The following is a 68,890-nucleotide window of genomic DNA, read 5'->3' as shown; positions in this document are numbered from 1 at the left end:
GCAGTGTTAGCGTTCAGCTAATGTGAAGGCTCGCTTTGGCCCAGGGCAAACGAAGCGCCGGGGAAATCTTAGCAGAGCCCGGCGCCTTTCCACGGTTCAAAGCGTGGAACTGCAGACTCTTTTGCAAAGAAGAGAGCGCACAGGCAACAGCAGCCTGCAAATTTCTCAGTGAAAGGGAGAACTCCCTGACTTCATCCAGTCCTCTGAGCAAAGCAGGCAGAAGGAGAGAAACTTTCTTTCCTTCCTCTTTCCTGCAACGAATTCCTCATTTGCTCTTGCAAACGCAAGGCTTCTTCTGAAAAACTACGTCACGGTGCAGGGATCCTTCCAGAGGAGCAACGACATAGTTTTAGCTGGAAGGGCTTGGGAAAGCAGCCGGGGAGAAAAGGCCTCTTGCTATTCTCTTTTCATTCTGTCCGAATGCGGTCATTTGGCACTTGCTAAAGCAAGGTTTCCCAGCACAAACTACAAAGCAGGAGCTCTCTCCTGGCAGAGGAAATCCCATGCAGTGTTGCCCTGGCGAGATAGTGTTGCTACAGTGAGGCCCAGGGAAAACAGACTGCCTAGAGAAATCCTAGCAAAGCCCTGTGTTTCCCCACAGGAATGTATGTCCGTTTCAGTTCTTTGCCAGCAACGGAGCTCAGAGGCAACGTCAGATTGTGTGTATCTCAGTGAGAGAAAGAACACTGTGACTTCCCCCGTTCCTCTGACGAAAGCAGTTAGAGGGAGAAAAGCGTCCTTTGCTTTCGCTTTCCCGCAATGAGCTCGACAGATCTGCCCTTCGCGAAGGGCTGTTTTCCCCCGGAGAACTGCCTCGCGGTAGCCCTGTTCTGGAAGTGGAACGAGTATGCAGTGTTAGCGTTCAGCTAATGTGAAGGCTCGCTTTGGCCCAGGGCAAACGAAGCGCCGGGGAAATCTTAGCAGAGCCCGGCGCCTTTCCACGGTTCAAAGCGTGGAACTGCAGACTCTTTTGCAAAGAAGAGAGCGCACAGGCAACAGCAGCCTGCACGTTTCTCAGTGAAAGGGAGAACTCCCTGACTTCATCCAGTCCTCTGAGCAAAGCAGGCAGAAGGAGAGAAACTTTCTTTCCTTCCTCTTTCCTGCAACGAATTCCTCATTTGCTCTTGCAAACGCAAGGCTTCTTCTGAAAAACTACGTCACGGTGCAGGGATCCTTCCAGAGGAGCAACGACATAGTTTTAGCTGGAAGGGCTTGGGAAAGCAGCCGGGGAGAAAAGGCCTCTTGCTATTCTCTTTTCTTTCTGCCCGAATGCGGTCAATTGGCACTTGCCAAAGCAAGGTTTCCCAGCACAAACTACAAAGCAGGAGCTCTCTCCTGGCAGAGGAAATCCCATGCAGTGTTGCCCTGGCGAGATAGTGTTGCTACAGTGAGGCCCAGGGAAAACAGACTGCCTAGAGAAATCCTAGCAAAGCCCTGTGTTTCCCCACAGGAATGTATGTCCGTTTCAGTTCTTTGCCAGCAACGGAGCTCAGAGGCAACGTCAGATTGTGTGTATCTCAGTGAGAGAAAGAACACTGTGACTTCCCCCGTTCCTCTGACGAAAGCAGTTAGAGGGAGAAAAGCGTCCTTTGCTTTCGCTTTCCCGCAATGAGCTCGACAGATCTGCCCTTCGCGAAGGGCTGTTTTCCCCCGGAGAACTGCCTCGCGGTAGCCCTGTTCTGGAAGTGGAACGAGTATGCAGTGTTAGCGTTCAGCTAATGTGAAGGCTCGCTTTGGCCCAGGGCAAACGAAGCGCCGGGGAAATCTTAGCAGAGCCCGGCGCCTTTCCACGGTTCAAAGCGTGGAACTGCAGACTCTTTTGCAAAGAAGAGAGCGCACAGGCAACAGCAGCCTGCACGTTTCTCAGTGAAAGGGAGAACTCCCTGACTTCATCCAGTCCTCTGAGCAAAGCAGGCAGAAGGAGAGAAACTTTCTTTCCTTCCTCTTTCCTGCAACGAATTCCTCATTTGCTCTTGCAAACGCAAGGCTTCTTCTGAAAAACTACGTCACGGTGCAGGGATCCTTCCAGAGGAGCAACGACATAGTTTTAGCTGGAAGGGCTTGGGAAAGCAGCCGGGGAGAAAAGGCCTCTTGCTATTCTCTTTTCTTTCTGCCCGAATGCGGTCAATTGGCACTTGCCAAAGCAAGGTTTCCCAGCACAAACTACAAAGCAGGAGCTCTCTCCTGGCAGAGGAAATCCCATGCAGTGTTGCCCTGGCGAGATAGTGTTGCTACAGTGAGGCCCAGGGAAAACAGACTGCCTAGAGAAATCCTAGCAAAGCCCTGTGTTTCCCCACAGGAATGTATGTCCGTTTCAGTTCTTTGCCAGCAACGGAGCTCAGAGGCAACGTCAGATTGTGTGTATCTCAGTGAGAGAAAGAACACTGTGACTTCCCCCGTTCCTCTGACGAAAGCAGTTAGAGGGAGAAAAGCGTCCTTTGCTTTCGCTTTCCCGCAATGAGCTCGACAGATCTGCCCTTCGCGAAGGGCCGTTTTCCCCCGGAGAACTGCCTCGCGGTAGCCCTGTTCTGGAAGTGGAACGAGTATGCAGTGTTAGCGTTTAGCTAATGTGAAGGCTCGCTTTGGCCCAGGGCAAACGAAGCGCCGGGGGAAATCTTAGCAGAGCCCGGCGCCTTTCCACGGTTCAAAGCGTGGAACTGCAGACTCTTTTGCAAAGAAGAGAGCGCACAGGCAACAGCAGCCTGCAAATTTCTCAGTGAAAGGGAGAACTCCCTGACTTCATCCAGTCCTCTGAGCAAAGCAGGCAGAAGGAGAGAAACTTTCTGTCCTTCCTCTTTCCTGCAACGAATTCCTCATTTGCTCTTCCAAACGCAAGGCTTCTTTTGAAAAACTACGTCACGGTGCAGGGATCCTTCCAGAGGAGCAACGACATAGTTTTAGCTGGAAGGGCTTGGGAAAGCAGCCGGGGAGAAAAGGCCTCTTGCTATTCTCTTTTCATTCTGCCCGAATGCGGTCAATTGGCACTTGCGAAAGCAAGGTTTCCCAGCACAAACTACAAAGCAGGAGCTCTCTCCTGGCAGAGGAAATCCCATGCAGTGTTGCCCTGGCGAGATAGTGTTGCTACAGTGAGGCCCAGGGAAAACACACTGCCTAGAGAAATCCTAGCAAAGCCCTGTGTTTCCCCACAGGAATGTATGTCCGTTTCAGTTCTTTGCCAGCAACGGAGCTCAGAGGCAACGTCAGATTGTGTGTATCTCAGTGAGAGAAAGAACACTGTGACTTCCCCCGTTCCTCTGACGAAAGCAGTTAGAGGGAGAAAAGCGTCCTTTGCTTTCGCTTTCCCGCAATGAGCTCGACAGATCTGCCCTTCGCGAAGGGCCGTTTTCCCCCGGAGAACTGCCTCGCGGTAGCCCTGTTCTGGAAGTGGAATGAGTATGCAGTGTTAGCGTTCAGCTAATGTGAAGGCTCGCTTTGGCCCAGGGCAAACGAAGCGCCGGGGGAAATCTTCGCAGAGCCCGGCGCCTTTCCACGGTTCAAAGCGTGGAACTGCAGACTCTTTTGCAAAGAAGAGAGCGCACAGGCAACAGCAGCCTGCAAATTTCTCAGTGAAAGGGAGAACTCCCTGACTTCATCCAGTCCTCTGAGCAAAGCAGGCAGAAGGAGAGAAACTTTCTTTCCTTCCTCTTTCCTGCAACGAATTCCTCATTTGCTCTTGCAAACGCAAGGCTTCTTCTGAAAAACTACGTCACGGTGCAGGGATCCTTCCAGAGGAGCAACGACATAGTTTTAGCTGGAAGGGCTTGGGAAAGCAGCCGGGGAGAAAAGGCCTCTTGCTATTCTCTTTTCTTTCTGCCCGAATGCGGTCAATTGGCACTTGCCAAAGCAAGGTTTCCCAGCACAAACTACAAAGCAGGAGCTCTCTCCTGGCAGAGGAAATCCCATGCAGTGTTGCCCTGGCGAGATAGTGTTGCTACAGTGAGGCCCAGGGAAAACACACTGCCTAGAGAAATCCTAGCAAAGCCCTGTGTTTCCCCACAGGAATGTATGTCCGTTTCAGTTCTTTGCCAGCAACGGAGCTCAGAGGCAACGTCAGATTGTGTGTATCTCAGTGAGAGAAAGAACACTGTGACTTCCCCCGTTCCTCTGACGAAAGCAGTTAGAGGGAGAAAAGCGTCCTTTGCTTTCGCTTTCCCGCAATGAGCTCGACAGATCTGCCCTTCGCGAAGGGCTGTTTTCCCCCGGAGAACTGCCTCGCGGTAGCCCTGTTCTGGAAGTGGAACGAGTATGCAGTGTTAGCGTTCAGCTAATGTGAAGGCTCGCTTTGGCCCAGGGCAAACGAAGCGCCGGGGAAATCTTAGCAGAGCCCGGCGCCTTTCCACGGTTCAAAGCGTGGAACTGCAGACTCTTTTGCAAAGAAGAGAGCGCACAGGCAACAGCAGCCTGCACGTTTCTCAGTGAAAGGGAGAACTCCCTGACTTCATCCAGTCCTCTGAGCAAAGCAGGCAGAAGGAGAGAAACTTTCTTTCCTTCCTCTTTCCTGCAACGAATTCCTCATTTGCTCTTGCAAACGCAAGGCTTCTTCTGAAAAACTACGTCACGGTGCAGGGATCCTTCCAGAGGAGCAACGACATAGTTTTAGCTGGAAGGGCTTGGGAAAGCAGCCGGGGAGAAAAGGCCTCTTGCTATTCTCTTTTCTTTCTGCCCGAATGCGGTCAATTGGCACTTGCCAAAGCAAGGTTTCCCAGCACAAACTACAAAGCAGGAGCTCTCTCCTGGCAGAGGAAATCCCATGCAGTGTTGCCCTGGCGAGATAGTGTTGCTACAGTGAGGCCCAGGGAAAACAGACTGCCTAGAGAAATCCTAGCAAAGCCCTGTGTTTCCCCACAGGAATGTATGTCCGTTTCAGTTCTTTGCCAGCAACGGAGCTCAGAGGCAACGTCAGATTGTGTGTATCTCAGTGAGAGAAAGAACACTGTGACTTCCCCCGTTCCTCTGACGAAAGCAGTTAGAGGGAGAAAAGCGTCCTTTGCTTTCGCTTTCCCGCAATGAGCTCGACAGATCTGCCCTTCGCGAAGGGCCGTTTTCCCCCGGAGAACTGCCTCGCGGTAGCCCTGTTCTGGAAGTGGAACGAGTATGCAGTGTTAGCGTTTAGCTAATGTGAAGGCTCGCTTTGGCCCAGGGCAAACGAAGCGCCGGGGGAAATCTTAGCAGAGCCCGGCGCCTTTCCACGGTTCAAAGCGTGGAACTGCAGACTCTTTTGCAAAGAAGAGAGCGCACAGGCAACAGCAGCCTGCAAATTTCTCAGTGAAAGGGAGAACTCCCTGACTTCATCCAGTCCTCTGAGCAAAGCAGGCAGAAGGAGAGAAACTTTCTGTCCTTCCTCTTTCCTGCAACGAATTCCTCATTTGCTCTTCCAAACGCAAGGCTTCTTTTGAAAAACTACGTCACGGTGCAGGGATCCTTCCAGAGGAGCAACGACATAGTTTTAGCTGGAAGGGCTTGGGAAAGCAGCCGGGGAGAAAAGGCCTCTTGCTATTCTCTTTTCATTCTGCCCGAATGCGGTCAATTGGCACTTGCGAAAGCAAGGTTTCCCAGCACAAACTACAAAGCAGGAGCTCTCTCCTGGCAGAGGAAATCCCATGCAGTGTTGCCCTGGCGAGATAGTGTTGCTACAGTGAGGCCCAGGGAAAACACACTGCCTAGAGAAATCCTAGCAAAGCCCTGTGTTTCCCCACAGGAATGTATGTCCGTTTCAGTTCTTTGCCAGCAACGGAGCTCAGAGGCAACGTCAGATTGTGTGTATCTCAGTGAGAGAAAGAACACTGTGACTTCCCCCGTTCCTCTGACGAAAGCAGTTAGAGGGAGAAAAGCGTCCTTTGCTTTCGCTTTCCCGCAATGAGCTCGACAGATCTGCCCTTCGCGAAGGGCCGTTTTCCCCCGGAGAACTGCCTCGCGGTAGCCCTGTTCTGGAAGTGGAATGAGTATGCAGTGTTAGCGTTCAGCTAATGTGAAGGCTCGCTTTGGCCCAGGGCAAACGAAGCGCCGGGGGAAATCTTCGCAGAGCCCGGCGCCTTTCCACGGTTCAAAGCGTGGAACTGCAGACTCTTTTGCAAAGAAGAGAGCGCACAGGCAACAGCAGCCTGCAAATTTCTCAGTGAAAGGGAGAACTCCCTGACTTCATCCAGTCCTCTGAGCAAAGCAGGCAGAAGGAGAGAAACTTTCTTTCCTTCCTCTTTCCTGCAACGAATTCCTCATTTGCTCTTGCAAACGCAAGGCTTCTTCTGAAAAACTACGTCACGGTGCACGGATCCTTCCAGAGGAGCAACGACATAGTTTTAGCTGGAAGGGCTTGGGAAAGCAGCCGGGGAGAAAAGGCCTCTTGCTATTCTCTTTTCTTTCTGCCCGAATGCGGTCAATTGGCACTTGCCAAAGCAAGGTTTCCCAGCACAAACTACAAAGCAGGAGCTCTCTCCTGGCAGAGGAAATCCCATGCAGTGTTGCCCTGGCGAGATAGTGTTGCTACAGTGAGGCCCAGGGAAAACACACTGCCTAGAGAAATCCTAGCAAAGCCCTGTGTTTCCCCACAGGAATGTATGTCCGTTTCAGTTCTTTGCCAGCAACGGAGCTCAGAGGCAACGTCAGATTGTGTGTATCTCAGTGAGAGAAAGAACACTGTGACTTCCCCCGTTCCTCTGACGAAAGCAGTTAGAGGGAGAAAAGCGTCCTTTGCTTTCGCTTTCCCGCAATGAGCTCGACAGATCTGCCCTTCGCGAAGGGCCGTTTTCCCCCGGAGAACTGCCTCGCGGTAGCCCTGTTCTGGAAGTGGAACGAGTATGCAGTGTTAGCGTTCAGCTAATGTGAAGGCTCGCTTTGGCCCAGGGCAAACGAAGCGCCGGGGAAATCTTAGCAGAGCCCGGCGCCTTTCCACGGTTCAAAGCGTGGAACTGCAGACTCTTTTGCAAAGAAGAGAGCGCACAGGCAACAGCAGCCTGCAAATTTCTCAGTGAAAGGGAGAACTCCCTGACTTCATCCAGTCCTCTGAGCAAAGCAGGCAGAAGGAGAGAAACTTTCTTTCCTTCCTCTTTCCTGCAACGAATTCCTCATTTGCTCTTGCAAACGCAAGGCTTCTTCTGAAAAACTACGTCACGGTGCAGGGATCCTTCCAGAGGAGCAACGACATAGTTTTAGCTGGAAGGGCTTGGGAAAGCAGCCGGGGAGAAAAGGCCTCTTGCTATTCTCTTTTCATTCTGTCCGAATGCGGTCATTTGGCACTTGCTAAAGCAAGGTTTCCCAGCACAAACTACAAAGCAGGAGCTCTCTCCTGGCAGAGGAAATCCCATGCAGTGTTGCCCTGGCGAGATAGTGTTGCTACAGTGAGGCCCAGGGAAAACAGACTGCCTAGAGAAATCCTAGCAAAGCCCTGTGTTTCCCCACAGGAATGTATGTCCGTTTCAGTTCTTTGCCAGCAACGGAGCTCAGAGGCAACGTCAGATTGTGTGTATCTCAGTGAGAGAAAGAACACTGTGACTTCCCCCGTTCCTCTGACGAAAGCAGTTAGAGGGAGAAAAGCGTCCTTTGCTTTCGCTTTCCCGCAATGAGCTCGACAGATCTGCCCTTCGCGAAGGGCTGTTTTCCCCCGGAGAACTGCCTCGCGGTAGCCCTGTTCTGGAAGTGGAACGAGTATGCAGTGTTAGCGTTCAGCTAATGTGAAGGCTCGCTTTGGCCCAGGGCAAACGAAGCGCCGGGGAAATCTTAGCAGAGCCCGGCGCCTTTCCACGGTTCAAAGCGTGGAACTGCAGACTCTTTTGCAAAGAAGAGAGCGCACAGGCAACAGCAGCCTGCACGTTTCTCAGTGAAAGGGAGAACTCCCTGACTTCATCCAGTCCTCTGAGCAAAGCAGGCAGAAGGAGAGAAACTTTCTTTCCTTCCTCTTTCCTGCAACGAATTCCTCATTTGCTCTTGCAAACGCAAGGCTTCTTCTGAAAAACTACGTCACGGTGCAGGGATCCTTCCAGAGGAGCAACGACATAGTTTTAGCTGGAAGGGCTTGGGAAAGCAGCCGGGGAGAAAAGGCCTCTTGCTATTCTCTTTTCTTTCTGCCCGAATGCGGTCAATTGGCACTTGCCAAAGCAAGGTTTCCCAGCACAAACTACAAAGCAGGAGCTCTCTCCTGGCAGAGGAAATCCCATGCAGTGTTGCCCTGGCGAGATAGTGTTGCTACAGTGAGGCCCAGGGAAAACAGACTGCCTAGAGAAATCCTAGCAAAGCCCTGTGTTTCCCCACAGGAATGTATGTCCGTTTCAGTTCTTTGCCAGCAACGGAGCTCAGAGGCAACGTCAGATTGTGTGTATCTCAGTGAGAGAAAGAACACTGTGACTTCCCCCGTTCCTCTGACGAAAGCAGTTAGAGGGAGAAAAGCGTCCTTTGCTTTCGCTTTCCCGCAATGAGCTCGACAGATCTGCCCTTCGCGAAGGGCTGTTTTCCCCCGGAGAACTGCCTCGCGGTAGCCCTGTTCTGGAAGTGGAACGAGTATGCAGTGTTAGCGTTCAGCTAATGTGAAGGCTCGCTTTGGCCCAGGGCAAACGAAGCGCCGGGGAAATCTTAGCAGAGCCCGGCGCCTTTCCACGGTTCAAAGCGTGGAACTGCAGACTCTTTTGCAAAGAAGAGAGCGCACAGGCAACAGCAGCCTGCACGTTTCTCAGTGAAAGGGAGAACTCCCTGACTTCATCCAGTCCTCTGAGCAAAGCAGGCAGAAGGAGAGAAACTTTCTTTCCTTCCTCTTTCCTGCAACGAATTCCTCATTTGCTCTTGCAAACGCAAGGCTTCTTCTGAAAAACTACGTCACGGTGCAGGGATCCTTCCAGAGGAGCAACGACATAGTTTTAGCTGGAAGGGCTTGGGAAAGCAGCCGGGGAGAAAAGGCCTCTTGCTATTCTCTTTTCTTTCTGCCCGAATGCGGTCAATTGGCACTTGCCAAAGCAAGGTTTCCCAGCACAAACTACAAAGCAGGAGCTCTCTCCTGGCAGAGGAAATCCCATGCAGTGTTGCCCTGGCGAGATAGTGTTGCTACAGTGAGGCCCAGGGAAAACACACTGCCTAGAGAAATCCTAGCAAAGCCCTGTGTTTCCCCACAGGAATGTATGTCCGTTTCAGTTCTTTGCCAGCAACGGAGCTCAGAGGCAACGTCAGATTGTGTGTATCTCAGTGAGAGAAAGAACACTGTGACTTCCCCCGTTCCTCTGACGAAAGCAGTTAGAGGGAGAAAAGCGTCCTTTGCTTTCGCTTTCCCGCAATGAGCTCGACAGATCTGCCCTTCGCGAAGGGCCGTTTTCCCCCGGAGAACTGCCTCGCGGTAGCCCTGTTCTGGAAGTGGAACGAGTATGCAGTGTTAGCGTTTAGCTAATGTGAAGGCTCGCTTTGGCCCAGGGCAAACGAAGCGCCGGGGGAAATCTTAGCAGAGCCCGGCGCCTTTCCACGGTTCAAAGCGTGGAACTGCAGACTCTTTTGCAAAGAAGAGAGCGCACAGGCAACAGCAGCCTGCAAATTTCTCAGTGAAAGGGAGAACTCCCTGACTTCATCCAGTCCTCTGAGCAAAGCAGGCAGAAGGAGAGAAACTTTCTGTCCTTCCTCTTTCCTGCAACGAATTCCTCATTTGCTCTTCCAAACGCAAGACTTCTTTTGAAAAACTACGTCACGGTGCAGGGATCCTTCCAGAGGAGCAACGACATAGTTTTAGCTGGAAGGGCTTGGGAAAGCAGCCGGGGAGAAAAGGCCTCTTGCTATTCTCTTTTCATTCTGCCCGAATGCGGTCAATTGGCACTTGCGAAAGCAAGGTTTCCCAGCACAAACTACAAAGCAGGAGCTCTCTCCTGGCAGAGGAAATCCCATGCAGTGTTGCCCTGGCGAGATAGTGTTGCTACAGTGAGGCCCAGGGAAAACACACTGCCTAGAGAAATCCTAGCAAAGCCCTGTGTTTCCCCACAGGAATGTATGTCCGTTTCAGTTCTTTGCCAGCAACGGAGCTCAGAGGCAACGTCAGATTGTGTGTATCTCAGTGAGAGAAAGAACACTGTGACTTCCCCCGTTCCTCTGACGAAAGCAGTTAGAGGGAGAAAAGCGTCCTTTGCTTTCGCTTTCCCGCAATGAGCTCGACAGATCTGCCCTTCGCGAAGGGCTGTTTTCCCCCGGAGAACTGCCTCGCGGTAGCCCTGTTCTGGAAGTGGAACGAGTATGCAGTGTTAGCGTTCAGCTAATGTGAAGGCTCGCTTTGGCCCAGGGCAAACGAAGCGCCGGGGAAATCTTAGCAGAGCCCGGCGCCTTTCCACCGTTCAAAGCGTGGAACTGCAGACTCTTTTGCAAAGAAGAGAGCGCACAGGCAACAGCAGCCTGCAAATTTCTCAGTGAAAGGGAGAACTCCCTGACTTCATCCAGTCCTCTGAGCAAAGCAGGCAGAAGGAGAGAAACTTTCTTTCCTTCCTCTTTCCGGCAACGAATTCCTCATTTGCTCTTGCAAACGCAAGGCTTCTTCTGAAAAACTACGTCACGGTGCAGGGATCCTTCCAGAGGAGCAACGACATAGTTTTAGCTGGAAGGGCTTGGGAAAGCAGCCGGGGAGAAAAGGCCTCTTGCTATTCTCTTTTCATTCTGCCCGAATGCGGTCATTTGGCACTTGCTAAAGCAAGGTTTCCCAGCACAAACTACAAAGCAGGAGCTCTCTCCTGGCAGAGGAAATCCCATGCAGTGTTGCCCTGGCGAGATAGTGTTGCTACAGTGAGGCCCAGGGAAAACAGACTGCCTAGAGAAATCCTAGCAAAGCCCTGTGTTTCCCCACAGGAATGTATGTCCGTTTCAGTTCTTTGCCAGCAACGGAGCTCAGAGGCAACGTCAGATTGTGTGTATCTCAGTGAGAGAAAGAACACTGTGACTTCCCCCGTTCCTCTGACGAAAGCAGTTAGAGGGAGAAAAGCGTCCTTTGCTTTCGCTTTCCCGCAATGAGCTCGACAGATCTGCCCTTCGCGAAGGGCCGTTTTCCCCCGGAGAACTGCCTCGCGGTAGCCCTGTTCTGGAAGTGGAACGAGTATGCAGTGTTAGCGTTCAGCTAATGTGAAGGCTCGCTTTGGCCCAGGGCAAACGAAGCGCCGGGGAAATCTTAGCAGAGCCCGGCGCCTTTCCACGGTTCAAAGCGTGGAACTGCAGACTCTTTTGCAAAGAAGAGAGCGCACGGGCAACAGCAGCCTGCACGTTTCTCAGTGAAAGGGAGAACTCCCTGACTTCATCCAGTCCTCTGAGCAAAGCAGGCAGAAGGAGAGAAACTTTCTTTCCTTCCTCTTTCCTGCAACGAATTCCTCATTTGCTCTTGCAAACGCAAGGCTTCTTCTGAAAAACTACGTCACGGTGCAGGGATCCTTCCAGAGGAGCAACGACATAGTTTTAGCTGGAAGGGCTTGGGAAAGCAGCCGGGGAGAAAAGGCCTCTTGCTATTCTCTTTTCTTTCTGCCCGAATGCGGTCAATTGGCACTTGCCAAAGCAAGGTTTCCCAGCACAAACTACAAAGCAGGAGCTCTCTCCTGGCAGAGGAAATCCCATGCAGTGTTGCCCTGGCGAGATAGTGTTGCTACAGTGAGGCCCAGGGAAAACAGACTGCCTAGAGAAATCCTAGCAAAGCCCTGTGTTTCCCCACAGGAATGTATGTCCGTTTCAGTTCTTTGCCAGCAACGGAGCTCAGAGGCAACGTCAGATTGTGTGTATCTCAGTGAGAGAAAGAACACTGTGACTTCCCCCGTTCCTCTGACGAAAGCAGTTAGAGGGAGAAAAGCGTCCTTTGCTTTCGCTTTCCCGCAATGAGCTCGACAGATCTGCCCTTCGCGAAGGGCTGTTTTCCCCCGGAGAACTGCCTCGCGGTAGCCCTGTTCTGGAAGTGGAACGAGTATGCAGTGTTAGCGTTCAGCTAATGTGAAGGCTCGCTTTGGCCCAGGGCAAACGAAGCGCCGGGGAAATCTTAGCAGAGCCCGGCGCCTTTCCACGGTTCAAAGCGTGGAACTGCAGACTCTTTTGCAAAGAAGAGAGCGCACAGGCAACAGCAGCCTGCACGTTTCTCAGTGAAAGGGAGAACTCCCTGACTTCATCCAGTCCTCTGAGCAAAGCAGGCAGAAGGAGAGAAACTTTCTTTCCTTCCTCTTTCCTGCAACGAATTCCTCATTTGCTCTTGCAAACGCAAGGCTTCTTCTGAAAAACTACGTCACGGTGCAGGGATCCTTCCAGAGGAGCAACGACATAGTTTTAGCTGGAAGGGCTTGGGAAAGCAGCCGGGGAGAAAAGGCCTCTTGCTATTCTCTTTTCTTTCTGCCCGAATGCGGTCAATTGGCACTTGCCAAAGCAAGGTTTCCCAGCACAAACTACAAAGCAGGAGCTCTCTCCTGGCAGAGGAAATCCCATGCAGTGTTGCCCTGGCGAGATAGTGTTGCTACAGTGAGGCCCAGGGAAAACAGACTGCCTAGAGAAATCCTAGCAAAGCCCTGTGTTTCCCCACAGGAATGTATGTCCGTTTCAGTTCTTTGCCAGCAACGGAGCTCAGAGGCAACGTCAGATTGTGTGTATCTCAGTGAGAGAAAGAACACTGTGACTTCCCCCGTTCCTCTGACGAAAGCAGTTAGAGGGAGAAAAGCGTCCTTTGCTTTCGCTTTCCCGCAATGAGCTCGACAGATCTGCCCTTCGCGAAGGGCCGTTTTCCCCCGGAGAACTGCCTCGCGGTAGCCCTGTTCTGGAAGTGGAACGAGTATGCAGTGTTAGCGTTTAGCTAATGTGAAGGCTCGCTTTGGCCCAGGGCAAACGAAGCGCCGGGGGAAATCTTAGCAGAGCCCGGCGCCTTTCCACGGTTCAAAGCGTGGAACTGCAGACTCTTTTGCAAAGAAGAGAGCGCACAGGCAACAGCAGCCTGCAAATTTCTCAGTGAAAGGGAGAACTCCCTGACTTCATCCAGTCCTCTGAGCAAAGCAGGCAGAAGGAGAGAAACTTTCTGTCCTTCCTCTTTCCTGCAACGAATTCCTCATTTGCTCTTCCAAACGCAAGGCTTCTTTTGAAAAACTACGTCACGGTGCAGGGATCCTTCCAGAGGAGCAACGACATAGTTTTAGCTGGAAGGGCTTGGGAAAGCAGCCGGGGAGAAAAGGCCTCTTGCTATTCTCTTTTCATTCTGTCCGAATGCGGTCATTTGGCACTTGCTAAAGCAAGGTTTCCCAGCACAAACTACAAAGCAGGAGCTCTCTCCTGGCAGAGGAAATCCCATGCAGTGTTGCCCTGGCGAGATAGTGTTGCTACAGTGAGGCCCAGGGAAAACAGACTGCCTAGAGAAATCCTAGCAAAGCCCTGTGTTTCCCCACAGGAATGTATGTCCGTTTCAGTTCTTTGCCAGCAACGGAGCTCAGAGGCAACGTCAGATTGTGTGTATCTCAGTGAGAGAAAGAACACTGTGACTTCCCCCGTTCCTCTGACGAAAGCAGTTAGAGGGAGAAAAGCGTCCTTTGCTTTCGCTTTCCCGCAATGAGCTCGACAGATCTGCCCTTCGCGAAGGGCTGTTTTCCCCCGGAGAACTGCCTCGCGGTAGCCCTGTTCTGGAAGTGGAACGAGTATGCAGTGTTAGCGTTCAGCTAATGTGAAGGCTCGCTTTGGCCCAGGGCAAACGAAGCGCCGGGGAAATCTTAGCAGAGCCCGGCGCCTTTCCACGGTTCAAAGCGTGGAACTGCAGACTCTTTTGCAAAGAAGAGAGCGCACAGGCAACAGCAGCCTGCACGTTTCTCAGTGAAAGGGAGAACTCCCTGACTTCATCCAGTCCTCTGAGCAAAGCAGGCAGAAGGAGAGAAACTTTCTTTCCTTCCTCTTTCCTGCAACGAATTCCTCATTTGCTCTTGCAAACGCAAGGCTTCTTCTGAAAAACTACGTCACGGTGCAGGGATCCTTCCAGAGGAGCAACGACATAGTTTTAGCTGGAAGGGCTTGGGAAAGCAGCCGGGGAGAAAAGGCCTCTTGCTATTCTCTTTTCTTTCTGCCCGAATGCGGTCAATTGGCACTTGCCAAAGCAAGGTTTCCCAGCACAAACTACAAAGCAGGAGCTCTCTCCTGGCAGAGGAAATCCCATGCAGTGTTGCCCTGGCGAGATAGTGTTGCTACAGTGAGGCCCAGGGAAAACAGACTGCCTAGAGAAATCCTAGCAAAGCCCTGTGTTTCCCCACAGGAATGTATGTCCGTTTCAGTTCTTTGCCAGCAACGGAGCTCAGAGGCAACGTCAGATTGTGTGTATCTCAGTGAGAGAAAGAACACTGTGACTTCCCCCGTTCCTCTGACGAAAGCAGTTAGAGGGAGAAAAGCGTCCTTTGCTTTCGCTTTCCCGCAATGAGCTCGACAGATCTGCCCTTCGCGAAGGGCTGTTTTCCCCCGGAGAACTGCCTCGCGGTAGCCCTGTTCTGGAAGTGGAACGAGTATGCAGTGTTAGCGTTCAGCTAATGTGAAGGCTCGCTTTGGCCCAGGGCAAACGAAGCGCCGGGGAAATCTTAGCAGAGCCCGGCGCCTTTCCACGGTTCAAAGCGTGGAACTGCAGACTCTTTTGCAAAGAAGAGAGCGCACAGGCAACAGCAGCCTGCACGTTTCTCAGTGAAAGGGAGAACTCCCTGACTTCATCCAGTCCTCTGAGCAAAGCAGGCAGAAGGAGAGAAACTTTCTTTCCTTCCTCTTTCCTGCAACGAATTCCTCATTTGCTCTTGCAAACGCAAGGCTTCTTCTGAAAAACTACGTCACGGTGCAGGGATCCTTCCAGAGGAGCAACGACATAGTTTTAGCTGGAAGGGCTTGGGAAAGCAGCCGGGGAGAAAAGGCCTCTTGCTATTCTCTTTTCTTTCTGCCCGAATGCGGTCAATTGGCACTTGCCAAAGCAAGGTTTCCCAGCACAAACTACAAAGCAGGAGCTCTCTCCTGGCAGAGGAAATCCCATGCAGTGTTGCCCTGGCGAGATAGTGTTGCTACAGTGAGGCCCAGGGAAAACAGACTGCCTAGAGAAATCCTAGCAAAGCCCTGTGTTTCCCCACAGGAATGTATGTCCGTTTCAGTTCTTTGCCAGCAACGGAGCTCAGAGGCAACGTCAGATTGTGTGTATCTCAGTGAGAGAAAGAACACTGTGACTTCCCCCGTTCCTCTGACGAAAGCAGTTAGAGGGAGAAAAGCGTCCTTTGCTTTCGCTTTCCCGCAATGAGCTCGACAGATCTGCCCTTCGCGAAGGGCCGTTTTCCCCCGGAGAACTGCCTCGCGGTAGCCCTGTTCTGGAAGTGGAACGAGTATGCAGTGTTAGCGTTTAGCTAATGTGAAGGCTCGCTTTGGCCCAGGGCAAACGAAGCGCCGGGGGAAATCTTAGCAGAGCCCGGCGCCTTTCCACGGTTCAAAGCGTGGAACTGCAGACTCTTTTGCAAAGAAGAGAGCGCACAGGCAACAGCAGCCTGCAAATTTCTCAGTGAAAGGGAGAACTCCCTGACTTCATCCAGTCCTCTGAGCAAAGCAGGCAGAAGGAGAGAAACTTTCTGTCCTTCCTCTTTCCTGCAACGAATTCCTCATTTGCTCTTCCAAACGCAAGACTTCTTTTGAAAAACTATGTCACGGTGCAGGGATCCTTCCAGAGGAGCAACGACATAGTTTTAGCTGGAAGGGCTTGGGAAAGCAGCCGGGGAGAAAAGGCCTCTTGCTATTCTCTTTTCATTCTGCCCGAATGCGGTCAATTGGCACTTGCGAAAGCAAGGTTTCCCAGCACAAACTACAAAGCAGGAGCTCTCTCCTGGCAGAGGAAATCCCATGCAGTGTTGCCCTGGCGAGATAGTGTTGCTACAGTGAGGCCCAGGGAAAACACACTGCCTAGAGAAATCCTAGCAAAGCCCTGTGTTTCCCCACAGGAATGTATGTCCGTTTCAGTTCTTTGCCAGCAACGGAGCTCAGAGGCAACGTCAGATTGTGTGTATCTCAGTGAGAGAAAGAACACTGTGACTTCCCCCGTTCCTCTGACGAAAGCAGTTAGAGGGAGAAAAGCGTCCTTTGCTTTCGCTTTCCCGCAATGAGCTCGACAGATCTGCCCTTCGCGAAGGGCTGTTTTCCCCCGGAGAACTGCCTCGCGGTAGCCCTGTTCTGGAAGTGGAACGAGTATGCAGTGTTAGCGTTCAGCTAATGTGAAGGCTCGCTTTGGCCCAGGGCAAACGAAGCGCCGGGGAAATCTTAGCAGAGCCCGGCGCCTTTCCACCGTTCAAAGCGTGGAACTGCAGACTCTTTTGCAAAGAAGAGAGCGCACAGGCAACAGCAGCCTGCAAATTTCTCAGTGAAAGGGAGAACTCCCTGACTTCATCCAGTCCTCTGAGCAAAGCAGGCAGAAGGAGAGAAACTTTCTTTCCTTCCTCTTTCCGGCAACGAATTCCTCATTTGCTCTTGCAAACGCAAGGCTTCTTCTGAAAAACTACGTCACGGTGCAGGGATCCTTCCAGAGGAGCAACGACATAGTTTTAGCTGGAAGGGCTTGGGAAAGCAGCCGGGGAGAAAAGGCCTCTTGCTATTCTCTTTTCATTCTGCCCGAATGCGGTCATTTGGCACTTGCTAAAGCAAGGTTTCCCAGCACAAACTACAAAGCAGGAGCTCTCTCCTGGCAGAGGAAATCCCATGCAGTGTTGCCCTGGCGAGATAGTGTTGCTACAGTGAGGCCCAGGGAAAACAGACTGCCTAGAGAAATCCTAGCAAAGCCCTGTGTTTCCCCACAGGAATGTATGTCCGTTTCAGTTCTTTGCCAGCAACGGAGCTCAGAGGCAACGTCAGATTGTGTGTATCTCAGTGAGAGAAAGAACACTGTGACTTCCCCCGTTCCTCTGACGAAAGCAGTTAGAGGGAGAAAAGCGTCCTTTGCTTTCGCTTTCCCGCAATGAGCTCGACAGATCTGCCCTTCGCGAAGGGCCGTTTTCCCCCGGAGAACTGCCTCGCGGTAGCCCTGTTCTGGAAGTGGAACGAGTATGCAGTGTTAGCGTTCAGCTAATGTGAAGGCTCGCTTTGGCCCAGGGCAAACGAAGCGCCGGGGAAATCTTAGCAGAGCCCGGCGCCTTTCCACGGTTCAAAGCGTGGAACTGCAGACTCTTTTGCAAAGAAGAGAGCGCACGGGCAACAGCAGCCTGCACGTTTCTCAGTGAAAGGGAGAACTCCCTGACTTCATCCAGTCCTCTGAGCAAAGCAGGCAGAAGGAGAGAAACTTTCTTTCCTTCCTCTTTCCTGCAACGAATTCCTCATTTGCTCTTGCAAACGCAAGGCTTCTTCTGAAAAACTACGTCACGGTGCAGGGATCCTTCCAGAGGAGCAACGACATAGTTTTAGCTGGAAGGGCTTGGGAAAGCAGCCGGGGAGAAAAGGCCTCTTGCTATTCTCTTTTCTTTCTGCCCGAATGCGGTCAATTGGCACTTGCGAAAGCAAGGTTTCCCAGCACAAACTACAAAGCAGGAGCTCTCTCCTGGCAGAGGAAATCCCATGCAGTGTTGCCCTGGCGAGATAGTGTTGCTACAGTGAGGCCCAGGGAAAACAGACTGCCTAGAGAAATCCTAGCAAAGCCCTGTGTTTCCCCACAGGAATGTATGTCCGTTTCAGTTCTTTGCCAGCAACGGAGCTCAGAGGCAACGTCAGATTGTGTGTATCTCAGTGAGAGAAAGAACACTGTGACTTCCCCCGTTCCTCTGACGAAAGCAGTTAGAGGGAGAAAAGCGTCCTTTGCTTTCGCTTTCCCGCAATGAGCTCGACAGATCTGCCCTTCGCGAAGGGCCGTTTTCCCCCGGAGAACTGCCTCGCGGTAGCCCTGTTCTGGAAGTGGAACGAGTATGCAGTGTTAGCGTTCAGCTAATGTGAAGGCTCGCTTTGGCCCAGGGCAAACGAAGCGCCGGGGGAAATCTTCGCAGAGCCCGGCGCCTTTCCACGGTTCAAAGCGTGGAACTGCAGACTCTTTTGCAAAGAAGAGAGCGCACAGGCAACAGCAGCCTGCAAATTTCTCAGTGAAAGGGAGAACTCCCTGACTTCATCCAGTCCTCTGAGCAAAGCAGGCAGAAGGAGAGAAACTTTCTTTCCTTCCTCTTTCCTGCAACGAATTCCTCATTTGCTCTTGCAAACGCAAGGCTTCTTCTGAAAAACTACGTCACGGTGCAGGGATCCTTCCAGAGGAGCAACGACATAGTTTTAGCTGGAAGGGCTTGGGAAAGCAGCCGGGGAGAAAAGGCCTCTTGCTATTCTCTTTTCTTTCTGCCCGAATGCGGTCAATTGGCACTTGCCAAAGCAAGGTTTCCCAGCACAAACTACAAAGCAGGAGCTCTCTCCTGGCAGAGGAAATCCCATGCAGTGTTGCCCTGGCGAGATAGTGTTGCTACAGTGAGGCCCAGGGAAAACACACTGCCTAGAGAAATCCTAGCAAAGCCCTGTGTTTCCCCACAGGAATGTATGTCCGTTTCAGTTCTTTGCCAGCAACGGAGCTCAGAGGCAACGTCAGATTGTGTGTATCTCAGTGAGAGAAAGAACACTGTGACTTCCCCCCTTCCTCTGACGAAAGCAGTTAGAGGGAGAAAAGCGTCCTTTGCTTTCGCTTTCCCGCAATGAGCTCGACAGATCTGCCCTTCGCGAAGGGCTGTTTTCCCCCGGAGAACTGCCTCGCGGTAGCCCTGTTCTGGAAGTGGAACGAGTATGCAGTGTTAGCGTTCAGCTAATGTGAAGGCTCGCTTTGGCCCAGGGCAAACGAAGCGCCGGGGAAATCTTAGCAGAGCCCGGCGCCTTTCCACGGTTCAAAGCGTGGAACTGCAGACTCTTTTGCAAAGAAGAGAGCGCACAGGCAACAGCAGCCTGCACGTTTCTCAGTGAAAGGGAGAACTCCCTGACTTCATCCAGTCCTCTGAGCAAAGCAGGCAGAAGGAGAGAAACTTTCTTTCCTTCCTCTTTCCTGCAACGAATTCCTCATTTGCTCTTGCAAACGCAAGGCTTCTTCTGAAAAACTACGTCACGGTGCAGGGATCCTTCCAGAGGAGCAACGACATAGTTTTAGCTGGAAGGGCTTGGGAAAGCAGCCGGGGAGAAAAGGCCTCTTGCTATTCTCTTTTCTTTCTGCCCGAATGCGGTCAATTGGCACTTGCCAAAGCAAGGTTTCCCAGCACAAACTACAAAGCAGGAGCTCTCTCCTGGCAGAGGAAATCCCATGCAGTGTTGCCCTGGCGAGATAGTGTTGCTACAGTGAGGCCCAGGGAAAACAGACTGCCTAGAGAAATCCTAGCAAAGCCCTGTGTTTCCCCACAGGAATGTATGTCCGTTTCAGTTCTTTGCCAGCAACGGAGCTCAGAGGCAACGTCAGATTGTGTGTATCTCAGTGAGAGAAAGAACACTGTGACTTCCCCCGTTCCTCTGACGAAAGCAGTTAGAGGGAGAAAAGCGTCCTTTGCTTTCGCTTTCCCGCAATGAGCTCGACAGATCTGCCCTTCGCGAAGGGCTGTTTTCCCCCGGAGAACTGCCTCGCGGTAGCCCTGTTCTGGAAGTGGAACGAGTATGCAGTGTTAGCGTTCAGCTAATGTGAAGGCTCGCTTTGGCCCAGGGCAAACGAAGCGCCGGGGAAATCTTAGCAGAGCCCGGCGCCTTTCCACGGTTCAAAGCGTGGAACTGCAGACTCTTTTGCAAAGAAGAGAGCGCACAGGCAACAGCAGCCTGCACGTTTCTCAGTGAAAGGGAGAACTCCCTGACTTCATCCAGTCCTCTGAGCAAAGCAGGCAGAAGGAGAGAAACTTTCTTTCCTTCCTCTTTCCTGCAACGAATTCCTCATTTGCTCTTGCAAACGCAAGGCTTCTTCTGAAAAACTACGTCACGGTGCAGGGATCCTTCCAGAGGAGCAACGACATAGTTTTAGCTGGAAGGGCTTGGGAAAGCAGCCGGGGAGAAAAGGCCTCTTGCTATTCTCTTTTCTTTCTGCCCGAATGCGGTCAATTGGCACTTGCCAAAGCAAGGTTTCCCAGCACAAACTACAAAGCAGGAGCTCTCTCCTGGCAGAGGAAATCCCATGCAGTGTTGCCCTGGCGAGATAGTGTTGCTACAGTGAGGCCCAGGGAAAACAGACTGCCTAGAGAAATCCTAGCAAAGCCCTGTGTTTCCCCACAGGAATGTATGTCCGTTTCAGTTCTTTGCCAGCAACGGAGCTCAGAGGCAACGTCAGATTGTGTGTATCTCAGTGAGAGAAAGAACACTGTGACTTCCCCCGTTCCTCTGACGAAAGCAGTTAGAGGGAGAAAAGCGTCCTTTGCTTTCGCTTTCCCGCAATGAGCTCGACAGATCTGCCCTTCGCGAAGGGCCGTTTTCCCCCGGAGAACTGCCTCGCGGTAGCCCTGTTCTGGAAGTGGAACGAGTATGCAGTGTTAGCGTTTAGCTAATGTGAAGGCTCGCTTTGGCCCAGGGCAAACGAAGCGCCGGGGGAAATCTTAGCAGAGCCCGGCGCCTTTCCACGGTTCAAAGCGTGGAACTGCAGACTCTTTTGCAAAGAAGAGAGCGCACAGGCAACAGCAGCCTGCAAATTTCTCAGTGAAAGGGAGAACTCCCTGACTTCATCCAGTCCTCTGAGCAAAGCAGGCAGAAGGAGAGAAACTTTCTGTCCTTCCTCTTTCCTGCAACGAATTCCTCATTTGCTCTTCCAAACGCAAGACTTCTTTTGAAAAACTATGTCACGGTGCAGGGATCCTTCCAGAGGAGCAACGACATAGTTTTAGCTGGAAGGGCTTGGGAAAGCAGCCGGCGAGAAAAGGCCTCTTGCTATTCTCTTTTCATTCTGCCCGAATGCGGTCAATTGGCACTTGCGAAAGCAAGGTTTCCCAGCACAAACTACAAAGCAGGAGCTCTCTCCTGGCAGAGGAAATCCCATGCAGTGTTGCCCTGGCGAGATAGTGTTGCTACAGTGAGGCCCAGGGAAAACACACTGCCTAGAGAAATCCTAGCAAAGCCCTGTGTTTCCCCACAGGAATGTATGTCCGTTTCAGTTCTTTGCCAGCAACGGAGCTCAGAGGCAACGTCAGATTGTGTGTATCTCAGTGAGAGAAAGAACACTGTGACTTCCCCCGTTCCTCTGACGAAAGCAGTTAGAGGGAGAAAAGCGTCCTTTGCTTTCGCTTTCCCGCAATGAGCTCGACAGATCTGCCCTTCGCGAAGGGCTGTTTTCCCCCGGAGAACTGCCTCGCGGTAGCCCTGTTCTGGAAGTGGAACGAGTATGCAGTGTTAGCGTTCAGCTAATGTGAAGGCTCGCTTTGGCCCAGGGCAAACGAAGCGCCGGGGAAATCTTAGCAGAGCCCGGCGCCTTTCCACCGTTCAAAGCGTGGAACTGCAGACTCTTTTGCAAAGAAGAGAGCGCACAGGCAACAGCAGCCTGCAAATTTCTCAGTGAAAGGGAGAACTCCCTGACTTCATCCAGTCCTCTGAGCAAAGCAGGCAGAAGGAGAGAAACTTTCTTTCCTTCCTCTTTCCGGCAACGAATTCCTCATTTGCTCTTGCAAACGCAAGGCTTCTTCTGAAAAACTACGTCACGGTGCAGGGATCCTTCCAGAGGAGCAACGACATAGTTTTAGCTGGAAGGGCTTGGGAAAGCAGCCGGGGAGAAAAGGCCTCTTGCTATTCTCTTTTCATTCTGCCCGAATGCGGTCATTTGGCACTTGCTAAAGCAAGGTTTCCCAGCACAAACTACAAAGCAGGAGCTCTCTCCTGGCAGAGGAAATCCCATGCAGTGTTGCCCTGGCGAGATAGTGTTGCTACAGTGAGGCCCAGGGAAAACAGACTGCCTAGAGAAATCCTAGCAAAGCCCTGTGTTTCCCCACAGGAATGTATGTCCGTTTCAGTTCTTTGCCAGCAACGGAGCTCAGAGGCAACGTCAGATTGTGTGTATCTCAGTGAGAGAAAGAACACTGTGACTTCCCCCGTTCCTCTGACGAAAGCAGTTAGAGGGAGAAAAGCGTCCTTTGCTTTCGCTTTCCCGCAATGAGCTCGACAGATCTGCCCTTCGCGAAGGGCCGTTTTCCCCCGGAGAACTGCCTCGCGGTAGCCCTGTTCTGGAAGTGGAACGAGTATGCAGTGTTAGCGTTCAGCTAATGTGAAGGCTCGCTTTGGCCCAGGGCAAACGAAGCGCCGGGGAAATCTTAGCAGAGCCCGGCGCCTTTCCACGGTTCAAAGCGTGGAACTGCAGACTCTTTTGCAAAGAAGAGAGCGCACGGGCAACAGCAGCCTGCACGTTTCTCAGTGAAAGGGAGAACTCCCTGACTTCATCCAGTCCTCTGAGCAAAGCAGGCAGAAGGAGAGAAACTTTCTTTCCTTCCTCTTTCCTGCAACGAATTCCTCATTTGCTCTTGCAAACGCAAGGCTTCTTCTGAAAAACTACGTCACGGTGCAGGGATCCTTCCAGAGGAGCAACGACATAGTTTTAGCTGGAAGGGCTTGGGAAAGCAGCCGGGGAGAAAAGGCCTCTTGCTATTCTCTTTTCTTTCTGCCCGAATGCGGTCAATTGGCACTTGCGAAAGCAAGGTTTCCCAGCACAAACTACAAAGCAGGAGCTCTCTCCTGGCAGAGGAAATCCCATGCAGTGTTGCCCTGGCGAGATAGTGTTGCTACAGTGAGGCCCAGGGAAAACAGACTGCCTAGAGAAATCCTAGCAAAGCCCTGTGTTTCCCCACAGGAATGTATGTCCGTTTCAGTTCTTTGCCAGCAACGGAGCTCAGAGGCAACGTCAGATTGTGTGTATCTCAGTGAGAGAAAGAACACTGTGACTTCCCCCGTTCCTCTGACGAAAGCAGTTAGAGGGAGAAAAGCGTCCTTTGCTTTCGCTTTCCCGCAATGAGCTCGACAGATCTGCCCTTCGCGAAGGGCCGTTTTCCCCCGGAGAACTGCCTCGCGGTAGCCCTGTTCTGGAAGTGGAACGAGTATGCAGTGTTAGCGTTCAGCTAATGTGAAGGCTCGCTTTGGCCCAGGGCAAACGAAGCGCCGGGGGAAATCTTCGCAGAGCCCGGCGCCTTTCCACGGTTCAAAGCGTGGAACTGCAGACTCTTTTGCAAAGAAGAGAGCGCACAGGCAACAGCAGCCTGCAAATTTCTCAGTGAAAGGGAGAACTCCCTGACTTCATCCAGTCCTCTGAGCAAAGCAGGCAGAAGGAGAGAAACTTTCTTTCCTTCCTCTTTCCTGCAACGAATTCCTCATTTGCTCTTGCAAACGCAAGGCTTCTTCTGAAAAACTACGTCACGGTGCAGGGATCCTTCCAGAGGAGCAACGACATAGTTTTAGCTGGAAGGGCTTGGGAAAGCAGCCGGGGAGAAAAGGCCTCTTGCTATTCTCTTTTCTTTCTGCCCGAATGCGGTCAATTGGCACTTGCCAAAGCAAGGTTTCCCAGCACAAACTACAAAGCAGGAGCTCTCTCCTGGCAGAGGAAATCCCATGCAGTGTTGCCCTGGCGAGATAGTGTTGCTACAGTGAGGCCCAGGGAAAACACACTGCCTAGAGAAATCCTAGCAAAGCCCTGTGTTTCCCCACAGGAATGTATGTCCGTTTCAGTTCTTTGCCAGCAACGGAGCTCAGAGGCAACGTCAGATTGTGTGTATCTCAGTGAGAGAAAGAACACTGTGACTTCCCCCGTTCCTCTGACGAAAGCAGTTAGAGGGAGAAAAGCGTCCTTTGCTTTCGCTTTCCCGCAATGAGCTCGACAGATCTGCCCTTCGCGAAGGGCTGTTTTCCCCCGGAGAACTGCCTCGCGGTAGCCCTGTTCTGGAAGTGGAACGAGTATGCAGTGTTAGCGTTCAGCTAATGTGAAGGCTCGCTTTGGCCCAGGGCAAACGAAGCGCCGGGGAAATCTTAGCAGAGCCCGGCGCCTTTCCACGGTTCAAAGCGTGGAACTGCAGACTCTTTTGCAAAGAAGAGAGCGCACAGGCAACAGCAGCCTGCACGTTTCTCAGTGAAAGGGAGAACTCCCTGACTTCATCCAGTCCTCTGAGCAAAGCAGGCAGAAGGAGAGAAACTTTCTTTCCTTCCTCTTTCCTGCAACGAATTCCTCATTTGCTCTTGCAAACGCAAGGCTTCTTCTGAAAAACTACGTCACGGTGCAGGGATCCTTCCAGAGGAGCAACGACATAGTTTTAGCTGGAAGGGCTTGGGAAAGCAGCCGGGGAGAAAAGGCCTCTTGCTATTCTCTTTTCTTTCTGCCCGAATGCGGTCAATTGGCACTTGCCAAAGCAAGGTTTCCCAGCACAAACTACAAAGCAGGAGCTCTCTCCTGGCAGAGGAAATCCCATGCAGTGTTGCCCTGGCGAGATAGTGTTGCTACAGTGAGGCCCAGGGAAAACAGACTGCCTAGAGAAATCCTAGCAAAGCCCTGTGTTTCCCCACAGGAATGTATGTCCGTTTCAGTTCTTTGCCAGCAACGGAGCTCAGAGGCAACGTCAGATTGTGTGTATCTCAGTGAGAGAAAGAACACTGTGACTTCCCCCGTTCCTCTGACGAAAGCAGTTAGAGGGAGAAAAGCGTCCTTTGCTTTCGCTTTCCCGCAATGAGCTCGACAGATCTGCCCTTCGCGAAGGGCCGTTTTCCCCCGGAGAACTGCCTCGCGGTAGCCCTGTTCTGGAAGTGGAACGAGTATGCAGTGTTAGCGTTCAGCTAATGTGAAGGCTCGCTTTGGCCCAGGGCAAACGAAGCGCCGGGGAAATCTTAGCAGAGCCCGGCGCCTTTCCACGGTTCAAAGCGTGGAACTGCAGACTCTTTTGCAAAGAAGAGAGCGCACAGGCAACAGCAGCCTGCACGTTTCTCAGTGAAAGGGAGAACTCCCTGACTTCATCCAGTCCTCTGAGCAAAGCAGGCAGAAGGAGAGAAACTTTCTTGCCTTCCTCTTTCCTGCAACGAATTCCTCATTTGCTCTTGCAAACGCAAGGCTTCTTCTGAAAAACTACGTCACGGTGCAGGGATCCTTCCAGAGGAGCAACGACATAGTTTTAGCTGGAAGGGCTTGGGAAAGCAGCCGGGGAGAAAAGGCCTCTTGCTATTCTCTTTTCTTTCTGCCCGAATGCGGTCAATTGGCACTTGCCAAAGCAAGGTTTCCCAGCACAAACTACAAAGCAGGAGCTCTCTCCTGGCAGAGGAAATCCCATGCAGTGTTGCCCTGGCGAGATAGTGTTGCTACAGTGAGGCCCAGGGAAAACAGACTGCCTAGAGAAATCCTAGCAAAGCCCTGTGTTTCCCCACAGGAATGTATGTCCGTTTCAGTTCTTTGCCAGCAACGGAGCTCAGAGGCAACGTCAGATTGTGTGTATCTCAGTGAGAGAAAGAACACTGTGACTTCCCCCGTTCCTCTGACGAAAGCAGTTAGAGGGAGAAAAGCGTCCTTTGCTTTCGCTTTCCCGCAATGAGCTCGACAGATCTGCCCTTCGCGAAGGGCCGTTTTCCCCCGGAGAACTGCCTCGCGGTAGCCCTGTTCTGGAAGTGGAACGAGTATGCAGTGTTAGCGTTCAGCTAATGTGAAGGCTCGCTTTGGCCCAGGGCAAACGAAGCGCCGGGGAAATCTTAGCAGAGCCCGGCGCCTTTCCACGGTTCAAAGCGTGGAACTGCAGACTCTTTTGCAAAGAAGAGAGCGCACAGGCAACAGCAGCCTGCAAATTTCTCAGTGAAAGGGAGAACTCCCTGACTTCATCCAGTCCTCTGAGCAAAGCAGGCAGAAGGAGAGAAACTTTCTTTCCTTCCTCTTTCCGGCAACGAATTCCTCATTTGCTCTTGCAAACGCAAGGCTTCTTCTGAAAAACTACGTCACGGTGCAGGGATCCTTCCAGAGGAGCAACGACATAGTTTTAGCTGGAAGGGCTTGGGAAAGCAGCCGGGGAGAAAAGGCCTCTTGCTATTCTCTTTTCTTTCTGCCCAAATGCGGTCAATTGGCACTTGCCAAAGCAAGGTTTCCCAGCACAAACTACAAAGCAGCAGCTCTCTCCTGGCAGAGGAAATCCCATGCAGTGTTGCCCTGCCGAGATAGTGTTGCTACAGTGAGGCCCAGGGAAAACAGACTGCCTAGAGAAATCCTAGCAAAGCCCTGTGTTTCCCCACAGGAATGTATGTCCGTTTCAGTTCTTTGCCAGCAACGGAGCTCAGAGGCAACGTCAGATTGTGTGTATCTCAGTGAGAGAAAGAACACTGTGACTTCCCCCGTTCCTCTGACGAAAGCAGTTAGAGGGAGAAAAGCGTCCTTTGCTTTCGCTTTCCCGCAATGAGCTCGACAGATCTGCCCTTCGCGAAGGGCTGTTTTCCCCCGGAGAACTGCCTCGCGGTAGCCCTGTTCTGGAAGTGGAACGAGTATGCAGTGTTAGCGTTCAGCTAATGTGAAGGCTCGCTTTGGCCCAGGGCAAACGAAGCGCCGGGGAAATCTTAGCAGAGCCCGGCGCCTTTCCACGGTTCAAAGCGTGGAACTGCAGACTCTTTTGCAAAGAAGAGAGCGCACAGGCAACAGCAGCCTGCACGTTTCTCAGTGAAAGGGAGAACTCCCTGACTTCATCCAGTCCTCTGAGCAAAGCAGGCAGAAGGAGAGAAACTTTCTTGCCTTCCTCTTTCCTGCAACGAATTCCTCATTTGCTCTTGCAAACGCAAGGCTTCTTCTGAAAAACTACGTCACGGTGCAGGGATCCTTCCAGAGGAGCAACGACATAGTTTTAGCTGGAAGGGCTTGGGAAAGCAGCCGGGGAGAAAAGGCCTCTTGCTATTCTCTTTTCTTTCTGCCCGAATGCGGTCAATTGGCACTTGCCAAAGCAAGGTTTCCCAGCACAAACTACAAAGCAGGAGCTCTCTCCTGGCAGAGGAAATCCCATGCAGTGTTGCCCTGGCGAGATAGTGTTGCTACAGTGAGGCCCAGGGAAAACACACTGCCTAGAGAAATCCTAGCAAAGCCCTGTGTTTCCCCACAGGAATGTATGTCCGTTTCAGTTCTTTGCCAGCAACGGAGCTCAGAGGCAACGTCAGATTGTGTGTATCTCAGTGAGAGAAAGAACACTGTGACTTCCCCCGTTCCTCTGACGAAAGCAGTTAGAGGGAGAAAAGCGTCCTTTGCTTTCGCTTTCCCGCAATGAGCTCGACAGATCTGCCCTTCGCGAAGGGCCGTTTTCCCCCGGAGAACTGCCTCGCGGTAGCCCTGTTCTGGAAGTGGAACGAGTATGCAGTGTTAGCGTTCAGCTAATGTGAAGGCTCGCTTTGGCCCAGGGCAAACGAAGCGCCGGGGGAAATCTTAGCAGAGCCCGGCGCCTTTCCACGGTTCAAAGCGTGGAACTGCAGACTCTTTTGCAAAGAAGAGAGCGCACAGGCAACAGCAGCCTGCACGTTTCTCAGTGAAAGGGAGAACTCCCTGACTTCATCCAGTCCTCTGAGCAAAGCAGGCAGAAGGAGAGAAACTTTCTTGCCTTCCTCTTTCCTGCAACGAATTCCTCATTTGCTCTTGCAAACGCAAGGCTTCTTCTGAAAAACTACGTCACGGTGCAGGGATCCTTCCAGAGGAGCAACGACATAGTTTTAGCTGGAAGGGCTTGGGAAAGCAGCCGGGGAGAAAAGGCCTCTTGCTATTCTCTTTTCTTTCTGCCCGAATGCGGTCATTTGGCACTTGCCAAAGCAAGGTTTCCCAGCACAAACTACAAAGCAGGAGCTCTCTCCTGGCAGAGGAAATCCCATGCAGTGTTGCCCTGCCGAGATAGTGTTGCTACAGTGAGGCCCAGGGAAAACACACTGCCTAGAGAAATCCTAGCAAAGCCCTGTGTTTCCCCACAGGAATGTATGTCCGTTTCAGTTCTTTGCCAGCAACGGAGCTCAGAGGCAACGTCAGATTGTGTGTATCTCAGTGAGAGAAAGAACACTGTGACTTCCCCCGTTCCTCTGACGAAAGCAGTTAGAGGGAGAAAAGCGTCCTTTGCTTTCGCTTTCCCGCAATGAGCTCGACAGATCTGCCCTTCGCGAAGGGCCGTTTTCCCCCGGAGAACTGCCTCGCGGTAGCCCTGTTCTGGAAGTGGAACGAGTATGCAGTGTTAGCGTTCAGCTAATGTGAAGGCTCGCTTTGGCCCAGGGCAAACGAAGCGCCGGGGGAAATCTTAGCAGAGCCCGGCGCCTTTCCACGGTTCAAAGCGTGGAACTGCAGACTCTTTTGCAAAGAAGAGAGCGCCCAGGCAACAGCAGCCTGCAGATTTCTCAGTGAAAGGGAGAACTCCCTGACTTCATCCAGTCCTCTGAGCAAAGCAGGCAGAAGGAGAGAAACTTTCTTGCCTTCCTCTTTCCTGCAACGAATTCCTCATTTGCTCTTGCAAACGCAAGGCTTCTTCTGAAAAACTACGTCACGGTGCAGGGATCCTTCCAGAGGAGCAACGACATAGTTTTAGCTGGAAGGGCTTGGGAAAGCAGCCGGGGAGAAAAGGCCTCTTGCTATTCTCTTTTCATTCTGCCCGAATGCGGTCATTTGGCACTTGCTAAAGCAAGGTTTCCCAGCACAAACTACAAAGCAGGAGCTCTCTCCTGGCAGAGGAAATCCCATGCAGTGTTGCCCTGGCGAGATAGTGTTGCTACAGTGAGGCCCAGGGAAAACAGACTGCCTAGAGAAATCCTAGCAAAGCCCTGTGTTTCCCCACAGGAATGTATGTCCGTTTCAGTTCTTTGCCAGCAACGGAGCTCAGAGGCAACGTCAGATTGTGTGTATCTCAGTGAGAGAAAGAACACTGTGACTTCCCCCGTTCCTCTGACGAAAGCAGTTAGAGGGAGAAAAGCGTCCTTTGCTTTCGCTTTCCCGCAATGAGCTCGACAGATCTGCCCTTCGCGAAGGGCCGTTTTCCCCCGGAGAACTGCCTCGCGGTAGCCCTGTTCTGGAAGTGGAACGAGTATGCAGTGTTAGCGTTCAGCTAATGTGAAGGCTCGCTTTGGCCCAGGGCAAACGAAGCGCCGGGGAAATCTTAGCAGAGCCCGGCGCCTTTCCACGGTTCAAAGCGTGGAACTGCAGACTCTTTTGCAAAGAAGAGAGCGCACAGGCAACAGCAGCCTGCAAATTTCTCAGTGAAAGGGAGAACTCCCTGACTTCATCCAGTCCTCTGAGCAAAGCAGGCAGAAGGAGAGAAACTTTCTTTCCTTCCTCTTTCCGGCAACGAATTCCTCATTTGCTCTTGCAAACGCAAGGCTTCTTCTGAAAAACTACGTCACGGTGCAGGGATCCTTCCAGAGGAGCAACGACATAGTTTTAGCTGGAAGGGCTTGGGAAAGCAGCCGGGGAGAAAAGGCCTCTTGCTATTCTCTTTTCTTTCTGCCCAAATGCGGTCAATTGGCACTTGCCAAAGCAAGGTTTCCCAGCACAAACTACAAAGCAGCAGCTCTCTCCTGGCAGAGGAAATCCCATGCAGTGTTGCCCTGCCGAGATAGTGTTGCTACAGTGAGGCCCAGGGAAAACAGACTGCCTAGAGAAATCCTAGCAAAGCCCTGTGTTTCCCCACAGGAATGTATGTCCGTTTCAGTTCTTTGCCAGCAACGGAGCTCAGAGGCAACGTCAGATTGTGTGTATCTCAGTGAGAGAAAGAACACTGTGACTTCCCCCGTTCCTCTGACGAAAGCAGTTAGAGGGAGAAAAGCGTCCTTTGCTTTCGCTTTCCCGCAATGAGCTCGACAGATCTGCCCTTCGCGAAGGGCTGTTTTCCCCCGGAGAACTGCCTCGCGGTAGCCCTGTTCTGGAAGTGGAACGAGTATGCAGTGTTAGCGTTCAGCTAATGTGAAGGCTCGCTTTGGCCCAGGGCAAACGAAGCGCCGGGGAAATCTTAGCAGAGCCCGGCGCCTTTCCACGGTTCAAAGCGTGGAACTGCAGACTCTTTTGCAAAGAAGAGAGCGCACAGGCAACAGCAGCCTGCACGTTTCTCAGTGAAAGGGAGAACTCCCTGACTTCATCCAGTCCTCTGAGCAAAGCAGGCAGAAGGAGAGAAACTTTCTTGCCTTCCTCTTTCCTGCAACGAATTCCTCATTTGCTCTTGCAAACGCAAGGCTTCTTCTGAAAAACTACGTCACGGTGCAGGGATCCTTCCAGAGGAGCAACGACATAGTTTTAGCTGGAAGGGCTTGGGAAAGCAGCCGGGGAGAAAAGGCCTCTTGCTATTCTCTTTTCTTTCTGCCCGAATGCGGTCAATTGGCACTTGCCAAAGCAAGGTTTCCCAGCACAAACTACAAAGCAGGAGCTCTCTCCTGGCAGAGGAAATCCCATGCAGTGTTGCCCTGGCGAGATAGTGTTGCTACAGTGAGGCCCAGGGAAAACACACTGCCTAGAGAAATCCTAGCAAAGCCCTGTGTTTCCCCACAGGAATGTATGTCCGTTTCAGTTCTTTGCCAGCAACGGAGCTCAGAGGCAACGTCAGATTGTGTGTATCTCAGTGAGAGAAAGAACACTGTGACTTCCCCCGTTCCTCTGACGAAAGCAGTTAGAGGGAGAAAAGCGTCCTTTGCTTTCGCTTTCCCGCAATGAGCTCGACAGATCTGCCCTTCGCGAAGGGCCGTTTTCCCCCGGAGAACTGCCTCGCGGTAGCCCTGTTCTGGAAGTGGAACGAGTATGCAGTGTTAGCGTTCAGCTAATGTGAAGGCTCGCTTTGGCCCAGGGCAAACGAAGCGCCGGGGGAAATCTTAGCAGAGCCCGGCGCCTTTCCACGGTTCAAAGCGTGGAACTGCAGACTCTTTTGCAAAGAAGAGAGCGCACAGGCAACAGCAGCCTGCACGTTTCTCAGTGAAAGGGAGAACTCCCTGACTTCATCCAGTCCTCTGAGCAAAGCAGGCAGAAGGAGAGAAACTTTCTTGCCTTCCTCTTTCCTGCAACGAATTCCTCATTTGCTCTTGCAAACGCAAGGCTTCTTCTGAAAAACTACGTCACGGTGCAGGGATCCTTCCAGAGGAGCAACGACATAGTTTTAGCTGGAAGGGCTTGGGAAAGCAGCCGGGGAGAAAAGGCCTCTTGCTATTCTCTTTTCTTTCTGCCCGAATGCGGTCATTTGGCACTTGCCAAAGCAAGGTTTCCCAGCACAAACTACAAAGCAGGAGCTCTCTCCTGGCAGAGGAAATCCCATGCAGTGTTGCCCTGCCGAGATAGTGTTGCTACAGTGAGGCCCAGGGAAAACACACTGCCTAGAGAAATCCTAGCAAAGCCCTGTGTTTCCCCACAGGAATGTATGTCCGTTTCAGTTCTTTGCCAGCAACGGAGCTCAGAGGCAACGTCAGATTGTGTGTATCTCAGTGAGAGAAAGAACACTGTGACTTCCCCCGTTCCTCTGACGAAAGCAGTTAGAGGGAGAAAAGCGTCCTTTGCTTTCGCTTTCCCGCAATGAGCTCGACAGATCTGCCCTTCGCGAAGGGCCGTTTTCCCCCGGAGAACTGCCTCGCGGTAGCCCTGTTCTGGAAGTGGAACGAGTATGCAGTGTTAGCGTTCAGCTAATGTGAAGGCTCGCTTTGGCCCAGGGCAAACGAAGCGCCGGGGAAATCTTAGCAGAGCCCGGCGCCTTTCCACGGTTCAAAGCGTGGAACTGCAGACTCTTTTGCAAAGAAGAGAGCGCACAGGCAACAGCAGCCTGCACGTTTCTCAGTGAAAGGGAGAACTCCCTGACTTCATCCAGTCCTCTGAGCAAAGCAGGCAGAAGGAGAGAAACTTTCTTTCCTTCCTCTTTCCTGCAACGAATTCCTCATTTGCTCTTGCAAACGCAAGGCTTCTTCTGAAAAACTACGTCACGGTGCAGGGATCCTTCCAGAGGAGCAACGACATAGTTTTAGCTGGAAGGGCTTGGGAAAGCAGCCGGGGAGAAAAGGCCTCTTGCTATTCTCTTTTCTTTCTGCCCGAATGCGGTCATTTGGCACTTGCCAAAGCAAGGTTTCCCAGCACAAACTACAAAGCAGGAGCTCTCTCCTGGCAGAGGAAATCCCATGCAGTGTTGCCCTGCCGAGATAGTGTTGCTACAGTGAGGCCCAGGGAAAACACACTGCCTAGAGAAATCCTAGCAAAGCCCTGTGTTTCCCCACAGGAATGTATGTCCGTTTCAGTTCTTTGCCAGCAACGGAGCTCAGAGGCAACGTCAGATTGTGTGTATCTCAGTGAGAGAAAGAACACTGTGACTTCCCCCGTTCCTCTGACGAAAGCAGTTAGAGGGAGAAAAGCGTCCTTTGCTTTCGCTTTCCCGCAATGAGCTCGACAGATCTGCCCTTCGCGAAGGGCCGTTTTCCCCCGGAGAACTGCCTCGCGGTAGCCCTGTTCTGGAAGTGGAACGAGTATGCAGTGTTAGCGTTCAGCTAATGTGAAGGCTCGCTTTGGCCCAGGGCAAACGAAGCGCCGGGGGAAATCTTAGCAGAGCCCGGCGCCTTTCCACGGTTCAAAGCGTGGAACTGCAGACTCTTTTGCAAAGAAGAGAGCGCACAGGCAACAGCAGCCTGCACGTTTCTCAGTGAAAGGGAGAACTCCCTGACTTCATCCAGTCCTCTGAGCAAAGCAGGCAGAAGGAGAGAAACTTTCTTGCCTTCCTCTTTCCTGCAACGAATTCCTCATTTGCTCTTGCAAACGCAAGGCTTCTTCTGAAAAACTACGTCACGGTGCAGGGATCCTTCCAGAGGAGCAACGACATAGTTTTAGCTGGAAGGGCTTGGGAAAGCAGCCGGGGAGAAAAGGCCTCTTGCTATTCTCTTTTCTTTCTGCCCGAATGCGGTCATTTGGCACTTGCCAAAGCAAGGTTTCCCAGCACAAACTACAAAGCAGGAGCTCTCTCCTGGCAGAGGAAATCCCATGCAGTGTTGCCCTGCCGAGATAGTGTTGCTACAGTGAGGCCCAGGGAAAACACACTGCCTAGAGAAATCCTAGCAAAGCCCTGTGTTTCCCCACAGGAATGTATGTCCGTTTCAGTTCTTTGCCAGCAACGGAGCTCAGAGGCAACGTCAGATTGTGTGTATCTCAGTGAGAGAAAGAACACTGTGACTTCCCCCGTTCCTCTGACGAAAGCAGTTAGAGGGAGAAAAGCGTCCTTTGCTTTCGCTTTCCCGCAATGAGCTCGACAGATCTGCCCTTCGCGAAGGGCCGTTTTCCCCCGGAGAACTGCCTCGCGGTAGCCCTGTTCTGGAAGTGGAACGAGTATGCAGTGTTAGCGTTCAGCTAATGTGAAGGCTCGCTTTGGCCCAGGGCAAACGAAGCGCCGGGGGAAATCTTAGCAGAGCCCGGCGCCTTTCCACGGTTCAAAGCGTGGAACTGCAGACTCTTTTGCAAAGAAGAGAGCGCACAGGCAACAGCAGCCTGCAGATTTCTCAGTGAAAGGGAGAACTCCCTGACTTCATCCAGTCCTCTGAGCAAAGCAGGCAGAAGGAGAGAAACTTTCTTGCCTTCCTCTTTCCTGCAACGAATTCCTCATTTGCTCTTGCAAACGCAAGGCTTCTTCTGAAAAACTACGTCACGGTGCAGGGATCCTTCCAGAGGAGCAACGACATAGTTTTAGCTGGAAGGGCTTGGGAAAGCAGCCGGGGAGAAAAGGCCTCTTGCTATTCTCTTTTCATTCTGCCCGAATGCGGTCATTTGGCACTTGCTAAAGCAAGGTTTCCCAGCACAAACTACAAAGCAGGAGCTCTCTCCTGGCAGAGGAAATCCCATGCAGTGTTGCCCTGGCGAGATAGTGTTGCTACAGTGAGGCCCAGGGAAAACAGACTGCCTAGAGAAATCCTAGCAAAGCCCTGTGTTTCCCCACAGGAATGTATGTCCGTTTCAGTTCTTTGCCAGCAACGGAGCTCAGAGGCAACGTCAGATTGTGTGTATCTCAGTGAGAGAAAGAACACTGTGACTTCCCCCGTTCCTCTGACGAAAGCAGTTAGAGGGAGAAAAGCGTCCTTTGCTTTCGCTTTCCCGCAATGAGCTCGACAGATCTGCCCTTCGCGAAGGGCTGTTTTCCCCCGGAGAACTGCCTCGCGGTAGCCCTGTTCTGGAAGTGGAACGAGTATGCAGTGTTAGCGTTCAGCTAATGTGAAGGCTCGCTTTGGCCCAGGGCAAACGAAGCGCCGGGGAAATCTTAGCAGAGCCCGGCGCCTTTCCACGGTTCAAAGCGTGGAAGTGCAGACTCTTTTGCAAAGAAGAGAGCGCACAGGCAACAGCAGCCTGCACGTTTCTCAGTGAAAGGGAGAACTCCCTGACTTCATCCAGTCCTCTGAGCAAAGCAGGCAGAAGGAGAGAAACTTTCTTGCCTTCCTCTTTCCTGCAACGAATTCCTCATTTGCTCTTGCAAACGCAAGGCTTCTTCTGAAAAACTACGTCACGGTGCAGGGATCCTTCCAGAGGAGCAACGACATAGTTTTAGCTGGAAGGGCTTGGGAAAGCAGCCGGGGAGAAAAGGCCTCTTGCTATTCTCTTTTCTTTCTGCCCGAATGCGGTCAATTGGCACTTGCCAAAGCAAGGTTTCCCAGCACAAACTACAAAGCAGGAGCTCTCTCCTGGCAGAGGAAATCCCATGGAGTGTTGCCCTGGCGAGATAGTGTTGCTACAGTGAGGCCCAGGGAAAACACACTGCCTAGAGAAATCCTAGCAAAGCCCTGTGTTTCCCCACAGGAATGTATGTCCGTTTCAGTTCTTTGCCAGCAACGGAGCTCAGAGGCAACGTCAGATTGTGTGTATCTCAGTGAGAGAAAGAACACTGTGACTTCCCCCGTTCCTCTGACGAAAGCAGTTAGAGGGAGAAAAGCGTCCTTTGCTTTCGCTTTCCCGCAATGAGCTCGACAGATCTGCCCTTCGCGAAGGGCCGTTTTCCCCCGGAGAACTGCCTCGCGGTAGCCCTGTTCTGGAAGTGGAACGAGTATGCAGTGTTAGCGTTCAGCTAATGTGAAGGCTCGCTTTGGCCCAGGGCAAACGAAGCGCCGGGGGAAATCTTAGCAGAGCCCGGCGCCTTTCCACGGTTCAAAGCGTGGAACTGCAGACTCTTTTGCAAAGAAGAGAGCGCCCAGGCAACAGCAGCCTGCAGATTTCTCAGTGAAAGGGAGAACTCCCTGACTTCATCCAGTCCTCTGAGCAAAGCAGGCAGAAGGAGAGAAACTTTCTTGCCTTCCTCTTTCCTGCAACGAATTCCTCATTTGCTCTTGCAAACGCAAGGCTTCTTCTGAAAAACTACGTCACGGTGCAGGGATCCTTCCAGAGGAGCAACGACATAGTTTTAGCTGGAAGGGCTTGGGAAAGCAGCCGGGGAGAAAAGGCCTCTTGCTATTCTCTTTTCATTCTGCCCGAATGCGGTCATTTGGCACTTGCTAAAGCAAGGTTTCCCAGCACAAACTACAAAGCAGGAGCTCTCTCCTGGCAGAGGAAATCCCATGCAGTGTTGCCCTGGCGAGATAGTGTTGCTACAGTGAGGCCCAGGGAAAACAGACTGCCTAGAGAAATCCTAGCAAAGCCCTGTGTTTCCCCACAGGAATGTATGTCCGTTTCAGTTCTTTGCCAGCAACGGAGCTCAGAGGCAACGTCAGATTGTGTGTATCTCAGTGAGAGAAAGAACACTGTGACTTCCCCCGTTCCTCTGACGAAAGCAGTTAGAGGGAGAAAAGCGTCCTTTGCTTTCGCTTTCCCGCAATGAGCTCGACAGATCTGCCCTTCGCGAAGGGCCGTTTTCCCCCGGAGAACTGCCTCGCGGTAGCCCTGTTCTGGAAGTGGAACGAGTATGCAGTGTTAGCGTTCAGCTAATGTGAAGGCTCGCTTTGGCCCAGGGCAAACGAAGCGCCGGGGAAATCTTAGCAGAGCCCGGCGCCTTTCCACGGTTCAAAGCGTGGAACTGCAGACTCTTTTGCAAAGAAGAGAGCGCACAGGCAACAGCAGCCTGCACGTTTCTCAGTGAAAGGGAGAACTCCCTGACTTCATCCAGTCCTCTGAGCAAAGCAGGCAGAAGGAGAGAAACTTTCTTTCCTTCCTCTTTCCTGCAACGAATTCCTCATTTGCTCTTGCAAACGCAAGGCTTCTTCTGAAAAACTACGTCACGGTGCAGGGATCCTTCCAGAGGAGCAACGACATAGTTTTAGCTGGAAGGGCTTGGGAAAGCAGCCGGGGAGAAAAGGCCTCTTGCTATTCTCTTTTCTTTCTGCCCAAATGCGGTCAATTGGCACTTGCCAAAGCAAGGTTTCCCAGCACAAACTACAAAGCAGGAGCTCTCTCCTGGCAGAGGAAATCCCATGCAGTGTTGCCCTGGCGAGATAGTGTTGCTACAGTGAGGCCCAGGGAAAACACACTGCCTAGAGAAATCCTAGCAAAGCCCTGTGTTTCCCCACAGGAATGTATGTCCGTTTCAGTTCTTTGCCAGCAACGGAGCTCAGAGGCAACGTCAGATTGTGTGTATCTCAGTGAGAGAAAGAACACTGTGACTTCCCCCGTTCCTCTGACGAAAGCAGTTAGAGGGAGAAAAGCGTCCTTTGCTTTCGCTTTCCCGCAATGAGCTCGACAGATCTGCCCTTCGCGAAGGGCCGTTTTCCCCCGGAGAACTGCCTCGCGGTAGCCCTGTTCTGGAAGTGGAACGAGTATGCAGTGTTAGCGTTCAGCTAATGTGAAGGCTCGCTTTGGCCCAGGGCAAACGAAGCGCCGGGGGAAATCTTAGCAGAGCCCGGCGCCTTTCCACGGTTCAAAGCGTGGAACTGCAGACTCTTTTGCAAAGAAGAGAGCGCACAGGCAACAGCAGCCTGCACGTTTCTCAGTGAAAGGGAGAACTCCCTGACTTCATCCAGTCCTCTGAGCAAAGCAGGCAGAAGGAGAGAAACTTTCTTGCCTTCCTCTTTCCTGCAACGAATTCCTCATTTGCTCTTGCAAACGCAAGGCTTCTTCTGAAAAACTACGTCACGGTGCAGGGATCCTTCCAGAGGAGCAACGACATAGTTTTAGCTGGAAGGGCTTGGGAAAGCAGCCGGGGAGAAAAGGCCTCTTGCTATTCTCTTTTCTTTCTGCCCGAATGCGGTCATTTGGCACTTGCCAAAGCAAGGTTTCCCAGCACAAACTACAAAGCAGGAGCTCTCTCCTGGCAGAGGAAATCCCATGCAGTGTTGCCCTGCCGAGATAGTGTTGCTACAGTGAGGCCCAGGGAAAACACACTGCCTAGAGAAATCCTAGCAAAGCCCTGTGTTTCCCCACAGGAATGTATGTCCGTTTCAGTTCTTTGCCAGCAACGGAGCTCAGAGGCAACGTCAGATTGTGTGTATCTCAGTGAGAGAAAGAACACTGTGACTTCCCCCGTTCCTCTGACGAAAGCAGTTAGAGGGAGAAAAGCGTCCTTTGCTTTCGCTTTCCCGCAATGAGCTCGACAGATCTGCCCTTCGCGAAGGGCCGTTTTCCCCCGGAGAACTGCCTCGCGGTAGCCCTGTTCTGGAAGTGGAACGAGTATGCAGTGTTAGCGTTCAGCTAATGTGAAGGCTCGCTTTGGCCCAGGGCAAACGAAGCGCCGGGGGAAATCTTAGCAGAGCCCGGCGCCTTTCCACGGTTCAAAGCGTGGAACTGCAGACTCTTTTGCAAAGAAGAGAGCGCACAGGCAACAGCAGCCTGCACGTTTCTCAGTGAAAGGGAGAACTCCCTGACTTCATCCAGTCCTCTGAGCAAAGCAGGCAGAAGGAGAGAAACTTTCTTGCCTTCCTCTTTCCTGCAACGAATTCCTCATTTGCTCTTGCAAACGCAAGGCTTCTTCTGAAAAACTACGTCACGGTGCAGGGATCCTTCCAGAGGAGCAACGACATAGTTTTAGCTGGAAGGGCTTGGGAAAGCAGCCGGGGAGAAAAGGCCTCTTGCTATTCTCTTTTCTTTCTGCCCGAATGCGGTCATTTGGCACTTGCCAAAGCAAGGTTTCCCAGCACAAACTACAAAGCAGGAGCTCTCTCCTGGCAGAGGAAATCCCATGCAGTGTTGCCCTGCCGAGATAGTGTTGCTACAGTGAGGCCCAGGGAAAACACACTGCCTAGAGAAATCCTAGCAAAGCCCTGTGTTTCCCCACAGGAATGTATGTCCGTTTCAGTTCTTTGCCAGCAACGGAGCTCAGAGGCAACGTCAGATTGTGTGTATCTCAGTGAGAGAAAGAACACTGTGACTTCCCCCGTTCCTCTGACGAAAGCAGTTAGAGGGAGAAAAGCGTCCTTTGCTTTCGCTTTCCCGCAATGAGCTCGACAGATCTGCCCTTCGCGAAGGGCCGTTTTCCCCCGGAGAACTGCCTCGCGGTAGCCCTGTTCTGGAAGTGGAACGAGTATGCAGTGTTAGCGTTCAGCTAATGTGAAGGCTCGCTTTGGCCCAGGGCAAACGAAGCGCCGGGGGAAATCTTAGCAGAGCCCGGCGCCTTTCCACGGTTCAAAGCGTGGAACTGCAGACTCTTTTGCAAAGAAGAGAGCGCACAGGCAACAGCAGCCTGCAGATTTCTCAGTGAAAGGGAGAACTCCCTGACTTCATCCAGTCCTCTGAGCAAAGCAGGCAGAAGGAGAGAAACTTTCTTGCCTTCCTCTTTCCTGCAACGAATTCCTCATTTGCTCTTGCAAACGCAAGGCTTCTTCTGAAAAACTACGTCACGGTGCAGGGATCCTTCCAGAGGAGCAACGACATAGTTTTAGCTGGAAGGGCTTGGGAAAGCAGCCGGGGAGAAAAGGCCTCTTGCTATTCTCTTTTCATTCTGCCCGAATGCGGTCATTTGGCACTTGCTAAAGCAAGGTTTCCCAGCACAAACTACAAAGCAGGAGCTCTCTCCTGGCAGAGGAAATCCCATGCAGTGTTGCCCTGGCGAGATAGTGTTGCTACAGTGAGGCCCAGGGAAAACAGACTGCCTAGAGAAATCCTAGCAAAGCCCTGTGTTTCCCCACAGGAATGTATGTCCGTTTCAGTTCTTTGCCAGCAACGGAGCTCAGAGGCAACGTCAGATTGTGTGTATCTCAGTGAGAGAAAGAACACTGTGACTTCCCCCGTTCCTCTGACGAAAGCAGTTAGAGGGAGAAAAGCGTCCTTTGCTTTCGCTTTCCCGCAATGAGCTCGACAGATCTGCCCTTCGCGAAGGGCTGTTTTCCCCCGGAGAACTGCCTCGCGGTAGCCCTGTTCTGGAAGTGGAACGAGTATGCAGTGTTAGCGTTCAGCTAATGTGAAGGCTCGCTTTGGCCCAGGGCAAACGAAGCGCCGGGGAAATCTTAGCAGAGCCCGGCGCCTTTCCACGGTTCAAAGCGTGGAAGTGCAGACTCTTTTGCAAAGAAGAGAGCGCACAGGCAACAGCAGCCTGCACGTTTCTCAGTGAAAGGGAGAACTCCCTGACTTCATCCAGTCCTCTGAGCAAAGCAGGCAGAAGGAGAGAAACTTTCTTGCCTTCCTCTTTCCTGCAACGAATTCCTCATTTGCTCTTGCAAACGCAAGGCTTCTTCTGAAAAACTACGTCACGGTGCAGGGATCCTTCCAGAGGAGCAACGACATAGTTTTAGCTGGAAGGGCTTGGGAAAGCAGCCGGGGAGAAAAGGCCTCTTGCTATTCTCTTTTCTTTCTGCCCGAATGCGGTCAATTGGCACTTGCCAAAGCAAGGTTTCCCAGCACAAACTACAAAGCAGGAGCTCTCTCCTGGCAGAGGAAATCCCATGGAGTGTTGCCCTGGCGAGATAGTGTTGCTACAGTGAGGCCCAGGGAAAACACACTGCCTAGAGAAATCCTAGCAAAGCCCTGTGTTTCCCCACAGGAATGTATGTCCGTTTCAGTTCTTTGCCAGCAACGGAGCTCAGAGGCAACGTCAGATTGTGTGTATCTCAGTGAGAGAAAGAACACTGTGACTTCCCCCGTTCCTCTGACGAAAGCAGTTAGAGGGAGAAAAGCGTCCTTTGCTTTCGCTTTCCCGCAATGAGCTCGACAGATCTGCCCTTCGCGAAGGGCCGTTTTCCCCCGGAGAACTGCCTCGCGGTAGCCCTGTTCTGGAAGTGGAACGAGTATGCAGTGTTAGCGTTCAGCTAATGTGAAGGCTCGCTTTGGCCCAGGGCAAACGAAGCGCCGGGGGAAATCTTAGCAGAGCCCGGCGCCTTTCCACGGTTCAAAGCGTGGAACTGCAGACTCTTTTGCAAAGAAGAGAGCGCCCAGGCAACAGCAGCCTGCAGATTTCTCAGTGAAAGGGAGAACTCCCTGACTTCATCCAGTCCTCTGAGCAAAGCAGGCAGAAGGAGAGAAACTTTCTTGCCTTCCTCTTTCCTGCAACGAATTCCTCATTTGCTCTTGCAAACGCAAGGCTTCTTCTGAAAAACTACGTCACGGTGCAGGGATCCTTCCAGAGGAGCAACGACATAGTTTTAGCTGGAAGGGCTTGGGAAAGCAGCCGGGGAGAAAAGGCCTCTTGCTATTCTCTTTTCATTCTGCCCGAATGCGGTCATTTGGCACTTGCTAAAGCAAGGTTTCCCAGCACAAACTACAAAGCAGGAGCTCTCTCCTGGCAGAGGAAATCCCATGCAGTGTTGCCCTGGCGAGATAGTGTTGCTACAGTGAGGCCCAGGGAAAACAGACTGCCTAGAGAAATCCTAGCAAAGCCCTGTGTTTCCCCACAGGAATGTATGTCCGTTTCAGTTCTTTGCCAGCAACGGAGCTCAGAGGCAACGTCAGATTGTGTGTATCTCAGTGAGAGAAAGAACACTGTGACTTCCCCCGTTCCTCTGACGAAAGCAGTTAGAGGGAGAAAAGCGTCCTTTGCTTTCGCTTTCCCGCAATGAGCTCGACAGATCTGCCCTTCGCGAAGGGCCGTTTTCCCCCGGAGAACTGCCTCGCGGTAGCCCTGTTCTGGAAGTGGAACGAGTATGCAGTGTTAGCGTTCAGCTAATGTGAAGGCTCGCTTTGGCCCAGGGCAAACGAAGCGCCGGGGAAATCTTAGCAGAGCCCGGCGCCTTTCCACGGTTCAAAGCGTGGAACTGCAGACTCTTTTGCAAAGAAGAGAGCGCACAGGCAACAGCAGCCTGCACGTTTCTCAGTGAAAGGGAGAACTCCCTGACTTCATCCAGTCCTCTGAGCAAAGCAGGCAGAAGGAGAGAAACTTTCTTTCCTTCCTCTTTCCTGCAACGAATTCCTCATTTGCTCTTGCAAACGCAAGGCTTCTTCTGAAAAACTACGTCACGGTGCAGGGATCCTTCCAGAGGAGCAACGACATAGTTTTAGCTGGAAGGGCTTGGGAAAGCAGCCGGGGAGAAAAGGCCTCTTGCTATTCTCTTTTCTTTCTGCCCAAATGCGGTCAATTGGCACTTGCCAAAGCAAGGTTTCCCAGCACAAACTACAAAGCAGGAGCTCTCTCCTGGCAGAGGAAATCCCATGCAGTGTTGCCCTGGCGAGATAGTGTTGCTACAGTGAGGCCCAGGGAAAACACACTGCCTAGAGAAATCCTAGCAAAGCCCTGTGTTTCCCCACAGGAATGTATGTCCGTTTCAGTTCTTTGCCAGCAACGGAGCTCAGAGGCAACGTCAGATTGTGTGTATCTCAGTGAGAGAAAGAACACTGTGACTTCCCCCGTTCCTCTGACGAAAGCAGTTAGAGGGAGAAAAGCGTCCTTTGCTTTCGCTTTCCCGCAATGAGCTCGACAGATCTGCCCTTCGCGAAGGGCCGTTTTCCCCCGGAGAACTGCCTCGCGGTAGCCCTGTTCTGGAAGTGGAACGAGTATGCAGTGTTAGCGTTCAGCTAATGTGAAGGCTCGCTTTGGCCCAGGGCAAACGAAGCGCCGGGGGAAATCTTAGCAGAGCCCGGCGCCTTTCCACGGTTCAAAGCGTGGAACTGCAGACTCTTTTGCAAAGAAGAGAGCGCACAGGCAACAGCAGCCTGCACGTTTCTCAGTGAAAGGGAGAACTCCCTGACTTCATCCAGTCCTCTGAGCAAAGCAGGCAGAAGGAGAGAAACTTTCTTGCCTTCCTCTTTCCTGCAACGAATTCCTCATTTGCTCTTGCAAACGCAAGGCTTCTTCTGAAAAACTACGTCACGGTGCAGGGATCCTTCCAGAGGAGCAACGACATAGTTTTAGCTGGAAGGGCTTGGGAAAGCAGCCGGGGAGAAAAGGCCTCTTGCTATTCTCTTTTCTTTCTGCCCGAATGCGGTCATTTGGCACTTGCCAAAGCAAGGTTTCCCAGCACAAACTACAAAGCAGGAGCTCTCTCCTGGCAGAGGAAATCCCATGCAGTGTTGCCCTGCCGAGATAGTGTTGCTACAGTGAGGCCCAGGGAAAACACACTGCCTAGAGAAATCCTAGCAAAGCCCTGTGTTTCCCCACAGGAATGTATGTCCGTTTCAGTTCTTTGCCAGCAACGGAGCTCAGAGGCAACGTCAGATTGTGTGTATCTCAGTGAGAGAAAGAACACTGTGACTTCCCCCGTTCCTCTGACGAAAGCAGTTAGAGGGAGAAAAGCGTCCTTTGCTTTCGCTTTCCCGCAATGAGCTCGACAGATCTGCCCTTCGCGAAGGGCCGTTTTCCCCCGGAGAACTGCCTCGCGGTAGCCCTGTTCTGGAAGTGGAACGAGTATGCAGTGTTAGCGTTCAGCTAATGTGAAGGCTCGCTTTGGCCCAGGGCAAACGAAGCGCCGGGGGAAATCTTAGCAGAGCCCGGCGCCTTTCCACGGTTCAAAGCGTGGAACTGCAGACTCTTTTGCAAAGAAGAGAGCGCACAGGCAACAGCAGCCTGCACGTTTCTCAGTGAAAGGGAGAACTCCCTGACTTCATCCAGTCCTCTGAGCAAAGCAGGCAGAAGGAGAGAAACTTTCTTGCCTTCCTCTTTCCTGCAACGAATTCCTCATTTGCTCTTGCAAACGCAAGGCTTCTTCTGAAAAACTACGTCACGGTGCAGGGATCCTTCCAGAGGAGCAACGACATAGTTTTAGCTGGAAGGGCTTGGGAAAGCAGCCGGGGAGAAAAGGCCTCTTGCTATTCTCTTTTCTTTCTGCCCGAATGCGGTCATTTGGCACTTGCCAAAGCAAGGTTTCCCAGCACAAACTACAAAGCAGGAGCTCTCTCCTGGCAGAGGAAATCCCATGCAGTGTTGCCCTGCCGAGATAGTGTTGCTACAGTGAGGCCCAGGGAAAACACACTGCCTAGAGAAATCCTAGCAAAGCCCTGTGTTTCCCCACAGGAATGTATGTCCGTTTCAGTTCTTTGCCAGCAACGGAGCTCAGAGGCAACGTCAGATTGTGTGTATCTCAGTGAGAGAAAGAACACTGTGACTTCCCCCGTTCCTCTGACGAAAGCAGTTAGAGGGAGAAAAGCGTCCTTTGCTTTCGCTTTCCCGCAATGAGCTCGACAGATCTGCCCTTCGCGAAGGGCCGTTTTCCCCCGGAGAACTGCCTCGCGGTAGCCCTGTTCTGGAAGTGGAACGAGTATGCAGTGTTAGCGTTCAGCTAATGTGAAGGCTCGCTTTGGCCCAGGGCAAACGAAGCGCCGGGGGAAATCTTAGCAGAGCCCGGCGCCTTTCCACGGTTCAAAGCGTGGAACTGCAGACTCTTTTGCAAAGAAGAGAGCGCACAGGCAACAGCAGCCTGCAGATTTCTCAGTGAAAGGGAGAACTCCCTGACTTCATCCAGTCCTCTGAGCAAAGCAGGCAGAAGGAGAGAAACTTTCTTGCCTTCCTCTTTCCTGCAACGAATTCCTCATTTGCTCTTGCAAACGCAAGGCTTCTTCTGAAAAACTACGTCACGGTGCAGGGATCCTTCCAGAGGAGCAACGACATAGTTTTAGCTGGAAGGGCTTGGGAAAGCAGCCGGGGAGAAAAGGCCTCTTGCTATTCTCTTTTCATTCTGCCCGAATGCGGTCATTTGGCACTTGCTAAAGCAAGGTTTCCCAGCACAAACTACAAAGCAGGAGCTCTCTCCTGGCAGAGGAAATCCCATGCAGTGTTGCCCTGGCGAGATAGTGTTGCTACAGTGAGGCCCAGGGAAAACAGACTGCCTAGAGAAATCCTAGCAAAGCCCTGTGTTTCCCCACAGGAATGTATGTCCGTTTCAGTTCTTTGCCAGCAACGGAGCTCAGAGGCAACGTCAGATTGTGTGTATCTCAGTGAGAGAAAGAACACTGTGACTTCCCCCGTTCCTCTGACGAAAGCAGTTAGAGGGAGAAAAGCGTCCTTTGCTTTCGCTTTCCCGCAATGAGCTCGACAGATCTGCCCTTCGCGAAGGGCTGTTTTCCCCCGGAGAACTGCCTCGCGGTAGCCCTGTTCTGGAAGTGGAACGAGTATGCAGTGTTAGCGTTCAGCTAATGTGAAGGCTCGCTTTGGCCCAGGGCAAACGAAGCGCCGGGGAAATCTTAGCAGAGCCCGGCGCCTTTCCACGGTTCAAAGCGTGGAAGTGCAGACTCTTTTGCAAAGAAGAGAGCGCACAGGCAACAGCAGCCTGCACGTTTCTCAGTGAAAGGGAGAACTCCCTGACTTCATCCAGTCCTCTGAGCAAAGCAGGCAGAAGGAGAGAAACTTTCTTGCCTTCCTCTTTCCTGCAACGAATTCCTCATTTGCTCTTGCAAACGCAAGGCTTCTTCTGAAAAACTACGTCACGGTGCAGGGATCCTTCCAGAGGAGCAACGACATAGTTTTAGCTGGAAGGGCTTGGGAAAGCAGCCGGGGAGAAAAGGCCTCTTGCTATTCTCTTTTCTTTCTGCCCGAATGCGGTCAATTGGCACTTGCCAAAGCAAGGTTTCCCAGCACAAACTACAAAGCAGGAGCTCTCTCCTGGCAGAGGAAATCCCATGCAGTGTTGCCCTGGCGAGATAGTGTTGCTACAGTGAGGCCCAGGGAAAACACACTGCCTAGAGAAATCCTAGCAAAGCCCTGTGTTTCCCCACAGGAATGTATGTCCGTTTCAGTTCTTTGCCAGCAACGGAGCTCAGAGGCAACGTCAGATTGTGTGTATCTCAGTGAGAGAAAGAACACTGTGACTTCCCCCGTTCCTCTGACGAAAGCAGTTAGAGGGAGAAAAGCGTCCTTTGCTTTCGCTTTCCCGCAATGAGCTCGACAGATCTGCCCTTCGCGAAGGGCCGTTTTTCCCCGGAGAACTGCCTCGCGGTAGCCCTGTTCTGGAAGTGGAACGAGTATGCAGTGTTAGCGTTCAGCTAATGTGAAGGCTCGCTTTGGCCCAGGGCAAACGAAGCGCCGGGGGAAATCTTAGCAGAGCCCGGCGCCTTTCCACGGTTCAAAGCGTGGAACTGCAGACTCTTTTGCAAAGAAGAGAGCGCCCAGGCAACAGCAGCCTGCAGATTTCTCAGTGAAAGGGAGAACTCCCTGACTTCATCCAGTCCTCTGAGCAAAGCAGGCAGAAGGAGAGAAACTTTCTTGCCTTCCTCTTTCCTGCAACGAATTCCTCATTTGCTCTTGCAAACGCAAGGCTTCTTCTGAAAAACTACGTCACGGTGCAGGGATCCTTCCAGAGGAGCAACGACATAGTTTTAGCTGGAAGGGCTTGGGAAAGCAGCCGGGGAGAAAAGGCCTCTTGCTATTCTCTTTTCATTCTGCCCGAATGCGGTCATTTGGCACTTGCTAAAGCAAGGTTTCCCAGCACAAACTACAAAGCAGGAGCTCTCTCCTGGCAGAGGAAATCCCATGCAGTGTTGCCCTGGCGAGATAGTGTTGCTACAGTGAGGCCCAGGGAAAACAGACTGCCTAGAGAAATCCTAGCAAAGCCCTGTGTTTCCCCACAGGAATGTATGTCCGTTTCAGTTCTTTGCCAGCAACGGAGCTCAGAGGCAACGTCAGATTTTGTGTATCTCAGTGAGAGAAAGAACACTGTGACTTCCCCCGTTCCTCTGACGAAAGCAGTTAGAGGGAGAAAAGCGTCCTTTGCTTTCGCTTTCCCGCAATGAGCTCGACAGATCTGCCCTTCGCGAAGGGCCGTTTTCCCCCGGAGAACTGCCTCGCGGTAGCCCTGTTCTGGAAGTGGAACGAGTATGCAGTGTTAGCGTTCAGCTAATGTGAAGGCTCGCTTTGGCCCAGGGCAAACGAAGCGCCGGGGAAATCTTAGCAGAGCCCGGCGCCTTTCCACGGTTCAAAGCGTGGAACTGCAGACTCTTTTGCAAAGAAGAGAGCGCACAGGCAACAGCAGCCTGCACGTTTCTCAGTGAAAGGGAGAACTCCCTGACTTCATCCAGTCCTCTGAGCAAAGCAGGCAGAAGGAGAGAAACTTTCTTTCCTTCCTCTTTCCTGCAACGAATTCCTCATTTGCTCTTGCAAACGCAAGGCTTCTTCTGAAAAACTACGTCACGGTGCAGGGATCCTTCCAGAGGAGCAACGACATAGTTTTAGCTGGAAGGGCTTGGGAAAGCAGCCGGGGAGAAAAGGCCTCTTGCTATTCTCTTTTCTTTCTGCCCGAATGCGGTCATTTGGCACTTGCTAAAGCAAGGTTTCCCAGCACAAACTACAAAGCAGGAGCTCTCTCCTGGCAGAGGAAATCCCATGCAGTGTTGCCCTGGCGAGATAGTGTTGCTACAGTGAGGCCCAGGGAAAACAGACTGCCTAGAGAAATCCTAGCAAAGCCCTGTGTTTCCCCACAGGAATGTATGTCCGTTTCAGTTCTTTGCCAGCAACGGAGCTCAGAGGCAACGTCAGATTGTGTGTATCTCAGTGAGAGAAAGAACACTGTGACTTCCCCCGTTCCTCTGACGAAAGCAGTTAGAGGGAGAAAAGCGTCCTTTGCTTTCGCTTTCCCGCAATGAGCTCGACAGATCTGCCCTTCGCGAAGGGCTGTTTTCCCCCGGAGAACTGCCTCGCGGTAGCCCTGTTCTGGAAGTGGAACGAGTATGCAGTGTTAGCGTTCAGCTAATGTGAAGGCTCGCTTTGGCCCAGGGCAAACGAAGCGCCGGGGAAATCTTAGCAGAGCCCGGCGCCTTTCCACGGTTCAAAGCGTGGAACTGCAGACTCTTTTGCAAAGAAGAGAGCGCACAGGCAACAGCAGCCTGCACGTTTCTCAGTGAAAGGGAGAACTCCCTGACTTCATCCAGTCCTCTGAGCAAAGCAGGCAGAAGGAGAGAAACTTTCTTTCCTTCCTCTTTCCTGCAACGAATTCCTCATTTGCTCTTGCAAACGCAAGGCTTCTTCTGAAAAACTACGTCACGGTGCAGGGATCCTTCCAGAGGAGCAACGACATAGTTTTAGCTGGAAGGGCTTGGGAAAGCAGCCGGGGAGAAAAGGCCTCTTGCTATTCTCTTTTCTTTCTGCCCGAATGCGGTCATTTGGCACTTGCCAAAGCAAGGTTTCCCAGCACAAACTACAAAGCAGGAGCTCTCTCCTGGCAGAGGAAATCCCATGCAGTGTTGCCCTGCCGAGATAGTGTTGCTACAGTGAGGCCCAGGGAAAACACACTGCCTAGAGAAATCCTAGCAAAGCCCTGTGTTTCCCCACAGGAATGTATGTCCGTTTCAGTTCTTTGCCAGCAACGGAGCTCAGAAGCAACGTCAGATTGTGTGTATCTCAGTGAGAGAAAGAACACTGTGACTTCCCCCGTTCCTCTGACGAAAGCAGTTAGAGGGAGAAAAGCGTCCTTTGCTTTCGCTTTCCCGCAATGAGCTCGACAGATCTGCCCTTCGCGAAGGGCCGTTTTCCCCCGGAGAACTGCCTCGCGGTAGCCCTGTTCTGGAAGTGGAACGAGTATGCAGTGTTAGCGTTCAGCTAATGTGAAGGCTCGCTTTGGCCCAGGGCAAACGAAGCGCCGGGGGAAATCTTAGCAGAGCCCGGCGCCTTTCCACGGTTCAAAGCGTGGAACTGCAGACTCTTTTGCAAAGAAGAGAGCGCACAGGCAACAGCAGCCTGCACGTTTCTCAGTGAAAGGGAGAACTCCCTGACTTCATCCAGTCCTCTGAGCAAAGCAGGCAGAAGGAGAGAAACTTTCTTGCCTTCCTCTTTCCTGCAACGAATTCCTCATTTGCTCTTGCAAACGCAAGGCTTCTTCTGAAAAACTACGTCACGGTGCAGGGATCCTTCCAGAGGAGCAACGACATAGTTTTAGCTGGAAGGGCTTGGGAAAGCAGCCGGGGAGAAAAGGCCTCTTGCTATTCTCTTTTCTTTCTGCCCGAATGCGGTCATTTGGCACTTGCCAAAGCAAGGTTTCCCAGCACAAACTACAAAGCAGGAGCTCTCTCCTGGCAGAGGAAATCCCATGCAGTGTTGCCCTGCCGAGATAGTGTTGCTACAGTGAGGCCCAGGGAAAACACACTGCCTAGAGAAATCCTAGCAAAGCCCTGTGTTTCCCCACAGGAATGTATGTCCGTTTCAGTTCTTTGCCAGCAACGGAGCTCAGAGGCAACGTCAGATTGTGTGTATCTCAGTGAGAGAAAGAACACTGTGACTTCCCCCGTTCCTCTGACGAAAGCAGTTAGAGGGAGAAAAGCGTCCTTTGCTTTCGCTTTCCCGCAATGAGCTCGACAGATCTGCCCTTCGCGAAGGGCCGTTTTCCCCCGGAGAACTGCCTCGCGGTAGCCCTGTTCTGGAAGTGGAACGAGTATGCAGTGTTAGCGTTCAGCTAATGTGAAGGCTCGCTTTGGCCCAGGGCAAACGAAGCGCCGGGGGAAATCTTAGCAGAGCCCGGCGCCTTTCCACGGTTCAAAGCGTGGAACTGCAGACTCTTTTGCAAAGAAGAGAGCGCACAGGCAACAGCAGCCTGCAGATTTCTCAGTGAAAGGGAGAACTCCCTGACTTCATCCAGTCCTCTGAGCAAAGCAGGCAGAAGGAGAGAAACTTTCTTGCCTTCCTCTTTCCTGCAACGAATTCCTCATTTGCTCTTGCAAACGCAAGGCTTCTTCTGAAAAACTACGTCACGGTGCAGGGATCCTTCCAGAGGAGCAACGACATAGTTTTAGCTGGAAGGGCTTGGGAAAGCAGCCGGGGAGAAAAGGCCTCTTGCTATTCTCTTTTCATTCTGCCCGAATGCGGTCATTTGGCACTTGCTAAAGCAAGGTTTCCCAGCACAAACTACAAAGCAGGAGCTCTCTCCTGGCAGAGGAAATCCCATGCAGTGTTGCCCTGGCGAGATAGTGTTGCTACAGTGAGGCCCAGGGAAAACAGACTGCCTAGAGAAATCCTAGCAAAGCCCTGTGTTTCCCCACAGGAATGTATGTCCGTTTCAGTTCTTTGCCAGCAACGGAGCTCAGAGGCAACGTCAGATTGTGTGTATCTCAGTGAGAGAAAGAACACTGTGACTTCCCCCGTTCCTCTGACGAAAGCAGTTAGAGGGAGAAAAGCGTCCTTTGCTTTCGCTTTCCCGCAATGAGCTCGACAGATCTGCCCTTCGCGAAGGGCTGTTTTCCCCCGGAGAACTGCCTCGCGGTAGCCCTGTTCTGGAAGTGGAACGAGTATGCAGTGTTAGCGTTCAGCTAATGTGAAGGCTCGCTTTGGCCCAGGGCAAACGAAGCGCCGGGGAAATCTTAGCAGAGCCCGGCGCCTTTCCACGGTTCAAAGCGTGGAAGTGCAGACTCTTTTGCAAAGAAGAGAGCGCACAGGCAACAGCAGCCTGCACGTTTCTCAGTGAAAGGGAGAACTCCCTGACTTCATCCAGTCCTCTGAGCAAAGCAGGCAGAAGGAGAGAAACTTTCTTGCCTTCCTCTTTCCTGCAACGAATTCCTCATTTGCTCTTGCAAACGCAAGGCTTCTTCTGAAAAACTACGTCACGGTGCAGGGATCCTTCCAGAGGAGCAACGACATAGTTTTAGCTGGAAGGGCTTGGGAAAGCAGCCGGGGAGAAAAGGCCTCTTGCTATTCTCTTTTCTTTCTGCCCGAATGCGGTCAATTGGCACTTGCCAAAGCAAGGTTTCCCAGCACAAACTACAAAGCAGGAGCTCTCTCCTGGCAGAGGAAATCCCATGCAGTGTTGCCCTGGCGAGATAGTGTTGCTACAGTGAGGCCCAGGGAAAACACACTGCCTAGAGAAATCCTAGCAAAGCCCTGTGTTTCCCCACAGGAATGTATGTCCGTTTCAGTTCTTTGCCAGCAACGGAGCTCAGAGGCAACGTCAGATTGTGTGTATCTCAGTGAGAGAAAGAACACTGTGACTTCCCCCGTTCCTCTGACGAAAGCAGTTAGAGGGAGAAAAGCGTCCTTTGCTTTCGCTTTCCCGCAATGAGCTCGACAGATCTGCCCTTCGCGAAGGGCCGTTTTTCCCCGGAGAACTGCCTCGCGGTAGCCCTGTTCTGGAAGTGGAACGAGTATGCAGTGTTAGCGTTCAGCTAATGTGAAGGCTCGCTTTGGCCCAGGGCAAACGAAGCGCCGGGGGAAATCTTAGCAGAGCCCGGCGCCTTTCCACGGTTCAAAGCGTGGAACTGCAGACTCTTTTGCAAAGAAGAGAGCGCCCAGGCAACAGCAGCCTGCAGATTTCTCAGTGAAAGGGAGAACTCCCTGACTTCATCCAGTCCTCTGAGCAAAGCAGGCAGAAGGAGAGAAACTTTCTTGCCTTCCTCTTTCCTGCAACGAATTCCTCATTTGCTCTTGCAAACGCAAGGCTTCTTCTGAAAAACTACGTCACGGTGCAGGGATCCTTCCAGAGGAGCAACGACATAGTTTTAGCTGGAAGGGCTTGGGAAAGCAGCCGGGGAGAAAAGGCCTCTTGCTATTCTCTTTTCATTCTGCCCGAATGCGGTCATTTGGCACTTGCTAAAGCAAGGTTTCCCAGCACAAACTACAAAGCAGGAGCTCTCTCCTGGCAGAGGAAATCCCATGCAGTGTTGCCCTGGCGAGATAGTGTTGCTACAGTGAGGCCCAGGGAAAACAGACTGCCTAGAGAAATCCTAGCAAAGCCCTGTGTTTCCCCACAGGAATGTATGTCCGTTTCAGTTCTTTGCCAGCAACGGAGCTCAGAGGCAACGTCAGATTGTGTGTATCTCAGTGAGAGAAAGAACACTGTGACTTCCCCCGTTCCTCTGACGAAAGCAGTTAGAGGGAGAAAAGCGTCCTTTGCTTTCGCTTTCCCGCAATGAGCTCGACAGATCTGCCCTTCGCGAAGGGCTGTTTTCCCCCGGAGAACTGCCTCGCGGTAGCCCTGTTCTGGAAGTGGAACGAGTATGCAGTGTTAGCGTTCAGCTAATGTGAAGGCTCGCTTTGGCCCAGGGCAAACGAAGCGCCGGGGAAATCTTAGCAGAGCCCGGCGCCTTTCCACGGTTCAAAGCGTGGAACTGCAGACTCTTTTGCAAAGAAGAGAGCGCACAGGCAACAGCAGCCTGCACGTTTCTCAGTGAAAGGGAGAACTCCCTGACTTCATCCAGTCCTCTGAGCAAAGCAGGCAGAAGGAGAGAAACTTTCTTTCCTTCCTCTTTCCTGCAACGAATTCCTCATTTGCTCTTGCAAACGCAAGGCTTCTTCTGAAAAACTACGTCACGGTGCAGGGATCCTTCCAGAGGAGCAACGACATAGTTTTAGCTGGAAGGGCTTGGGAAAGCAGCCGGGGAGAAAAGGCCTCTTGCTATTCTCTTTTCTTTCTGCCCGAATGCGGTCAATTGGCACTTGCCAAAGCAAGGTTTCCCAGCACAAACTACAAAGCAGGAGCTCTCTCCTGGCAGAGGAAATCCCATGCAGTGTTGCCCTGGCGAGATAGTGTTGCTACAGTGAGGCCCAGGGAAAACACACTGCCTAGAGAAATCCTAGCAAAGCCCTGTGTTTCCCCACAGGAATGTATGTCCGTTTCAGTTCTTTGCCAGCAACGGAGCTCAGAGGCAACGTCAGATTGTGTGTATCTCAGTGAGAGAAAGAACACTGTGACTTCCCCCGTTCCTCTGACGAAAGCAGTTAGAGGGAGAAAAGCGTCCTTTGCTTTCGCTTTCCCGCAATGAGCTCGACAGATCTGCCCTTCGCGAAGGGCCGTTTTCCCCCGGAGAACTGCCTCGCGGTAGCCCTGTTCTGGAAGTGGAACGAGTATGCAGTGTTAGCGTTCAGCTAATGTGAAGGCTCGCTTTGGCCCAGGGCAAACGAAGCGCCGGGGGAAATCTTAGCAGAGCCCGGCGCCTTTCCACGGTTCAAAGCGTGGAACTGCAGACTCTTTTGCAAAGAAGAGAGCGCACAGGCAACAGCAGCCTGCACGTTTCTCAGTGAAAGGGAGAACTCCCTGACTTCATCCAGTCCTCTGAGCAAAGCAGGCAGAAGGAGAGAAACTTTCTTGCCTTCCTCTTTCCTGCAACGAATTCCTCATTTGCTCTTGCAAACGCAAGGCTTCTTCTGAAAAACTACGTCACGGTGCAGGGATCCTTCCAGAGGAGCAACGACATAGTTTTAGCTGGAAGGGCTTGGGAAAGCAGCCGGGGAGAAAAGGCCTCTTGCTATTCTCTTTTCTTTCTGCCCGAATGCGGTCATTTGGCACTTGCTAAAGCAAGGTTTCCCAGCACAAACTACAAAGCAGGAGCTCTCTCCTGGCAGAGGAAATCCCATGCAGTGTTGCCCTGGCGAGATAGTGTTGCTACAGTGAGGCCCAGGGAAAACAGACTGCCTAGAGAAATCCTAGCAAAGCCCTGTGTTTCCCCACAGGAATGTATGTCCGTTTCAGTTCTTTGCCAGCAACGGAGCTCAGAGGCAACGTCAGATTGTGTGTATCTCAGTGAGAGAAAGAACACTGTGACTTCCCCCGTTCCTCTGACGAAAGCAGTTAGAGGGAGAAAAGCGTCCTTTGCTTTCGCTTTCCCGCAATGAGCTCGACAGATCTGCCCTTCGCGAAGGGCCGTTTTCCCCCGGAGAACTGCCTCGCGGTAGCCCTGTTCTGGAAGTGGAACGAGTATGCAGTGTTAGCGTTCAGCTAATGTGAAGGCTCGCTTTGGCCCAGGGCAAACGAAGCGCCGGGGAAATCTTAGCAGAGCCCGGCGCCTTTCCACGGTTCAAAGCGTGGAACTGCAGACTCTTTTGCAAAGAAGAGAGCGCACAGGCAACAGCAGCCTGCACGTTTCTCAGTGAAAGGGAGAACTCCCTGACTTCATCCAGTCCTCTGAGCAAAGCAGGCAGAAGGAGAGAAACTTTCTTTCCTTCCTCTTTCCTGCAACGAATTCCTCATTTGCTCTTGCAAACGCAAGGCTTCTTCTGAAAAACTACGTCACGGTGCAGGGATCCTTCCAGAGGAGCAACGACATAGTTTTAGCTGGAAGGGCTTGGGAAAGCAGCCGGGGAGAAAAGGCCTCTTGCTATTCTCTTTTCTTTCTGCCCGAATGCGGTCATTTGGCACTTGCCAAAGCAAGGTTTCCCAGCACAAACTACAAAGCAGGAGATCTCTCCTGGCAGAGGAAATCCCATGCAGTGTTGCCCTGCCGAGATAGTGTTGCTACAGTGAGGCCCAGGGAAAACACACTGCCTAGAGAAATCCTAGCAAAGCCCTGTGTTTCCCCACAAGAATGTATGTCCGTTTCAGTTCTTTGCCAGCAACGGAGCTCAGAGGCAACGTCAGATTGTGTGTATCTCAGTGAGAGAAAGAACACTGTGACTTCCCCCGTTCCTCTGACGAAAGCAGTTAGAGGGAGAAAAGCGTCCTTTGCTTTCGCTTTCCCGCAATGAGCTCGACAGATCTGCCCTTCGCGAAGGGCCGTTTTCCCCCGGAGAACTGCCTCGCCGTAGCCCTGTTCTGGAAGTGGAACGAGTATGCAGTGTTAGCGTTCAGCTAATGTGAAGGCTCGCTTTGGCCCAGGGCAAACGAAGCGCCGGGGGAAATCTTAGCAGAGCCCGGCGCCTTTCCACGGTTCAAAGCGTGGAACTGCAGACTCTTTTGCAAAGAAGAGAGCGCCCAGGCAACAGCAGCCTGCAGATTTCTCAGTGAAAGGGAGAACTCCCTGACTTCATCCAGTCCTCTGAGCAAAGCAGGCAGAAGGAGAGAAACTTTCTTGCCTTCCTCTTTCCTGCAACGAATTCCTCATTTGCTCTTGCAAACGCAAGGCTTCTTCTGAAAAACTACGTCACGGTGCAGGGATCCTTCCAGAGGAGCAACGACATAGTTTTAGCTGGAAGGGCTTGGGAAAGCAGCCGGGGAGAAAAGGCCTCTTGCTATTCTCTTTTCATTCTGCCCGAATGCGGTCATTTGGCACTTGCTAAAGCAAGGTTTCCCAGCACAAACTACAAAGCAGGAGCTCTCTCCTGGCAGAGGAAATCCCATGCAGTGTTGCCCTGGCGAGATAGTGTTGCTACAGTGAGGCCCAGGGAAAACAGACTGCCTAGAGAAATCCTAGCAAAGCCCTGTGTTTCCCCACAGGAATGTATGTCCGTTTCAGTTCTTTGCCAGCAACGGAGCTCAGAGGCAACGTCAGATTGTGTGTATCTCAGTGAGAGAAAGAACACTGTGACTTCCCCCGTTCCTCTGACGAAAGCAGTTAGAGGGAGAAAAGCGTCCTTTGCTTTCGCTTTCCCGCAATGAGCTCGACAGATCTGCCCTTCGCGAAGGGCTGTTTTCCCCCGGAGAACTGCCTCGCGGTAGCCCTGTTCTGGAAGTGGAACGAGTATGCAGTGTTAGCGTTCAGCTAATGTGAAGGCTCGCTTTGGCCCAGGGCAAACGAAGCGCCGGGGAAATCTTAGCAGAGCCCGGCGCCTTTCCACGGTTCAAAGCGTGGAACTGCAGACTCTTTTGCAAAGAAGAGAGCGCACAGGCAACAGCAGCCTGCACGTTTCTCAGTGAAAGGGAGAACTCCCTGACTTCATCCAGTCCTCTGAGCAAAGCAGGCAGAAGGAGAGAAACTTTCTTGCCTTCCTCTTTCCTGCAACGAATTCCTCATTTGCTCTTGCAAACGCAAGGCTTCTTCTGAAAAACTACGTCACGGTGCAGGGATCCTTCCAGAGGAGCAACGACATAGTTTTAGCTGGAAGGGCTTGGGAAAGCAGCCGGGGAGAAAAGGCCTCTTGCTATTCTCTTTTCTTTCTGCCCGAATGCGGTCAATTGGCACTTGCCAAAGCAAGGTTTCCCAGCACAAACTACAAAGCAGGAGCTCTCTCCTGGCAGAGGAAATCCCATGCAGTGTTGCCCTGGCGAGATAGTGTTGCTACAGTGAGGCCCAGGGAAAACACACTGCCTAGAGAAATCCTAGCAAAGCCCTGTGTTTCCCCACAGGAATGTATGTCCGTTTCAGTTCTTTGCCAGCAACGGAGCTCAGAGGCAACGTCAGATTGTGTGTATCTCAGTGAGAGAAAGAACACTGTGACTTCCCCCGTTCCTCTGACGAAAGCAGTTAGAGGGAGAAAAGCGTCCTTTGCTTTCGCTTTCCCGCAATGAGCTCGACAGATCTGCCCTTCGCGAAGGGCCGTTTTCCCCCGGAGAACTGCCTCGCGGTAGCCCTGTTCTGGAAGTGGAACGAGTATGCAGTGTTAGCGTTCAGCTAATGTGAAGGCTCGCTTTGGCCCAGGGCAAACGAAGCGCCGGGGGAAATCTTAGCAGAGCCCGGCGCCTTTCCACGGTTCAAAGCGTGGAACTGCAGACTCTTTTGCAAAGAAGAGAGCGCACAGGCAACAGCAGCCTGCACGTTTCTCAGTGAAAGGGAGAACTCCCTGACTTCATCCAGTCCTCTGAGCAAAGCAGGCAGAAGGAGAGAAACTTTCTTGCCTTCCTCTTTCCTGCAACGAATTCCTCATTTGCTCTTGCAAACGCAAGGCTTCTTCTGAAAAACTACGTCACGGTGCAGGGATCCTTCCAGAGGAGCAACGACATAGTTTTAGCTGGAAGGGCTTGGGAAAGCAGCCGGGGAGAAAAGGCCTCTTGCTATTCTCTTTTCTTTCTGCCCGAATGCGGTCATTTGGCACTTGCCAAAGCAAGGTTTCCCAGCACAAACTACAAAGCAGGAGCTCTCTCCTGGCAGAGGAAATCCCATGCAGTGTTGCCCTGCCGAGATAGTGTTGCTACAGTGAGGCCCAGGGAAAACACACTGCCTAGAGAAATCCTAGCAAAGCCCTGTGTTTCCCCACAGGAATGTATGTCCGTTTCAGTTCTTTGCCAGCAACGGAGCTCAGAGGCAACGTCAGATTGTGTGTATCTCAGTGAGAGAAAGAACACTGTGACTTCCCCCGTTCCTCTGACGAAAGCAGTTAGAGGGAGAAAAGCGTCCTTTGCTTTCGCTTTCCCGCAATGAGCTCGACAGATCTGCCCTTCGCGAAGGGCCGTTTTCCCCCGGAGAACTGCCTCGCGGTAGCCCTGTTCTGGAAGTGGAACGAGTATGCAGTGTTAGCGTTCAGCTAATGTGAAGGCTCGCTTTGGCCCAGGGCAAACGAAGCGCCGGGGGAAATCTTAGCAGAGCCCGGCGCCTTTCCACGGTTCAAAGCGTGGAACTGCAGACTCTTTTGCAAAGAAGAGAGCGCCCAGGCAACAGCAGCCTGCAGATTTCTCAGTGAAAGGGAGAACTCCCTGACTTCATCCAGTCCTCTGAGCAAAGCAGGCAGAAGGAGAGAAACTTTCTTGCCTTCCTCTTTCCTGCAACGAATTCCTCATTTGCTCTTGCAAACGCAAGGCTTCTTCTGAAAAACTACGTCACGGTGCAGGGATCCTTCCAGAGGAGCAACGACATAGTTTTAGCTGGAAGGGCTTGGGAAAGCAGCCGGGGAGAAAAGGCCTCTTGCTATTCTCTTTTCTTTCTGCCCGAATGCGGTCATTTGGCACTTGCCAAAGCAAGGTTTCCCAGCACAAACTACAAAGCAGGAGCTCTCTCCTGGCAGAGGAAATCCCATGCAGTGTTGCCCTGCCGAGATAGTGTTGCTACAGTGAGGCCCAGGGAAAACAGACTGCCTAGAGAAATCCTAGCAAAGCCCTGTGTTTCCCCACAGGAATGTATGTCCGTTTCAGTTCTTTGCCAGCAACGGAGCTCAGAGGCAACGTCAGATTGTGTGTATCTCAGTGAGAGAAAGAACACTGTGACTTCCCCCGTTCCTCTGACGAAAGCAGTTAGAGGGAGAAAAGCGTCCTTTGCTTTCGCTTTCCCGCAATGAGCTCGACAGATCTGCCCTTCGCGAAGGGCCGTTTTCCCCCGGAGAACTGCCTCGCGGTAGCCCTGTTCTGGAAGTGGAACGAGTATGCAGTGTTAGCGTTCAGCTAATGTGAAGGCTCGCTTTGGCCCAGGGCAAACGAAGCGCCGGGGAAATCTTAGCAGAGCCCGGCGCCTTTCCACGGTTCAAAGCGTGGAACTGCAGACTCTTTTGCAAAGAAGAGAGCGCACAGGCAACAGCAGCCTGCACGTTTCTCAGTGAAAGGGAGAACTCCCTGACTTCATCCAGTCCTCTGAGCAAAGCAGGCAGAAGGAGAGAAACTTTCTTTCCTTCCTCTTTCCTGCAACGAATTCCTCATTTGCTCTTGCAAACGCAAGGCTTCTTCTGAAAAACTACGTCACGGTGCAGGGATCCTTCCAGAGGAGCAACGACATAGTTTTAGCTGGAAGGGCTTGGGAAAGCAGCCGGGGAGAAAAGGCCTCTTGCTATTCTCTTTTCTTTCTGCCCGAATGCGGTCATTTGGCACTTGCTAAAGCAAGGTTTCCCAGCACAAACTACAAAGCAGGAGCTCTCTCCTGGCAGAGGAAATCCCATGCAGTGTTGCCCTGGCGAGATAGTGTTGCTACAGTGAGGCCCAGGGAAAACAGACTGCCTAGAGAAATCCTAGCAAAGCCCTGTGTTTCCCCACAGGAATGTATGTCCGTTTCAGTTCTTTGCCAGCAACGGAGCTCAGAGGCAACGTCAGATTGTGTGTATCTCAGTGAGAGAAAGAACACTGTGACTTCCCCCGTTCCTCTGACGAAAGCAGTTAGAGGGAGAAAAGCGTCCTTTGCTTTCGCTTTCCCGCAATGAGCTCGACAGATCTGCCCTTCGCGAAGGGCTGTTTTCCCCCGGAGAACTGCCTCGCGGTAGCCCTGTTCTGGAAGTGGAACGAGTATGCAGTGTTAGCGTTCAGCTAATGTGAAGGCTCGCTTTGGCCCAGGGCAAACGAAGCGCCGGGGAAATCTTAGCAGAGCCCGGCGCCTTTCCACGGTTCAAAGCGTGGAACTGCAGACTCTTTTGCAAAGAAGAGAGCGCACAGGCAACAGCAGCCTGCACGTTTCTCAGTGAAAGGGAGAACTCCCTGACTTCATCCAGTCCTCTGAGCAAAGCAGGCAGAAGGAGAGAAACTTTCTTTCCTTCCTCTTTCCTGCAACGAATTCCTCATTTGCTCTTGCAAACGCAAGGCTTCTTCTGAAAAACTACGTCACGGTGCAGGGATCCTTCCAGAGGAGCAACGACATAGTTTTAGCTGGAAGGGCTTGGGAAAGCAGCCGGGGAGAAAAGGCCTCTTGCTATTCTCTTTTCTTTCTGCCCGAATGCGGTCAATTGGCACTTGCCAAAGCAAGGTTTCCCAGCACAAACTACAAAGCAGGAGCTCTCTCCTGGCAGAGGAAATCCCATGCAGTGTTGCCCTGGCGAGATAGTGTTGCTACAGTGAGGCCCAGGGAAAACACACTGCCTAGAGAAATCCTAGCAAAGCCCTGTGTTTCCCCACAGGAATGTATGTCCGTTTCAGTTCTTTGCCAGCAACGGAGCTCAGAGGCAACGTCAGATTGTGTGTATCTCAGTGAGAGAAAGAACACTGTGACTTCCCCCGTTCCTCTGACGAAAGCAGTTAGAGGGAGAAAAGCGTCCTTTGCTTTCGCTTTCCCGCAATGAGCTCGACAGATCTGCCCTTCGCGAAGGGCCGTTTTCCCCAGGAGAACTGCCTCGCGGTAGCCCTGTTCTGGAAGTGGAACGAGTATGCAGTGTTAGCGTTCAGCTAATGTGAAGGCTCGCTTTGGCCCAGGGCAAACGAAGCGCCGGGGGAAATCTTAGCAGAGCCCGGCGCCTTTCCACGGTTCAAAGCGTGGAACTGCAGACTCTTTTGCAAAGAAGAGAGCGCACAGGCAACAGCAGCCTGCACGTTTCTCAGTGAAAGGGAGAACTCCCTGACTTCATCCAGTCCTCTGAGCAAAGCAGGCAGAAGGAGAGAAACTTTCTTGCCTTCCTCTTTCCTGCAACGAATTCCTCATTTGCTCTTGCAAACGCAAGGCTTCTTCTGAAAAACTACGTCACGGTGCAGGGATCCTTCCAGAGGAGCAACGACATAGTTTTAGCTGGAAGGGCTTGGGAAAGCAGCCGGGGAGAAAAGGCCTCTTGCTATTCTCTTTTCTTTCTGCCCGAATGCGGTCATTTGGCACTTGCCAAAGCAAGGTTTCCCAGCACAAACTACAAAGCAGGAGCTCTCTCCTGGCAGAGGAAATCCCATGCAGTGTTGCCCTGGCGAGATAGTGTTGCTACAGTGAGGCCCAGGGAAAACACACTGCCTAGAGAAATCCTAGCAAAGCCCTGTGTTTCCCCACAGGAATGTATGTCCGTTTCAGTTCTTTGCCAGCAACGGAGCTCAGAGGCAACGTCAGATTGTGTGTATCTCAGTGAGAGAAAGAACACTGTGACTTCCCCCGTTCCTCTGACGAAAGCAGTTAGAGGGAGAAAAGCGTCCTTTGCTTTCGCTTTCCCGCAATGAGCTCGACAGATCTGCCCTTCGCGAAGGGCTGTTTTCCCCCGGAGAACTGCCTCGCGGTAGCCCTGTTCTGGAAGTGGAACGAGTATGCAGTGTTAGCGTTCAGCTAATGTGAAGGCTCGCTTTGGCCCAGGGCAAACGAAGCGCCGGGGAAATCTTAGCAGAGCCCGGCGCCTTTCCACGGTTCAAAGCGTGGAACTGCAGACTCTTTTGCAAAGAAGAGAGCGCACAGGCAACAGCAGCCTGCACGTTTCTCAGTGAAAGGGAGAACTCCCTGACTTCATCCAGTCCTCTGAGCAAAGCAGGCAGAAGGAGAGAAACTTTCTTGCCTTCCTCTTTCCTGCAACGAATTCCTCATTTGCTCTTGCAAACGCAAGGCTTCTTCTGAAAAACTACGTCACGGTGCAGGGATCCTTCCAGAGGAGCAACGACATAGTTTTAGCTGGAAGGGCTTGGGAAAGCAGCCGGGGAGAAAAGGCCTCTTGCTATTCTCTTTTCTTTCTGCCCGAATGCGGTCAATTGGCACTTGCCAAAGCAAGGTTTCCCAGCACAAACTACAAAGCAGGAGCTCTCTCCTGGCAGAGGAAATCCCATGCAGTGTTGCCCTGGCGAGATAGTGTTGCTACAGTGAGGCCCAGGGAAAACACACTGCCTAGAGAAATCCTAGCAAAGCCCTGTGTTTCCCCACAGGAATGTTTGTCCGTTTCAGTTCTTTGCCAGCAACGGAGCTCAGAGGCAACGTCAGATTGTGTGTATCTCAGTGAGAGAAAGAACACTGTGACTTCCCCCGTTCCTCTGACGAAAGCAGTTAGAGGGAGAAAAGCGTCCTTTGCTTTCGCTTTCCCGCAATGAGCTCGACAGATCTGCCCTTCGCGAAGGGCCGTTTTCCCCCGGAGAACTGCCTCGCCGTAGCCCTGTTCTGGAAGTGGAACGAGTATGCAGTGTTAGCGTTCAGCTAATGTGAAGGCTCGCTTTGGCCCAGGGCAAACGAAGCGCCGGGGGAAATCTTAGCAGAGCCCGGCGCCTTTCCACGGTTCAAAGCGTGGAACTGCAGACTCTTTTGCAAAGAAGAGAGCGCCCAGGCAACAGCAGCCTGCAGATTTCTCAGTGAAAGGGAGAACTCCCTGACTTCATCCAGTCCTCTGAGCAAAGCAGGCAGAAGGAGAGAAACTTTCTTGCCTTCCTCTTTCCTGCAACGAATTCCTCATTTGCTCTTGCAAACGCAAGGCTTCTTCTGAAAAACTACGTCACGGTGCAGGGATCCTTCCAGAGGAGCAACGACATAGTTTTAGCTGGAAGGGCTTGGGAAAGCAGCCGGGGAGAAAAGGCCTCTTGCTATTCTCTTTTCATTCTGCCCGAATGCGGTCATTTGGCACTTGCTAAAGCAAGGTTTCCCAGCACAAACTACAAAGCAGGAGCTCTCTCCTGGCAGAGGAAATCCCATGCAGTGTTGCCCTGGCGAGATAGTGTTGCTACAGTGAGGCCCAGGGAAAACAGACTGCCTAGAGAAATCCTAGCAAAGCCCTGTGTTTCCCCACAGGAATGTATGTCCGTTTCAGTTCTTTGCCAGCAACGGAGCTCAGAGGCAACGTCAGATTGTGTGTATCTCAGTGAGAGAAAGAACACTGTGACTTCCCCCGTTCCTCTGACGAAAGCAGTTAGAGGGAGAAAAGCGTCCTTTGCTTTCGCTTTCCCGCAATGAGCTCGACAGATCTGCCCTTCGCGAAGGGCTGTTTTCCCCCGGAGAACTGCCTCGCGGTAGCCCTGTTCTGGAAGTGGAACGAGTATGCAGTGTTAGCGTTCAGCTAATGTGAAGGCTCGCTTTGGCCCAGGGCAAACGAAGCGCCGGGGAAATCTTAGCAGAGCCCGGCGCCTTTCCACGGTTCAAAGCGTGGAACTGCAGACTCTTTTGCAAAGAAGAGAGCGCACAGGCAACAGCAGCCTGCACGTTTCTCAGTGAAAGGGAGAACTCCCTGACTTCATCCAGTCCTCTGAGCAAAGCAGGCAGAAGGAGAGAAACTTTCTTTCCTTCCTCTTTCCTGCAACGAATTCCTCATTTGCTCTTGCAAACGCAAGGCTTCTTCTGAAAAACTACGTCACGGTGCAGGGATCCTTCCAGAGGAGCAACGACATAGTTTTAGCTGGAAGGGCTTGGGAAAGCAGCCGGGGAGAAAAGGCCTCTTGCTATTCTCTTTTCTTTCTGCCCGAATGCGGTCATTTGGCACTTGCTAAAGCAAGGTTTCCCAGCACAAACTACAAAGCAGGAGCTCTCTCCTGGCAGAGGAAATCCCATGCAGTGTTGCCCTGGCGAGATAGTGTTGCTACAGTGAGGCCCAGGGAAAACAGACTGCCTAGAGAAATCCTAGCAAAGCCCTGTGTTTCCCCACAGGAATGTATGTCCGTTTCAGTTCTTTGCCAGCAACGGAGCTCAGAGGCAACGTCAGATTGTGTGTATCTCAGTGAGAGAAAGAACACTGTGACTTCCCCCGTTCCTCTGACGAAAGCAGTTAGAGGGAGAAAAGCGTCCTTTGCTTTCGCTTTCCCGCAATGAGCTCGACAGATCTGCCCTTCGCGAAGGGCTGTTTTCCCCCGGAGAACTGCCTCGCGGTAGCCCTGTTCTGGAAGTGGAACGAGTATGCAGTGTTAGCGTTCAGCTAATGTGAAGGCTCGCTTTGGCCCAGGGCAAACGAAGCGCCGGGGAAATCTTAGCAGAGCCCGGCGCCTTTCCACGGTTCAAAGCGTGGAACTGCAGACTCTTTTGCAAAGAAGAGAGCGCCCAGGCAACAGCAGCCTGCAAATTTCTCAGTGAAAGGGAGAACTCCCTGACTTCATCCAGTCCTCTGAGCAAAGCAGGCAGAAGGAGAGAAACTTTCTTTCCTTCCTCTTTCCTGCAACGAATTCCTCATTTGCTCTTGCAAACGCAAGGCTTCTTCTGAAAAACTACGTCACGGTGCAGGGATCCTTCCAGAGGAGCAACGACATAGTTTTAGCTGGAAGGGCTTGGGAAAGCAGCCGGGGAGAAAAGGCCTCTTGCTATTCTCTTTTCTTTCTGCCCGAATGCGGTCAATTGGCACTTGCCAAAGCAAGGTTTCCCAGCACAAACTACAAAGCAGGAGCTCTCTCCTGGCAGAGGAAATCCCATGCAGTGTTGCCCTGGCGAGATAGTGTTGCTACAGTGAGGCCCAGGGAAAACACACTGCCTAGAGAAATCCTAGCAAAGCCCTGTGTTTCCCCACAGGAATGTATGTCCGTTTCAGTTCTTTGCCAGCAACGGAGCTCAGAGGCAACGTCAGATTGTGTGTATCTCAGTGAGAGAAAGAACACTGTGACTTCCCCCGTTCCTCTGACGAAAGCAGTTAGAGGGAGAAAAGCGTCCTTTGCTTTCGCTTTCCCGCAATGAGCTCGACAGATCTGCCCTTCGCGAAGGGCCGTTTTCCCCAGGAGAACTGCCTCGCGGTAGCCCTGTTCTGGAAGTGGAACGAGTATGCAGTGTTAGCGTTCAGCTAATGTGAAGGCTCGCTTTGGCCCAGGGCAAACGAAGCGCCGGGGGAAATCTTAGCAGAGCCCGGCGCCTTTCCACGGTTCAAAGCGTGGAACTGCAGACTCTTTTGCAAAGAAGAGAGCGCACAGGCAACAGCAGCCTGCACGTTTCTCAGTGAAAGGGAGAACTCCCTGACTTCATCCAGTCCTCTGAGCAAAGCAGGCAGAAGGAGAGAAACTTTCTTGCCTTCCTCTTTCCTGCAACGAATTCCTCATTTGCTCTTGCAAACGCAAGGCTTCTTCTGAAAAACTACGTCACGGTGCAGGGATCCTTCCAGAGGAGCAACGACATAGTTTTAGCTGGAAGGGCTTGGGAAAGCAGCCGGGGAGAAAAGGCCTCTTGCTATTCTCTTTTCTTTCTGCCCGAATGCGGTCATTTGGCACTTGCCAAAGCAAGGTTTCCCAGCACAAACTACAAAGCAGGAGCTCTCTCCTGGCAGAGGAAATCCCATGCAGTGTTGCCCTGCCGAGATAGTGTTGCTACAGTGAGGCCCAGGGAAAACACACTGCCTAGAGAAATCCTAGCAAAGCCCTGTGTTTCCCCACAGGAATGTATGTCCGTTTCAGTTCTTTGCCAGCAACGGAGCTCAGAGGCAACGTCAGATTGTGTGTATCTCAGTGAGAGAAAGAACACTGTGACTTCCCCCGTTCCTCTGACGAAAGCAGTTAGAGGGAGAAAAGCGTCCTTTGCTTTCGCTTTCCCGCAATGAGCTCGACAGATCTGCCCTTCGCGAAGGGCCGTTTTCCCCCGGAGAACTGCCTCGCCGTAGCCCTGTTCTGGAAGTGGAACGAGTATGCAGTGTTAGCGTTCAGCTAATGTGAAGGCTCGCTTTGGCCCAGGGCAAACGAAGCGCCGGGGGAAATCTTAGCAGAGCCCGGCGCCTTTCCACGGTTCAAAGCGTGGAACTGCAGACTCTTTTGCAAAGAAGAGAGCGCCCAGGCAACAGCAGCCTGCAGATTTCTCAGTGAAAGGGAGAACTCCCTGACTTCATCCAGTCCTCTGAGCAAAGCAGGCAGAAGGAGAGAAACTTTCTTGCCTTCCTCTTTCCTGCAACGAATTCCTCATTTGCTCTTGCAAACGCAAGGCTTCTTCTGAAAAACTACGTCACGGTGCAGGGATCCTTCCAGAGGAGCAACGACATAGTTTTAGCTGGAAGGGCTTGGGAAAGCAGCCGGGGAGAAAAGGCCTCTTGCTATTCTCTTTTCATTCTGCCCGAATGCGGTCATTTGGCACTTGCTAAAGCAAGGTTTCCCAGCACAAACTACAAAGCAGGAGCTCTCTCCTGGCAGAGGAAATCCCATGCAGTGTTGCCCTGGCGAGATAGTGTTGCTACAGTGAGGCCCAGGGAAAACAGACTGCCTAGAGAAATCCTAGCAAAGCCCTGTGTTTCCCCACAGGAATGTATGTCCGTTTCAGTTCTTTGCCAGCAACGGAGCTCAGAGGCAACGTCAGATTGTGTGTATCTCAGTGAGAGAAAGAACACTGTGACTTCCCCCGTTCCTCTGACGAAAGCAGTTAGAGGGAGAAAAGCGTCCTTTGCTTTCGCTTTCCCGCAATGAGCTCGACAGATCTGCCCTTCGCGAAGGGCTGTTTTCCCCCGGAGAACTGCCTCGCGGTAGCCCTGTTCTGGAAGTGGAACGAGTATGCAGTGTTAGCGTTCAGCTAATGTGAAGGCTCGCTTTGGCCCAGGGCAAACGAAGCGCCGGGGAAATCTTAGCAGAGCCCGGCGCCTTTCCACGGTTCAAAGCGTGGAACTGCAGACTCTTTTGCAAAGAAGAGAGCGCACAGGCAACAGCAGCCTGCACGTTTCTCAGTGAAAGGGAGAACTCCCTGACTTCATCCAGTCCTCTGAGCAAAGCAGGCAGAAGGAGAGAAACTTTCTTGCCTTCCTCTTTCCTGCAACGAATTCCTCATTTGCTCTTGCAAACGCAAGGCTTCTTCTGAAAAACTACGTCACGGTGCAGGGATCCTTCCAGAGGAGCAACGACATAGTTTTAGCTGGAAGGGCTTGGGAAAGCAGCCGGGGAGAAAAGGCCTCTTGCTATTCTCTTTTCTTTCTGCCCGAATGCGGTCAATTGGCACTTGCCAAAGCAAGGTTTCCCAGCACAAACTACAAAGCAGGAGCTCTCTCCTGGCAGAGGAAATCCCATGCAGTGTTGCCCTGGCGAGATAGTGTTGCTACAGTGAGGCCCAGGGAAAACACACTGCCTAGAGAAATCCTAGCAAAGCCCTGTGTTTCCCCACAGGAATGTATGTCCGTTTCAGTTCTTTGCCAGCAACGGAGCTCAGAGGCAACGTCAGATTGTGTGTATCTCAGTGAGAGAAAGAACACTGTGACTTCCCCCGTTCCTCTGACGAAAGCAGTTAGAGGGAGAAAAGCGTCCTTTGCTTTCGCTTTCCCGCAATGAGCTCGACAGATCTGCCCTTCGCGAAGGGCCGTTTTCCCCCGGAGAACTGCCTCGCGGTAGCCCTGTTCTGGAAGTGGAACGAGTATGCAGTGTTAGCGTTCAGCTAATGTGAAGGCTCGCTTTGGCCCAGGGCAAACGAAGCGCCGGGGGAAATCTTAGCAGAGCCCGGCGCCTTTCCACGGTTCAAAGCGTGGAACTGCAGACTCTTTTGCAAAGAAGAGAGCGCACAGGCAACAGCAGCCTGCACGTTTCTCAGTGAAAGGGAGAACTCCCTGACTTCATCCAGTCCTCTGAGCAAAGCAGGCAGAAGGAGAGAAACTTTCTTGCCTTCCTCTTTACTGCAACGAATTCCTCATTTGCTCTTGCAAACGCAAGGCTTCTTCTGAAAAACTACGTCACGGTGCAGGGATCCTTCCAGAGGAGCAACGACATAGTTTTAGCTGGAAGGGCTTGGGAAAGCAGCCGGGGAGAAAAGGCCTCTTGCTATTCTCTTTTCTTTCTGCCCGAATGCGGTCATTTGGCACTTGCCAAAGCAAGGTTTCCCAGCACAAACTACAAAGCAGGAGCTCTCTCCTGGCAGAGGAAATCCCATGCAGTGTTGCCCTGGCGAGATAGTGTTGCTACAGTGAGGCCCAGGGAAAACACACTGCCTAGAGAAATCCTAGCAAAGCCCTGTGTTTCCCCACAGGAATGTATGTCCGTTTCAGTTCTTTGCCAGCAACGGAGCTCAGAGGCAACGTCAGATTGTGTGTATCTCAGTGAGAGAAAGAACACTGTGACTTCCCCCGTTCCTCTGACGAAAGCAGTTAGAGGGAGAAAAGCGTCCTTTGCTTTCGCTTTCCCGCAATGAGCTCGACAGATCTGCCCTTCGCGAAGGGCCGTTTTCCCCCGGAGAACTGCCTCGCGGTAGCCCTGTTCTGGAAGTGGAACGAGTATGCAGTGTTAGCGTTCAGCTAATGTGAAGGCTCGCTTTGGCCCAGGGCAAACGAAGCGCCGGGGGAAATCTTAGCAGAGCCCGGCGCCTTTCCACGGTTCAAAGCGTGGAACTGCAGACTCTTTTGCAAAGAAGAGAGCGCCCAGGCAACAGCAGCCTGCAGATTTCTCAGTGAAAGGGAGAACTCCCTGACTTCATCCAGTCCTCTGAGCAAAGCAGGCAGAAGGAGAGAAACTTTCTTGCCTTCCTCTTTCCTGCAACGAATTCCTCATTTGCTCTTGCAAACGCAAGGCTTCTTCTGAAAAACTACGTCACGGTGCAGGGATCCTTCCAGAGGAGCAACGACATAGTTTTAGCTGGAAGGGCTTGGGAAAGCAGCCGGGGAGAAAAGGCCTCTTGCTATTCTCTTTTCTTTCTGCCCGAATGCGGTCAATTGGCACTTGCCAAAGCAAGGTTTCCCAGCACAAACTACAAAGCAGGAGCTCTCTCCTGGCAGAGGAAATCCCATGCAGTGTTGCCCTGGCGAGATAGTGTTGCTACAGTGAGGCCCAGGGAAAACACACTGCCTAGAGAAATCCTAGCAAAGCCCTGTGTTTCCCCACAGGAATGTATGTCCGTTTCAGTTCTTTGCCAGCAACGGAGCTCAGAGGCAACGTCAGATTGTGTGTATCTCAGTGAGAGAAAGAACACTGTGACTTCCCCCGTTCCTCTGACGAAAGCAGTTAGAGGGAGAAAAGCGTCCTTTGCTTTCGCTTTCCCGCAATGAGCTCGACAGATCTGCCCTTCGCGAAGGGCCGTTTTCCCCCGGAGAACTGCCTCGCGGTAGCCCTGTTCTGGAAGTGGAACGAGTATGCAGTGTTAGCGTTCAGCTAATGTGAAGGCTCGCTTTGGCCCAGGGCAAACGAAGCGCCGGGGGAAATCTTAGCAGAGCCCGGCGCCTTTCCACGGTTCAAAGCGTGGAACTGCAGACTCTTTTGCAAAGAAGAGAGCGCACAGGCAACAGCAGCCTGCACGTTTCTCAGTGAAAGGGAGAACTCCCTGACTTCATCCAGTCCTCTGAGCAAAGCAGGCAGAAGGAGAGAAACTTTCTTGCCTTCCTCTTTCCTGCAACGAATTCCTCATTTGCTCTTGCAAACGCAAGGCTTCTTCTGAAAAACTACGTCACGGTGCAGGGATCCTTCCAGAGGAGCAACGACATAGTTTTAGCTGGAAGGGCTTGGGAAAGCAGCCGGGGAGAAAAGGCCTCTTGCTATTCTCTTTTCTTTCTGCCCGAATGCGGTCATTTGGCACTTGCCAAAGCAAGGTTTCCCAGCACAAACTACAAAGCAGGAGCTCTCTCCTGGCAGAGGAAATCCCATGCAGTGTTGCCCTGCCGAGATAGTGTTGCTACAGTGAGGCCCAGGGAAAACACACTGCCTAGAGAAATCCTAGCAAAGCCCTGTGTTTCCCCACAGGAATGTATGTCCGTTTCAGTTCTTTGCCAGCAACGGAGCTCAGAGGCAACGTCAGATTGTGTGTATCTCAGTGAGAGAAAGAACACTGTGACTTCCCCCGTTCCTCTGACGAAAGCAGTTAGAGGGAGAAAAGCGTCCTTTGCTTTCGCTTTCCCGCAATGAGCTCGACAGATCTGCCCTTCGCGAAGGGCCGTTTTCCCCCGGAGAACTGCCTCGCGGTAGCCCTGTTCTGGAAGTGGAACGAGTATGCAGTGTTAGCGTTCAGCTAATGTGAAGGCTCGCTTTGGCCCAGGGCAAACGAAGCGCCGGGGGAAATCTTAGCAGAGCCCGGCGCCTTTCCACGGTTCAAAGCGTGGAACTGCAGACTCTTTTGCAAAGAAGAGAGCGCCCAGGCAACAGCAGCCTGCAGATTTCTCAGTGAAAGGGAGAACTCCCTGACTTCATCCAGTCCTCTGAGCAAAGCAGGCAGAAGGAGAGAAACTTTCTTGCCTTCCTCTTTCCTGCAACGAATTCCTCATTTGCTCTTGCAAACGCAAGGCTTCTTCTGAAAAACTACGTCACGGTGCAGGGATCCTTCCAGAGGAGCAACGACATAGTTTTAGCTGGAAGGGCTTGGGAAAGCAGCCGGGGAGAAAAGGCCTCTTGCTATTCTCTTTTCTTTCTGCCCGAATGCGGTCATTTGGCACTTGCCAAAGCAAGGTTTCCCAGCACAAACTACAAAGCAGGAGCTCTCTCCTGGCAGAGGAAATCCCATGCAGTGTTGCCCTGCCGAGATAGTGTTGCTACAGTGAGGCCCAGGGAAAACAGACTGCCTAGAGAAATCCTAGCAAAGCCCTGTGTTTCCCCACAGGAATGTATGTCCGTTTCAGTTCTTTGCCAGCAACGGAGCTCAGAGGCAACGTCAGATTGTGTGTATCTCAGTGAGAGAAAGAACACTGTGACTTCCCCCGTTCCTCTGACGAAAGCAGTTAGAGGGAGAAAAGCGTCCTTTGCTTTCGCTTTCCCGCAATGAGCTCGACAGATCTGCCCTTCGCGAAGGGCCGTTTTCCCCCGGAGAACTGCCTCGCGGTAGCCCTGTTCTGGAAGTGGAACGAGTATGCAGTGTTAGCGTTCAGCTAATGTGAAGGCTCGCTTTGGCCCAGGGCAAACGAAGCGCCGGGGAAATCTTAGCAGAGCCCGG

The sequence above is a fragment of the Elephas maximus genome, chromosome 18, assembly GCF_024166365.1.
Source record: "Elephas maximus indicus isolate mEleMax1 chromosome 18, mEleMax1 primary haplotype, whole genome shotgun sequence".
Classification (NCBI taxonomy): domain Eukaryota; kingdom Metazoa; phylum Chordata; class Mammalia; order Proboscidea; family Elephantidae; genus Elephas; species Elephas maximus.
The sequence above is the reverse complement of the archived record's forward strand: the minus strand, read 5'-3'. Positions refer to the sequence as shown.